The sequence below is a fragment of the Bidens hawaiensis genome, unplaced genomic scaffold, assembly GCF_021521415.1.
Source record: "Bidens hawaiensis isolate Kalapana, Puna unplaced genomic scaffold, B.hawaiensis_p1.1 tig00004774_1, whole genome shotgun sequence".
Taxonomy (NCBI): Eukaryota; Viridiplantae; Streptophyta; class Magnoliopsida; order Asterales; family Asteraceae; genus Bidens; species Bidens hawaiensis.
This window is the reverse complement of record NW_027491298.1, coordinates 151,452-223,540: the sequence shown is the minus strand read 5'-3', so window position 1 is coordinate 223,540 and position 72,089 is coordinate 151,452. Positions and strand designations below refer to the sequence as shown.

General features: G+C 34.7%; 1 pseudogene across 1 annotated transcript; it reads left to right on the top strand.

The window, feature by feature from the left end:
• The first annotated feature begins 45,116 nt into the window (after positions 1-45,116).
• Positions 45,117-51,975, top strand: LOC143628077 (polycomb group protein EMBRYONIC FLOWER 2-like; annotated as a pseudogene). Its single transcript, XR_013152698.1, has 22 exons — positions 45,117-45,153; positions 46,103-46,217; positions 46,454-46,601; positions 46,958-47,013; positions 47,239-47,356; positions 47,468-47,618; positions 47,706-47,765; positions 48,463-48,602; positions 48,873-48,933; positions 49,013-49,125; positions 49,546-49,610; positions 49,715-49,767; positions 49,861-49,914; positions 50,004-50,063; positions 50,155-50,201; positions 50,277-50,395; positions 50,475-50,649; positions 51,146-51,194; positions 51,303-51,386; positions 51,459-51,538; positions 51,620-51,709; positions 51,786-51,975. The product of XR_013152698.1 is annotated as a polycomb group protein EMBRYONIC FLOWER 2-like (transcript).
• Positions 51,976-72,089: the final 20,114 nt, after the last annotated feature.

Genomic DNA, 72,089 nt, shown 5'->3' with positions numbered 1-72,089 from the left:
TAAATACATATAACACAACAATATACATATTACATACTAAATAACATAAATTTATAATTCATTGGTTTGCTGATTATTACAATTTTACAAATACACACGAACAAAACTTCATACAATGTTAACATTTATTTTTATAAAAGTAACATAAATATGGAATTCATTACTTCCTAAATACTTCATTGTATCCAACATTTGTAGTTTTAATGATAGCATTACCGTTCTTATAAAAGATTAATAGTTTGAGTATGTCTCTATTTTTTTGAACATCTCGTATTTTTCAAACCCGTATTTGTTTACGTTTGACCCGACCTGGGAACATTTTCAGATCTTTATTATTAATCAAATTAAAATTTTGTAAGTATTCTTTAATATATTTTCAATTGGTATCCCTTAAATTTCCTTAAATTAGCATTTCTTGATTTAAACTTTAAAATAGACAAAAATTAGGCATTTATGAAAGTATATGGACCATTATTGCAAAAATAAAAAATAAGATCTTTCCTTTTTCACCCGGAGCCACGCGATGAGGGCCCTCCTTGGTGGCCACGCGGCGTGGTGAAGTGTCTGCACAGATTCATTAGTTGATTTCATTTCCTAATTCGTTTTTGGCCCGAAATCGCTTATTTTAGGACTAAATCGAGTGAATTAAGCCCCAAAAAAACTAATATAACCTAAGTACATTTCCATGTTCATTACCCCTTGCCCAAGAATGAATTTTACTGCTTGATATATCGATTTGATCATTAAAAACATATTCAGTTTCCTTAAACGAGTGAACTAGCCTTATTTGGTTCGTTTTTCTGTTTCCTATATAAACAAAGCATATTTTCCTCTGCCATACTTTACCTAAACCCTAATTTATCATCTTCAAGCCATCACCTATCATTGACCGTCATCATCTTGCTTGCTTTTTATTATTTGTTGAAGAAACGAGTCTTGAAGTTTGACTTTGATTAAGCACCGACCTTTAACTCAATCTCTTGATCGATCCTTTCACTTTCCGTGTAAGTTGTAAACTGTAAAATCATTCATATATATTCCGTATTCAATAACCTTCAATCAATTTCGGTGGTTGAAGGGTGTTGACTGGTCAATTCGTTTCAAACTCGTTAAAGGGCAAAACAGTCAACAAGTTTGACTTTACGTTTTCTCATACTTCTGGTTGGATTCAACGTTTGGTCCAGAATACTTTTATTCTCGTAACAAAATTTTAAGGCTACTAACCAAAACCCGACTTCCAACTTGTTGTTCGGATTCTGGTCGGTACCAGCTCGCTTAAATATTAAATTTAACATAACCGGAGTTCTAAACGTTTGTTTGGATCAATTCCATGGGCAACAAGTTCGTTTTTACTTATATTATCATATCTCAAAGTTTCAGGTTCTGATTGTTTATCTCGTTTGACGTATTAGTGGACGACTCGCTTAATCGTTACTTCGTTTATCATATTTATTTATTCACTTGCCTTAGAATTAAGGTGAGTTTTATCATTCCCATATTTTACTAAATTTTCTAAATATTTTGGGTACATATGCGTATTATTCGTATTTCTAAATATATCTATATCTCAAAAATAGCAAGCGTGTAATTGTGTGTGATTGATCAAATATACTTGTTACGTGCTTACTTGTTTATGTGCGCATTCGTATTTCGGAGAGGTCCAACGTATTCCCTTGTATTTACCTGCGCCCGATGCGCTTGGCAACGGTCTTATTATTTGCTCATGATTAATTTACCGGCGCCCGATTCGCTTGGCAATTGACAACTTATTTGCTCGTGGTTTGATTTTTTATCTATTATATTAATATTATATTCTTGCAAAAACTGATGATAATCTCACTCAACATGTGTTGATGACAAACTCTATTTTCTACGCATATATAGGTTGCCATTGAATTGAAGTTTGAAGTATGGACATTTAGAAAGACTTTATGGCTTTAATGAAGACAATTATTATTTAAGACTTGTTTGGTTTACCTGTTTTAAATTATTTATTTGTATTTTGAATATTTGTGCACTGTATTTGGAAATAATTAACTTAATAGATATTATCACATTTTATTTATGATAGTATCTTCGAGCTAGGGACAATCATGCTCACGCCTCGACATTTCCGCCTTAGGTTGGGGTGTGACATCTTTTACTCTAGATAATATATAGCTGAGCATAAGAAAAAAACTAGCTCCTCAAAAACTAATCTACTTTAGACAGTGACTGTCCATGACTTACTTATCACGTAATAGCCTCAATGAAAATAAGGTATTGGTTATTCATACACCCATTGACTTATTCACACACCTTTTGACTGTATACGATCGTATAGACCTTATAATATCATATAAGATTCAGAACTTTGTCAGATTTTGTCAACTACTAAGGGACCTATGAGATTATGTTCCATACGATAGTATAGAACCCATACAATCATATGACATTTTTTTCCTTTTAAACTTTCAACTTCATTTGATGGCTTACAGGGTTTTCAATTATAGTACATTTTTTTAGTTCTTCCCACTTCATCTCGTTTCTAAGTTTTTTACACGACTAAATTTAGTCATGTAAAAGAATTACAATCTAAAATAAATAGTTAAAACTTAAGGAGTGTTTGGGATTCCTTATTTTACCTCCTTATAACTTTTCATTAAGTAAATAAGTTACAAAAGTGTAACTTATGAAACTTTTCCTCTCACAATATAAGCAATCCCAAACACTGTAACGCCCGTTAATTTCCGACAAAAGGTTTAATCTTGTAGTGTTATGTACACTTTTCGGGCTTGACCCGGCATTCTCCCGGGAACTCCTTGCAAACCTCGTAAACGTTCTCACTTAACTTTCCACCCAAGTTGCTACATACTTCAATTTGGAGGGACTTGGATGTAGCTATTTTATATCATAAAACAAAAGAAAACTCAAACCCTAAACCTATTTGCAGTCGTCGGACCTGGACCCCCCCTGCTCGTTTTTCTTCTGCCCAGCCAAGTTTCAGCCGTGGAAACTTCAATTCAAGGTCGGTTTTATGATTCCCCATGTATTTTACACCTTAATTGATCACATTAACGCGCTTATTGGTCGTTAAGATTGAGTTTTGATGATAACAGCTTGCTGACAGATTCGTATACGTTTAATGTAGGGTCTGTAATGTGATGTTAATCCACTGTTTTTGATCGATTCTTGATTCCATGATGTTCTACTTTGAGTCTAGTTTCCAGAAAGGTATAATACGTAATTTTTGGACGAGATTTGAATACTTTTTATGATTTTATAAAATCGAGTGTCAAACCTGATGCGGGACGACGGATTCTGCTCCGTCTTCCCGACATCATAACCTTTTTTCGACAAGTCTAAATTGGTTGGTTCCACTTCTGGAAGTTAATATTTTGAGTTAGGAACCAAACCCAATTGGAATCGTTTAATTTATCTGGGTAATGAATTTTATAAAAATAAAACCATTTTGTTGCATAGCTGAAATAGCTGCACATACCTTTCTGTGTTAGAAGAATTTTTATGATTTTTGTGTCCACTAGAAAAATATAATAAAAATATTTTTATAAACTTAAGATATTTATGCAACACTGGTAAAAATTTAATAATTTAATTCCATGTTTTTCCTATGTAATAAAATAATCTTTGCATGCAAAAATCTGCATGTTATATTCGTATTGATCGATAAGTTCGTTTTAGGCTTAACCGGTGGCTGCCCTTTCTCGCATCTTTCGGGGCTGTTATAATTGAAGTTCGTACTCTGTCATATTCTTAGGTATGTCACTTACAATATACTAAAATTTCATGGCCAATGGAGGTTTTTAGGTCGGTCAATCGATTTTAGTTCGAAAACTAGGGTTTATCGGGTGTAGGATTGGCAATTATTGAGTTTGATGCATTAAACGATCGGATGACCAACCGAATCAGTTTGTACAGCTCTAGGGGGGTTTAAGGGCTGTGGGAAAATTATATTTTTGATGCACGGGGCTGTTGGGGTTAGTGCTTCGTCAATCGAGTCGGTGGTGCGTGAATTTTCGTTTAAACGTTAAAGTAAGAGTTGTAAAAAGGAACCGTCAACCCTATCAACTCGGGTGACATAATCTTAATGAATGAAAAGATTTAAAATGGAATTTGGTCCATTCGGGGCTGATTCGTTTAACAAATGGTTTTAAGGTTTATTTCGCGCGCATTCGACCCGATTTGATTATCGTTGGGCCTTAGGCCAAGTTGTTGGGCCTTGGGCCAAGTGTTGGGCCTTGGGCCAAAGTGTTGGGCCTTGGGCCAAAGTATTGGGCCTTGGGCCAAGTGGTTGGGCCTTGGGCCAAAGTCTTGGGCCTTGGGCCAAGTGGTTGGGCCTTGGGCCAAAGTGTTGGGCCTTGGGCCAAGTTGTTGGGCTTGAACGGCCCATTAGGCTAGAGTGTTCTTACAGTCTAGTTTAGTAACGCGTTGTGCATAATTTACAGGCCCTTGCTTGTGATTGTGCACTTTGGGATTTCCTAGCTCATTGCAGGTGTTCGGTTGATTCAGGTGAGTTCATGATGCCCTTTTTACTCTTTTACATTTTGGGCTAGCATACACACCGAAATACAATTTTAAACGATTTTACTCGTTACAGTGAATTGAATAGTTTTACATGGTTTCACTCGTGATGGTGCATTTTGAAAGCTATATTTGAATTATTTTATATGCTTTAGGATATTTTAGACTCGTTCATGGTCTTGTGTCCTTAAGGTTACATACATTATTAATGGTCTAGACTCGAGGATGTTAGTAGACTTGGCAGTAATTGAATATGAGTAGACCTATTTGTGTTTGCATGCACTGATGTTACGTGTTGGGTTGTACGTGTGCTCGACCTTGATGTTATTACTTGGATGAGATGTTACGTGTTGGGTTGTACGTGTGCTCGACCCTGATGTTATTACTTGGATGAGATGTTACGTGTTTGGGTTGTACGTGTGCTCGACCCCGATGTTATTATTTGGACGGATTTATAGGGATATAAATATATGGATGTATATAGATGTCTAAGTACGAATACTTAGTGTTGATGATGGCCTAACTGTTCGTGTCCCGTATTATATTTTAAACTCTTGGAATGTTTTATAATCCAGTTTTTATATTTAAACTCTTGGAATGTTTTATAATCCAGTTTTTATATTTAAACTCTTGGAATGTTTTATAATCTCGTTGTTATATTTAAACTCTTGGAATGTTTTATAATCCCGTTTTTATATTTAAACTTTTGGAATGTTTTATAATCCCGTTTTGATATTTAAACTCTTGAAAAGTTTTTAAACGAATTTATATAGGCTTGCTAGGAATGGTAGGCCTTGGGATGTTAAATATATATATATATATATATATACATTATTGCTTGGCCTATATTTGGCGATGTTGTAGTCGTTTCGACTACTGATGTTGTGTACGCCTACTTTGTGTTTGCATGCACTGATGTTACGTGTTTGGGTTGTACGTTTGCTCGACCCTGATGTTGAGCCGTGATCGGGTCAAATATATTACTTTGGGAAGACCCGGGGTGAGGAGGCCCGTATCACGTGCTTGGATGTATAAGCCGGGATCGGGTCAAATATATTACTTGGGGAAGACCCGGGGTGAGGAGGCCCGTATCTCGTGCTTGGATGTATAAACTGTGACCGAGTCAAATATATTACTCGGGTTTGACTCGTGGTGGGGAGGCTCGTGTCACATGCTTAGGTCTTACCGCGTCCGGGTCAAATATATTATTCGAGTCTTGACTCGGGGTGGGGAGGCCCGTGTACGTGTGTTCGACGATGATTGTATTACTTGATGAATTATATATAATTTATTTTATGTATACCTTCTCTATTGTGTATAACTATAGCTTTGAAATAAAGTATGAATTATTGTTTATGAAAACTTGAACTCACTCAGCTCAAGCTGACTTTGTGTGTATGTTAGATTGACTTTCAGGTTGAGGATTAGAGATTTCCGCTTGGACGTGCTAGAGACTACTCGGACGGTTGAAGGCACATCTAGTCGAAGAATTTATAACGCAAACTGTTTCTTTTAAATTATTACCATAAGTATTTAAGCTTTGGATTTTGGTCACCTTCCCGGGTTTTGGGAATTTTGATGTTATCTATTCCGCTATTTACTACTCTGAAACGATTTTAATGAGATGAAGATTTCAAATAAAACGAATATTTTATTTACAATTGATTTTGGACACCTGTACCCGTGTTTTGGGATTTTTAATACTTAAATTTTTCCGCTGTTATTTACTCTGAACTTGTTTTAATACAAAGAATCGTTTGGGTTTTAAATTTTTGTGAATTTGTGGATGTGATTACCAACTGTAGGATTCCCGGGATTCGGGGTCTTACAAGTACCTTATTACTTTTCAAAAAGTTTATAAGTTGGTGAAAATAAGCAATCCCAAACACCCCCTTAGTCGTGTAAAAAAAGTAGAAACGAGACTGAAGTTGAAAGCTATATATTTTATACTATCTTGGTTAGAATATATTAAAACCATGTATTGTAATTTATGACAACTTATGTATGTTTTAAATTAAATATACGGGGTATGTTTGGCAAGGAGCTTTTAAGGGCTTCGAGCTTCAAGCTTTTGAGAAAAAGCCCCTACCCAACAAAAAGCCTTGTTTGGTTCAATGGGCTTGAAGCTTTTATATTAGGAGAAAAAACTATTTTTCTAAACTCTACTACTACTAGCGTTTGAGAAAAAGATACAAGCTTTTACATTTGAATTTACAAGTTTGGTACTTGAACTTTCATCAACTTTTGTAAATTTATATGATAGTTACATAGTTTACCCTTATTCAAAACTAACTACCCCCATGACTCTTTAAAAATCCATAACTTTTTCACACGTTAGTATTTTTTTTAAACAAATTACATCATAAAAAAGAGCATTTTATTCTCTTTAATTTGAGTATGATATTGCAATACTTTTTTACCAGTTATGATTTGCAACAAGTCGAGTCAGACGAGCTCGGGTCATGTGTAAGACCAAATTAGGGTTGGAGTGAGTCGATAAAAAAGGGTTAATTAAGCTCGGTTCGTGTTGGTACGGTTTTGAGTTGAAAGGGGCCAGGTCAGAACATGTTTCAGATTAAAACGGTGTCGAGTCGGAATGGGTTTTAGATCAAAAGGGGTTGATTTAAAAAATTATATATTTGAAATTACTGTATATTTTAGCTTTGTTTCTTGATTTTCGCCATTGATTACACGCTTACTGCCTTTGCACGAAGTACACGTCTGCATTCGGGTTATGCATGCACTAATATCAAGTGAATCACGTACCGACACTGATTATGCGGTTGATGTCAGGTTGCGCGTGCGCTCCGCCGCACCGCGCTTGCACCCAATTAGTTTTATTAAAAGCTCCAGCTACTCTGCCAAATACCTAAATATATCTAAAAAGCTCCAGCTACTCTGCCAAACACCTAAATATATCTAAAAAGCTACAACTAACAGCTACCAGCTTCCAGCTAACAGCCACCAGCAAGTTTTGCCAAACAGACCCATGATGTAATGTTTATCTTTAATTACGTTTAAATATATTAGTGTTTTTTTTGTATCGTATTGTAAGTTATTAAAAAATGTTACATAGAAAATGAAATTTAAAAGTTGATAAACCATCAAATAAAGTTGAAAGTTAAAAAAATTAATAAATAAAAGTCATATGATCGTATGGGTTATATACTATCGTATGGATTCTATACTATAGTATGGAACAGAATCTCACATGTTCCTGAATAGCTGACAAAATCTGACAAAATTCTTAATCTTATACAGCAGTATAAGGTCTATACGATCATATAGCCCTTAAACGATCGTATAACGAGTGTATGAATTCTGATGAATGGTGTATCAATATCATATCCCTGAAAATAACCTTCATTGAAATTTGAAATGGACATTTTTGTCCGAATGTGTCAACCCAATTCTTTTTTCATTTAACAACAAATTTTTTCAACCAATGTTTAAAAAACCGGCACGTGCCGGCGGGTTAAACTGGTTATATTGGATTTTGGTAAGTCAACAGTATATAAAGTCCGATATTTGCTTCTCCACACCGCTTCATCCTAGATAGCACACTCCTTTAGAATTGGACATGCTAGCATACACAACATTGAGTTGTTTATAACATCCTTCATGAAGGCCATGGTAATGTTAGTTACTCGGCAGTTGGTGTGCTATCAAATCAGATTAGTGAACTAAGGGAATAATTGATTCTATTTTATGGAATTTCTCTTCTGTGATCCCTAAATTGTTTACTGTAATTGCATGATACTCATAAACCATAAGTGTTGAATTCCGATGAAGAATCACATGTTAGTTCTGAAGAAAGATCAGAATTCTCCGAAGACGTAACTCCAACTATGAATTCGAACACTTATTCATGACACAATCAGAATCAAAGTTGTTTTTCTCCGTTGGTCCTGGTTGTGTCATGAATAAGTGTTCGAATTCATAGTTTGGAGTTACGTCTCCTGAGAATTCTGATCTTTCTTCAGAACTAACATGTGATTCTTCATCGGAATAATTGATACTTGGCTACAATTACTAACTGATCATGATTAGTTGAGTTGATTTCATCAATATATGTAATGATAATTTAGGGATTTTGTAAGATTGTCTGCTTTGCCTAAGGTGTTTAAAAAGTATAATGCCAGTTTATTATTGTCGTAGTTTGTACAACTAAATTTAATAATTTATTGCTTTAACATTTTGCTATAAAAAGTATTCTAAACATCTTTTTAAGCAGATACCTTTGAAAAATGAACATCTAAATTGATAATGAAAGGCTATATAAGTCAGCATCATGCAAATTTGAGCCAGTGTTGATTGCTTATGTGAAATTTTCTGTGGGAAAGATTAAACAGGAATTATGGTTGAGTATTCTTTTTGTTCTTTTTGATTTTTTCTTACTCTTAACTTAATTTGTTGTTTGGTTGTGACTTGAAAGTTCAGTCACAAAAGGTGAGATTTATTGTTCATTTATCGCGGCGAGCGACAGACTTACAACCCAAGTCATATTTTTTTTTTCTTTGCTATTCAGTATATATCAATACGTTTGCTTAATTTTTAATAACTTGATCACCATTTTAGTTTATCATATTGTTGTAGTTTGTAAATCTGCAACTACTTAATTTAGTGTATTTTCCCTATGCCAAGAAATCTTTTTGATCTTTTTCAATAGGGAGTCTTATGTACACATTCTATAATGATATTGACAATCGTTTTTTTATATAGGTGTCTGAATGAAGTTGGTGAGAGCATCTATAGTTTTGTGGGATCTGAACATAGTTGTAAGTTGTATAACACATTTTCGCAAATGGAAATTGAGTACTTGAAGGCGCCTTATTACGTGTCTTCTCATCACCATTATGCTACAAATGGCATTAGCGGAGTGGTAAAATGCTATTTTCTCAAATGTTGCGCATATATTTTTTTCTTACTTACATGATTAAGCTTTTGTAGGGCATACATAACACAAGTTGTAGGTGGCAACCCTCCATATTTAAAGGCAAATATTGTGGAAACTTACATTTGATTTTGTTTGTTAGCAAGCGTCTTATCAGTGAGGGAACCCGTGCTGATCGTTAAATTCAAATAGCATTCATGGAGTTGCTGAATTAGCTTGATGAATTTGATCAACTTGGAAAGGTTTGATATCAATTCACTCTCAAAAGCTTGCTCCATATTTCTGTAAATGGGGCTTTTTAAGCTGAAATGGTCTAGAGCTTTTGAAAAGGGTTAGATGCAAACGGGTTTAATGGGCAATTCAGATTTTCGTTACCTAATTTGATTTGGTTATGGTGTTGAAAGATGACCATTTTGTGAACAAGTCAAGATTAACAATTTTATACAGGAGTCAGATTTCTATATTTGTGTATGGGCCAAAGTTATTATCTTTAGAAAACGTGACAATGTTACCATTTTTAGGAACCGGATTAAGATTACCATTTTTAGTAAACGAATCAAATTGAGCTACCGTAATAATGGGCCGAACTTGTCACTTTAATTAAACGGGTCATGAATGCCATTTTTAGTGAATGGGTCAAAACTCAAAATTATAACTTTATTAAACAGGTTAAAATTATAATTTTGATGAACATTTTGTAAGTTTTAATTTTATTATTTCAAAAAACCCGGACTGGAACGGATCGGTGATAAGAATATTTTTTAAGTTAGACAAAAAACGATCCAATTACAATAGAGAGGCAGGTAAGTGGGCAATAAGCTGCGCCGCTACCCCTTTTGAATAGCAAAAACCGATCCTATTGAAGATTTTCATGTGTAAGACCCCGAATCCCGGGAATCTTACAGTTGGTCATCATATCCAAAAATTCTCAAAAATTTAAAACCAAACAAGTTCATCTTATTAAAATCAATTCAGAGTAATAAACAGCGGAATAGTAAATATAAAAATCCCCAAAAACCGGGAAGAGTACCCAAAACCAAAATTTAAATGTTTAAAGTAATAAATGAAAAAGAAAACAATTTGCGTTATTAATCCCCGACTAGATATGCCTTCTGTCCGGGTAGTCTCGAGCACGCCCAAGCGGTAGTTCCCTACTTCTCAACCTGAAAATCAATCTAACATACACACAACGTCAGCTAGGGCTGAGTGAGTTCAAGATTTCATAAACAATATTAAGAATTTATTAAGGTTATAGATCTAAAATAGTAGAGGGAATAATGAGCAAATAAATAAATAAAGATCACCAAATAATACATTCATGGTCAAACACATGTACATGGGCCTCTCCCCTACGAGTCAAGACTCGAGTAATATATTTGACCCGGACGCGGTAAGACATAAGCACGTGACACGAGCCTCTCCACCACGAGTCAAACCCGAGTAATATATTTGACTTGGTCACGGCTTACACGTCCAAACACGTGATACGGGATTTTAGGGACCCGGTATGATGATTATGCCACAAAAGCCACCCCCCTTACGGGCTTTCAAGGGCCCGCCTCAGGATTTTAGAACCTGAGTAGTATAGTTTGACCCAGCCAAAATTATCATGCACACAAAATTCAATATAATGGTGATCATGCCACACGAGCCTCCCCCTCACGGGCTTTCCAGGGCCCGTCACAGGATTTTACGACCTGAGTAGTATAGTTTGGCCCGGTCAAAATCACCATGCACGCAAATACCCTAATACAATGATGATTATGCCACACGAGCCTCCCCCCTCACGAGCTTTCAAGGGCCCGCCAAAGGATTTTAGAACCTGAGTAGTATAGTTTGGCCCGGCCAAAACCATTATTGCACAGTATACCCACACACAGTAGGCACACGCAACTAATTCTTAGTCACTAAGAACAAATTTAATATTTACAATCATAAGCCATAGGATAACATATGAATATACATATATCTCTTTATAAGTCCGTCCGAAATACGAACTAATATAAGCAGGTCTACATGTATTGAATTAATACCAGGAGTAATGACATCCTCAAGCCTAAACCATATGTAATATATATAACCTTAAGGAATTTAAGACAAGTCTAAAATATCCTAAGGCCTAGATTATAATTAATATATAATTTTCAGAAATATATAATTATATCCTCTGGCATAGGCTATCAATAATGTATAGTTCTTCAGGAATATATAAAACAATAAACGAGTCTAATAATGCCCTTAAGCATGGACAATCAATAATGTAAACCTTAGCCAATCGGCCAACCAAACAACATCACCACATGTAAACTATAAATAATGAGTAGTCTAGGAACTATTACAAGGCCCAATAATAACCTCAAGCCTAGACTATAGGTAATATATATATAAGTTTCGGGATTATAAGATTATAAACGGGTTTAAAAATATCCTACGGCATAGGATATAATCTAAACATAATTCTAGAAATATAAAAATACCATTGAAACTGCACAATATCGTCCAGAACATTTGAACGGATAAAATCGCACGGAGGTGTGTATGCTAGCCCAAAACGTAAAAAGAGTTAAAAAGGGGCATCATGAACTCACCTGACATGAGGCACCCAAATAGCAACGGCCTAGAGAACCCCTAAGTACTCCCACAATTTAAACGCCTGTCGGATTACACACAATGATTACAAATGGAACCGCACCGACTCGCTTACCCTACGAGGCGTTCTAACAAGATTTGATAAACCTAAAGCCCCAACCATACTAATATCATTTACCTCAGCCCCCGAGGCCATGTATTTACTAAAACCACCCTTAGTTTATTCCGAGGACAAAGGATCTCCAAACTATACCCGAAAGTTGTTAATTGTATCGAATACGCGCGTTAACGAGTTGCTAATGCACTTAGCAACCAACTCAGCCCCGTGTTGACCAAATTAAGTATAATTACAGCCAACAAGTCCACATGACACTACAAGATTTGAATGGGTCGGCAATTCATTTGTACAACGCACAAACTACCAATTAAACGCGAATTTGCGTTGTACCGACCCGTTTGAGCAACCGACAACCAATTGAGCCCCATTAACATAAAAATTTAGTTTTTCACAGCCCGTAAAACATGCCGAGGCTACTCAATCCGAATTGGTTGTTAATCCCCTCAAACAACGCGCTAAACGCAACAATCAACTAACTAGACAACCAAAATCCTAGTTTTCAATCTAACGACAATTGACAAATCAAACGAGCTCCAATGCTCACGATACTAAAGTATAACACATATGAAATACCTAGGAAAATGACGGAGAAAAACCTCACTTTAGACAGCCCCGACAAGAACACACTTGGACAGCCACCGGTTAAGCCTAAAACGAACGTATCGATCAATAACGAGTATAACATGCAGATTTTAGCATGTGAAGATGTATTTTATTACATTGGAAATTCATAGGAATAAATTATGAAATTTTTACTAGAGTTGTATAAATGCCTTGGGTATCTAAAAATAATTTTATTATATTTTTCCTATTCACACAAAAATCATAAAAATTTCTCCAACACAGAAAGGTATGCGCAGCTACTTCAGTGTGCAGCAAAAGTGTTTAATTTGTTTAAAAATCATTACCAAACCAAATTAAACTATTCCAATTGGGTTGTAATCTTAACTCAAAATACGAACTTTCAAAAGTGGAATAAACCAATTTGTACTTGTCAAAAAAGAGTTATAATGTCGGGAAGACAGACCAAAATCCGTCACCCCGCATCAGCTTTGATACACGATCTTATAAAATCATAAAAATCATTCAAATCCCATCCAAAAATTACGTATTATACCTTTCTGAAAACTAGACTCAAATTAGAACATCATGGAAACAAGAATCGATTAAAAACAATAAATTTTCATTGAGTTACAGACCGAATAATAAACGAGTATGAATCTGTCAGAAACTGTTTTAATCAAAACTCAAACCCTAACATGTTTATGACATCTCTAGGGTTCAATAAAGGCTTTAATGGTGAAAAACACATTCAATCAAACAATACTAACCTGGAATTAGACGAATATGGGTTGATTATGGCCGGAACCTTGAAAAAAATTGATGGTGGTGGTGCTTGGAGGTGCCGATCGTAAGACATGGAGGCTGCACATTCTTTTTTTTTTTCTTTTAGGTTATTATTACAACATATTACAGTCTGGCCCCTCAATTATGCAATTTCGTTTACTTGTTTCCAAAGTTGATTAAATGAACTATTAGAATGGCCACAAGAGGCCCCTCAACCTTAAATATTAAAACCCGACTAGCATACAAACTCTACAACGTGCATGCCGTTAAACGGAAATTAGTGGATGCTACGTGTTAATCTAGTCCTTTAAGTTATAAGAGGTGATGCCTTGAGCAAAAGGATGGATGAACGGTCATTTAAAACACATTACAAGGCTTCCAAATTAGAAAGATGAAACCCCGGCTCTCAAACAAACATTTATAAACGATCGAGCCGATTAACGAAATTTACGGGCGTTACATCATGTTGCGTGTAAACTGATATAAAAGGCATGTAAACTGATATAAGAGGCATAGTTATTGAAGAAATGATGATGATCCAAGTTATTCTACCCGCATTTTGGCTAAACTTAAGTAACTTCTCTCATTTAATGTTGGTTGCTTTGATGACATTTACTTTTGTTGTTTTGTGAATTTGTGGCTTGTATGGTTATGACTTAATGTGGTGACAATACGTATTATCTATGTTTTGGCAGATTAATATTTATGAATTATTAATGTTTTTGCTTATTTAGAGTATCTACAAGTTGTTATTATGGGACATCAATCTGTGCTTGCAAGTCTTAAGAATCTTATTACAAAAGAGCAACAAAGATAAAGGAATGCGGAAATAAATGAAAAAAGACCAATTGACCATTATCATTGACGGTGGTAATTAGGGAGTGAGTCAGGTTGATAAACGGTTCAAATATTTAATTCTTTAATATGTAAATGTAAATAAAACATTGTTAAATTTAATTTTTTTTTATTTATTTAATTATTTATTATAAATTATTCTTAATTTAAAAATGTTTGGTACCCGTCCCGTGTAATACACAGGTTTATAACCTAGTTTATATATATACATAAAGTATTTTACCATATACGATATACATATATAATATAATTTATTAAAACTATTTTCAATCTTCTAGTCTAATAGCTAAAGTCAATATACTAAAGTTTTTATATTAAATTACCAGCTTTAGAAATCGTGTGATGTACCGGATACTTAAAAAATACAATTAAGCTAGAAAAATTAAATGATTAAATTTAAAAAAAAACTATATTTTATCAAATTAAATGACTTAAAATTCTACTTATATATGTTCTAATGGAATATTAATACGAATACGTAGTGTATTCTAATGCAATTTCTTCATAATCATGAAAAATATGCACTTAGTAATTCTACAAGTTGTAATTATATTTTTTTTAATGGAATAGTGAATATATTCTAACAAAAGATGATAAGATGTTTCGTTATAAATGAGATAAAAAAGAACAGCATATATAAAATTAGCATTATTAAGCATGCTTTTGTATTACAATTTCGAAAGAGATAGATAAAAACTCCATGGATCCATAGAGGTTGAATGAATATGTGAGAATAAAGTTGTTATTCATTTATAATTTCTTCTTGTCTTTATTATCTTATACCTACAAATATCGTTCATTGAATTTTATCACATTCACCTCCTACATTCAAAAGTGTATATAAATTGATTTAATAAAAAAAGGTATATCTAATTTCAGTAAAGATATAAATATTTTGATTATATTGCCATAAATACACTCATATTTTTCATCCATATAATTTAGATAATTAATTGTTTGATTAAAAGATAGATTGATATGTTTTAATTTCACTAATATAAATATGTTTTCATTAAAAATAGAAGAATAGTTTGAGCATGAAATTTATGCTAAGAATGATTCTCCAAGTGACATGTGTTGTGAGTAACAATTTCAAGGATCCTGACAGATAGAATCCTCAGAAGAATCCACGTGGTGTATCGGGATCACAGATAGACATCGGCCATTTTTTGAAGCTGAATGGTCCATAGCTACACCGAACCATTAAGAGGTTTTATTTGAACAAACCAAACACACCCATGTCTGACTGATTCAAATATCCGCATCTGAATGGTTGTAACACCCCGGCTTAAGCGGAAACGTCCGTGTGTGACGTACAAATTGTTCAAAACACATATAACACTATTAAGTGACAATATTATCATTAATTCATTCAAACTTCAAGTATACAAGTTCAAAACAAAGAATACATTCAATAAACAAAAAAGTAAAATCAACTTATCCATTTATTTAATATATCCTAAGTCTAGTGTCTTCATCATGGCATCATTATCTAATAATGGTACCTGTAGTATATGTATAAAATAATGTCAACTATATGAATGGTTGGTGAGTTCACATAGGTTGATATAAATATGTAAAAACCGTACAATTCATGAACAAGTGTAAATCGAGCTAGTAAAGTCCTTTCCAGTTTATAACAACCAACGTACTCGGATAATCGTGCAAGTAAGGTCCTTTCCAGTTGTAATAAACCAACATACTCGGATAATGAGGCCCTTTTCCACTCATAACAAAACGGCCCTGAGTGCAAAGGGGGAGGGGCGTATAATCATACTTATTGAGGCTGCCACGTGCAAGTAAGTTTGAGCAAGTAATCGAGTAAACACACAAGTCCGTGTAATGAATTGTACTTTGTAAATAAAATCGTAAATACTTTGAGTTCGTTGGACACATATGCTATCCCCAAAAGTTATAAAAGAGTAAAAGGGGGTGTGAGAAACTCACATTTGAAATAGAAGCGAAAAATAAAGATTAAAGCCGAAACACGTTAAAGAAACTGAAACGAACGATCCACACGAACTATAAAAATAAATACGAAAAATTTAAAGACTAACTAATGGGATTAATAAAGTTAATTATTGGTTGGGGACTTGGGAATATGTATTATTTTATTATAATTTTTACTATTTTAAGGCATAGATTATTTTAATATTATTTTTAAGTTTAACGAAATTTTAACGATTTGTATTATTTTAATATTTTAACTTAATGCTAATATGAAAGTTACGATAATTACATGGCACGGACTTTAAATGGGAATTATATCTCGAACAAATATAACTATGTTAACGAAGTAAAGTTAAAGAATTAAAAACTAACGAATTATAAAGCTAACGGATTATAAACTTACTTTAACGGTTTAATGAATTATAAAGCTAAAGTATTAAAGTAACGGAAATATAAACTAATTTTAACAGTTTAACGAATTATTAAGCTAAAGAATTAAAGTAACGGAAATATAAACTAGCTTTAACGGTTTGACGAATGTGGAAATTAGGTTTTAGTTTAAAATGATAAATTATAATTTATAAAAATTTTATTTAGTTTAAAAATTATTTTATTTGATTTATTATAATTTTGAATTATTAAGAAAGATGTTTAAAAAAATAATATACAAAAGGTGCACTGACCCGGGTTCGAACCCGGGTCTGATGTACCAAAGTCTGATTGCTTAACCAGTTGAACTAAGCTTGATTAATGATCTAATACATAAACAGAATATATAAAAGTAATCATTCATCTTCATCTTTAACAATAAAGCCTAGCTTTTAAATTCATTGATTTGGTTCCATGTTTGGTCTAATAAGATTAAAGGTTTCAATTGTTGGCCAAAAATGAATAAAAACCATATAAAGATTACCCGGAAAAGTTTCTGCTTGAAGGTGAATGAGACTTCGCCAGAGAACGACTTTGAAGATCAATTGGAGATTACAAAGTGTTTGTTAGTGAATTTAGAGGTTGTGAACGAGTTTAGTTAGATGTGTAAGTCCTATCTATAATGCCAATTAGAGCGTACAAGCTTTAATGTTATTTATTGTATTTTAATGAAATCCAACGGATTTTTCGGCCATTTCTCGGTTAAATTCGCACATTATAGGTAGTTAAGACACATTATTAATGATGATTAAAGCTTTTCCGTTATAGTCTACGAGTTTTATGAGATTTGATTTGTTAAATTGCGAGTTTTAAGGGGTTTTGAGATTCATGGAGAAGCCGGCGGGGTTCGCTAGAAAAACGAAGGGGAAGGGGATGTGGTGGGTTTTTATTATTTTAATATATTTTAAATTATATTTACACTTCTGGTCCCTCGTCTTTCAAGTTTTTTTTTAATCAGAAATTAAAATTATAATTACATATTAGACCTTGTATTTTGAAATGTTTTATAAATATAATTAAAGTTAATAAAGCTTGGATATTTTTCAAATTATACCCGCATAATTTGCAAATTGTTTAATTAAAGACTTAAATAATCGTAAATCATCGAGAATATTATATATGGATAAACGATGAATAAGAATACATTAAAACGACAAAAACGGGTCGGTTTAACGAACACAAATACATTTAAAATCGACGAATGTCACAATGGTCCCATTAAGTGCCAAACAAATAGTGTAATACCCCGGCTTAAGCGGAAACGCCTGAGTGTGATGTACAAATTGTTCAAACACGGTGACACTATTATGTGACAATATTATTATTAATTTATTTAAAATCTCAAGTACATAAGTTTATGCAATGAAATACAATAAAATAAAGGAAAAACAACTATAATAACTTGTTAATTATTATTGATAACTTAGAACTAACATCTTCGTCACTTCAACCTCTAATAATCGTACCTATAGCATATGCATAAAATAATGTCAACTATATGAATAGTTGGTGAGTTCACATAGTTTTATATAAGTACATAAAAACCATACAATTCCATAAAACTTGTGAAAAACGCAAATAAGGGTTCTTTACACTTGAATCAATGTCCTGAGTGTAAAGAATAAACGAAGGACCTTTCCAGTTGGGGATTACCAACGTACTCGGATAATGAGTCCCTTTTCCACTCGAAAAAATTTATCCTGAGTGCAAAGAGGGGCGTATGATCATACACTTATTGAGGCTACCAAGTGCAAGTAAGTTCTAGCAAGTAATCAAGTAACACACAAGTCCATGTAATAAATTGTAGTTTGTAAACGAAGTCATAAATACTTTGAATTTTGTAGGATATATATACTACCCCCAAAAGTAATAAAAGAGTAAAAAGGGGGCGTGAGAAACTCACCTTTGACATGAAGCGTAAATAAAAGAAAAGCCGAAAGCGCGTCAACGAAGTCAAAACAGATGAATCTCACAAACTATAGATAAAATAATACGAAAATTTAACGAATAACTAACGGGATTATTAATGTTAATTATTTTATTTGTTGGGAATATGTATTATTTTATTATAATTTTTACTAGTTTAAGGCATTTGATTATTTTAATAATATTTAATGTTTTAACGGAAATTTTAACGGTTTAATATTATTTAATTAACAGCTTAACGTAAATATGAGAAATATGACATTTGCAAGGCACAGGTTAAAGTTTACAAATTAAAGCTAATTTAGCAGTTTAACGAATAACCTAATTCGTTAAAGTTTAACGAACGAATTATAGTTAACGGACTACGATTATGAAAGTTTGGTTTTTAAGTGGAAATATGATGAAATATAATTTATACTTATTTTATAAAATTTTATTTGGTTTAAATAGTTATATTTGATTTTTAAATAACTTATTTGATTAATAAATATAAGAAATTGGTTTTAAAAAAATAAACATAAAAGGGGTGCACCTTACCCACTGGACCAACTAACATCTTTAGTTTATGAATAGAAACAAATATATAAATATAATATGCCATGTTCATCTTCTCGACAAGAACCCTAGCAATTGAATTCTCTTAATTGGGTCCATGTATGGTTGAATTATGTTAGGGATTTTGTTATACGAGTAAAAACAAATAAAAACCCTAAATCAATTACCTAGAAATATTATGTTTTGACGAAGAATGGGTACTTGGCCGGAAAAACGATTCTTGGAGGGAATAATAATATATATAGAGAGTTTTAGTGTAATAAGAGGTTCTGAGCGGGTTTAGACGATGAAGTATGATCTATTTATAATCTCAATTGTGCCGTTGGAGCTTAATTAGCCGTTATTGCGTGTTAATGATATATCCGGCTGTTGAACGAATTAAATCGGCATTATATGTTGTTGTTACATGTTGTTATTGATGATTAATATTAACCGTTAGTGGCGATAGGCGTTATTATCATTAATTTGGCTTACAAACGCATTTTTGGCTGTATTAAAGGTTGCCGGGCGGCTACCGGAGCAGCCACCAGAAAAACGAGGGGAAAGGGAAGCTGGGGGGAGGGGGCTGGGTATAATAATAATAATGTTGTATTATAATTTAAAATCAGATTTACAAGTTTGTTCCCTCCAATTTAAAGATTCTTTAAAACTGAATTAAAGTATATAATTACCTTTTACACCCTATACTTTGGAATGTATATAAACGCATAAGTAAACTTTTATATCCTTTCGTTTTATACCCAAACGTTAACGAATTATTTATACATAAAAATATTTAAATCCCGATGTTTCATTTACTAAACGAGAATAATAGAAAAATGAACGAACGATGAACTTCAATCATCAGGAAAATAATATATTAATGATAAATAATAAAAAATACATCAAAACGACCCAACAGATGGGTTGGGTTAACAAATACAATTTCTAATCCAAATACGAATCAAAATTGACAAATGTCACAGTATTTCCTACTTTTGAGAATTTTTCGTCCCTAAATTAAGTAGAAGAATCTGTATAAAAAAGATGAGGATACTTAGTTCGCATTCGGTCTTCCCGCTGCCAAGTTAATTCACAGCCACATTTGGATTCCCAACGAACCTTTACTAAGGGTATATGGCTACGTGGTTTCCTTGTCTTTGCGATCCGTGATTTTCACTGGTTTCTCAACAAAGTGCATTGTTTCATTGATACGCGCACTTCATCAAGTGGTACGTGGATATTTCCCTTGGCTAGACATTTCTTTAGATTTGATACGTGAAACGTTGAACGAATATTCGAAATTTCTTGCGGAAGCTCAAGAGTATAAGCCACGCTACCGACACGTTTGAGAATCTTGAAAGGTCCAAGAAATCGAGGAGACGGTTTACCTTTCTTACCGAAATGAATCGCACCCTTAGATTGGGGTTTAGCAAGCAAAAGTTCAAAATCTAAGGACACGAAACTCATAACGGCACCGGTATCAAATAAAATGGATGGAAAGTGGTCGTTTATGAGAAACGTACCATTCACCATATCACCGCTTTGCTGTGCTTGGTGGGCATTAATCATGAAAGCACGCCCACGAGCATCTTCGGAAGCTTAAGCGACTTGACCATGTTGTGGTGCAGGGGTTTGAATAGCTGGATTCGGTTGAGCTTAAGCTTGATTAGCCAACAATTACGGAACTTGTGGCGAATAAGCTTGGTAGGATTGATACGCTTGAAGCTGAAACTGTGGGACAGGGGCCAGCTGAAGCGAATTCACGTTCATGAGTAGTGGACACGTGTTGTAGAAGTGGCCAGTGTAACATTCGTTACTTTTCAAACCTAAAAACCTGACCCGTTTCGAATTTTCGGATTTTTGTTTTCAAGTATATATATATATGTGTGTGTGTGTGTGTGTGTGTGAGTGTGTGTGTGTCTATATTTTATATTCACGAGATTCGTTTGACGTTCGTCAATTTTTTTCGACTTGGTTTATCGTTCGAAGTATTTATGTTCATCAACGTTTGATGTTCAATGTTCATTCAATTGATAGTACGCTTATTCGTTTACAAAACCTCGAGCTTTATTGTTAATCAACTTTCGGGTCAAATGCGTAATTATCCAAAACTCATAATATTAAATCAGAACTATAGCATTCACAAAGTTCAGGGTTAAAAACTGAAAATATATTATTTAAATCTGGTTTGAATAAAATTTGAAAGTTTAAGGGCCATTCTTGTTATTATAATTTAAGTTGAGTTTAAAAGAATTCTTAAACTTGACGTGTGTAAAATGTAAGTAAAATTCAAAATATATTATAACAAAATATCAAAATCCCAATCGTCGGTTGCCGGCGACATTCCGGTTGCCGGAATCCGGCGCCGGCGGAACCATTTCAGCCGTTAAATCGATTATTGACCAAATCGTTTTTATATTTCCTTAAACCGTCAAGTTAATAACACAATCAATAAATTAATTGTATTATAACGACCCTAATCGCCGGTTAATCCCGTGACTCTAGCCGGGAAAAATTCACGGATATTAACTTCCAATAGTGAACATTTCATTGCAATTCCACTATAAATAGGACCATACTCGACCTCCACAACTCGCTCATACCACTTAACCCCTCTCTAGTACGCTCTAATCCACCTAATTAAGCTCAAGTTCCTGTTCCTCCTGTGAGTTCCAATTCTGGCGAAATAATTTCATTTGCAGGAAATAAATATATGAAAAATAGCGATTTTGTTATGATGAACTAAACCCCCATGCTTAAATCCCCGTACATGGAACAAATTCTCCAATTGGAAACCTAGGGTTCCAATTGAAGAAGACGATCTTGAAGCAGTTATTATAACTAATATTTATCACATTCTAAACAAATTATGTCTTTGGTTCACATGGTTGTGTCTGGCTGTTGTATACACGAGACCCGGGTTCGAGTCCCGAGTTAACCATTTTTAAATATAAAGTAATATAGATTGTTTTCTTCTGTTAGTTTATATAATTAATAAAAACCATATTTTAAATGAGTATGGCTCCTAGTCCAACTGGTTAACCCTAGTGTCTAATAACACTCAAACACGGGTTCGAAACCCGGGGTCAACTATTTAATTTTCAGATAATCTTTTTAATATATCTTTTATCTATTAAATCATTTAAATTATTTTAAAAGCACTATAAAATCATAGAAATTAGTTTAAATTAGATAACAACTTTATAAAATATATTTCACCTTTCTCAAACCGAACTCCATTTTTCTTAAAACAAGAATTCAAGATTATTATTTAACTTCGATCGTAACTTTAAATCATATAAAATTTATTTCGTTAAAACGTTAAGTATTTTCAACTTGTAATTTATTAATTCAAGAATCCCGAACATGTTAAATTTGCGTCTTCATCAATAACTAATAATATTATATTATTCATCACGTTTCCGTTAAAACTTAAATGTTAATATAATAATCAAAACCTATAAAATTAGTAAAATAATTCCTAACTTCTAATATAAGCTTATACAATATTTAATCCCATTAGATTATCGATTAAAGTCTCGTATTCGTTTATCCTAACTAGTGTGGATCTTCAAGTCGGCTTTTGTGACGCTTTCGGTTCGTTCTCCGTGTACAATCTTTACACACTTTCGGTTATTATCATCATATCAACTCATAAGGTGAGTTTCTCACCACCCCTTTTTAAACGTTTTCATATTTTGGGGTAGCATATGTATCCTACAAAACATCAAGTATTTATTATTTCGATTACAAACTACAATTCACTATATGGACTTGTATGTTACTTGATTACTTGCTCGAAAACTTGCACGTGGTAGCCTCAATAAGTATGATCATACGGCCCCTTTACACTCAGGTCCATTTGTATCGAGTGGAAAAGGGCCTCATTATCCGAGTACGTTGGTTGTTACTAACTGGAAAGGACCTTACTTACTTGATTACCTGAGTACGTTGGTTGATACGAAATGGAAAGGACTTTACTTGCTAGTTTATCACTTGTCCATGAATTGTATGATTTTTACGTATTATATCAAACTGTGGGAAACTCACCAACTATGTTCACAGCTGACTTTATTTTATACATATGTTACGTGTGTAAAGATGCGAGGATGAAAGTTAGAAGACACATAGCATGCCTATATGATATTAAAATTACAACTTATCATTTGTTTATTTATTTGTTACAACTTATATTGTTTGATAAACTTGTGTTACATGAAGATTTAAATGAAATCATGTTATTATGGTCACCTAATAGTGTCATGTGTGTTTGAGCAATTTGTACGTCACACTCAAGCGTTTTCGCTTTAGCCGAGGTGTTACAAATTGGTATTAGAGTCGTGGCTATAAGATAGGACATTAGACGTAGTGTTCTAGGTAGCTATAGCTTATTTGTTAAATGTCTAGGTTGCATGATAGAATTACGTGAGCTCTACTTGATTGTTTAAACACACTTACTATTACTGTATTTTATACTATACTGCGGATTTCATTAACGACTCATGAACACAAGTACACACACAAGTTCGTGGCTTAGGCCTAAAACAAGTTTTCTCAAACGCAATTTCAAGTAATTTTCAAATTCATTTTTCCGATATTTCTCCTCATAAAGATGGTTCTACGTGGCGGGTATGTAGTAACCGGAAGGGAGACACGCTTGTTTTCCGAACTCTTGACACTAAGATTATTGAAACCTAAGGATAAGCAATGCGCATGTATCCAATCAGACGTCCGACCTGGTTGCTTACCTGGAGAGTTCGGGAAGGGCATGAAACTTATTAGGCCAAAACGTACCACACCAAACGCCATACGAATCACAACTTTATGTTTTCAACCGTGATCATGCCCTCTTTGTGATAAGGATATGATTGCACTCCTTAGGATGTCACACAAGTCATGGTGGTTCATGAGACATGTGACTCCGACCCTCAATGTTTTACAATGTGTTTTAACTAAAAGTCTGACAAGCTGTGGTGATACACGAATAACCGGCTTTTGGTTCGATTTGATTACGTATTTTGATTTATACGTTTTAACTGAAAGTCTGTCAGGTCGTGGTGATACACGAATACCCAACTTTCGGTTCGATTTGATTACACATTTTTTATTATTTTTTTGAAACATACAAATTATGATGATTCATACAACGTGTGATTCCGAATACTCAATCATTTATATTGTGGTTTTGACAAGTTATTGGGATATGTGAATACTCGAGTTTCAGTTCGTTTTCTGTGTTTATATTCATTGAAATTTCTAAAAGTCATTACATAAATTGTTGAATTTCAACTCGTTTTCTTAATTTATAAATTCAATTATTATTATAATTTGAAAAAATCGAAAGTTCATGGTGATACATGAATAGTCGAGTTTCAATTCGTTTTCTTTATTTGTATATATTCATTATTTCTTATACTTTGAATTGAAAATACGAAAAGTCATGGTGATACATGAATAGTCGATTTTTTTTTCAATTCTCATTTTCTCGTGTGTTTTAAATTGAGAATTCGAAAAGTTATGGTGATACATGAATAGTCGATTTTTCAATACTCGTTTTCTCGTGTGTTTTAAATTGAGATTTTGAAAAGTCATGGTGATGCATGAATTGACGATTTTCAATTCGTTTTCTTTATATAATTCGTTTATTATAGTTTTAATTGAAAATTCAAAAAGTTATGGTGGTATATAAACACTCGATTTTCAATTCGATTTCATCACTCATATTAGGTTTGTATTAATTCTGTGTTTTTATTTCAAAATTTGATATATTTATACTCGAAAATTTACGAGATCAGTACTGACTCATGAGCACTTAGATTTCGATTTCCAATTTTGTTTCATTCAATTGTACTTATTTATTTACATATTTATAGATGAATCCAGCTTTAGGAATATCTCATGTAACGTTTCTTTTGATTTTGCTATAAATTTCATATTTACGTCCAATGTCACGCGAATTGTTCACACTTCATGCCTTCTCGTTCTCCTCGATGCTGCTCTCGAAACTCAACCCACAAAATGACAACCCAAATCATCAAGCACTTGACCATCGCAATCCTGACCATGACAAACCAAGATATCCTTACCAACCACAAACAATACATTCAAACCTCCCCAAAGCTATACCAAAGTAAATCCCAACCTAACCCTTGGATACTCAAACCCAACCCAACCAAGATATTTACACAAGAACCCACTCTTTGTATAGCACGGACGATTTTCTCCACTCCGTTACCGCGAAGTCGAAATACTCCAAGCTGTGATAATTTCGGCCAACTCATTAACTTTTGCCTCATAGCTATACAAGCTCAGCACTACGTATTTATTCTCACGACCTATTATCCAACCTTCTGCTCTGCCTTATACTCATGCTTCAAGCCTTCTACTGTGGTAATAACCCGAGCACACCCGTTGTAAGGCTTAACTTGTTTCCGCCACACAAAAACCTTACCCCGCATTCCTTGACCTCTCGAGGGTTTAGTTGATTTTCGACTTCAATACTTCGCCTTTTCAAACCTATTATTAAATCTTGCACTCTTTTCCACATTTAGTCCTTTTACAAACATTCTTTTTTGTGAAATTTCTAATCTTTATTATTTAAAAAAAGGGTCATTAATAAGTATATATTATGTTATACATTAAAGAAGTTTTTGCATCAAAAGAACTTTACGAAAATTCAATGGTTCATTCTTATCACTATTATTATTATTATTATTATTATTATTATTATTATTATTATTATTATTATTATTATTACCGCTACTATTGTTACTATCAATACCTTATTATTACTATTATTATTATTATTATTCTAATAAAACTATTAAAATAAAATAAAATATTTCGCTTTAAGCAATTCTTAAGCCGTGAGGCTATTATATTACCATCAACGAGTTATTTTATCTAGTGACCTCTATTTTCCTAAAATGTCACCCAACCGGGAAATCCTTTACATCGAAAATTTTCCACAAGTTTTCTAACGAGCTAAGTATATATGCAAAAATTATTATCTTGAATTTCCTTTGAGTTTTTTTTTAAACATCACGACATTACAAACGATTTTCACAAACAATATCATCAATCATTCCTTTCCCTCCTTTGTCAACGCCAACAAGTTCGATTAGTAAACCATACCACCACATCATAATAACCTTTGTACTGCAAAACCCATTTTCAAGAAGACGAGCATCGCAAGTTACCTTTTTGTTTTTCTTTCTTTCATATGTTATATTTTTTTGTTTTGGCATTTTCATGAAGTTCTATGTATCAAGTTCTTCTCAAAAAGTTGTCTACGAAGTTAATATCGAGCGTGATTAGTTGTTAATTAATGAATTATTCCCATTCATAGATACATTCTGAAGCGGTTTACTTTGTTATTTCAATCTCGTGGTCTATAACCGATTTCCATAAACATAATCGGTTAGTGGAAGTTGGAGACTATGAGCATGTTTATACACATGTTGAGTTTAGTTTGGTTACACGAATGGTTTGGTCATATTGTTATATTTCCTCTCAACGTTTTGTTCAGATTATTTTGTTATTCATAATCCCAATATTTTACCAATTCGATATCAATATTTTAATTCGATCTTGAAATTTCGATTATTTTATTCTCAATGTTTTACCAATTCGAGATCAATATTTTAATTCGATCTTGAAATTTCGATTATTTTGTTCTCAATGTTTTACCAATTCGAGATCAATATTTTAATTTGATCTTGAAATTTTGATTATTTTGTTCTCAATGTCTTACCAATTTGAATCAATGTTTTACTCTGATCTCGAAGTTGCAATTATATTGCGTTGATATTCTCTTTATTGAAAATTTACATTTGTTTAAAGAGTCATCATTGACTCCAAGAAATTACTTGATTCTTTTATTAAAAGTTCGTTATTATTCTTGGAACCCAATGCTTATCGACTTACGTGTTTACATTTTATATCTCAATGCTACGTTTACTTAACATGTTATTCTCAACTTTATTATTTCATGTTCACGATTTCAATTGATGTCATCCGTTGTTCTAATTATTTCATACTACTCAAGAGTTTCGTGCATTTTGTTTGGTAAACATCAGTTGTATCTTCAAAAACTTCAACGATTTCATTTATTTGGACCTAATATTTTCGCTTATCCTTTACCTCGAGGATTTGTTTATGCATTTTGTTAATTGTGATTAGTTCATCATTCTTGATTTCCAAATTTTTTTATATAAAAATTTATTGTATTTATGTTTATATCTCAAAACCCACACAATGGGACGGATCATGTGGACCATCCGACGATAAAAGTAATTATAGGTCGACATGTAATTATCAAAGTCCTCGCATGGAAGACATAATAAGTACGTTGTATGCAATAACTTGAAACCTAGAGTGATTTAGAAAGACGGGATAATTGAAATATGATAAGGGCATTGTGGATACGCCGCTGGTACATTCAATATATAAGTGTCCTTACCATATTCCCATTTGTGGCGTCTTTCGGGTCATTCAAATATCGACGTTATTGTTTTTATTTAAATATGCATATAGAAATCGTTAAAACTTTTAAACAACTCCTCATATGAGTTGTTTTCTTTTAAAATTTTATTTTTATTTTTATTTTAATTTCGGGATTAAATTTTTAAAAGTTGTGAATCCTGTAACATTCGTTACTTGTCAAACCCGAAAACCCGACCCGTTTCGAATTTTCGGATTTTTGTTTTCAAGTATTTATATATATATATATACATATATATATATATATATATATGTGTGTGTGTATGTATATTTTATATTCACGAGATTCGTTTGACGTTCGTCAATGTTTTTCGACTCGGTTTATCGTTCGAAGTATTTATGTTCATCAACGTTTGATGTTCAATGTTCGTTCAATTGTTAGTACGCTTATTCGTTTACAAAACCTCGAGCTTTATCGTTAATCAACTTTCGGGCCAAATGCGTAATTATCCAAAACTCATAATATTAAATCAAAACTATAGCATTCTCAAATTTTAGGGTTAAAAACTGAAAATATATTTTTTAAATCTGGTTTGAATAAAATTCGAAAGTTTAAGAGCCGTTCTTGTTATTATAATTTAAGTTGAGTTTAAAAGAATTCTTAAACTTGACATGTGTAAAATGTAAGTAAAATTCAAAATATATTATAACAAAATATCAAAATCTCAATTGTGGGATGCCAGCGACATTCCGGTTGCCGGAATCCGGCACCGTCGGAACCATTTCAGCCGTGAAATCGATTATTGACCAAAATCGTTTTTATACTTCCCATATACCGGCAAGTTAATAGCATAATCAATAAATTAATTGTATTATAACGACCCTAATCACCGGTTAATCCCGTGACTCTTGCCGGGCAAAATTCACGGATATTAACTTCCAATATTGACCATTTCATTGCAATTCCACTATAAATAGGACCATACTCGACCTCCACAACTCGCTCATACCACTTAACCCCTCTCTAGTACGCTCTAATCCACCTAATTAAGCTCAAGTTCCTGTTCCTCCGGGGAGTTCCAATTCTGGCGAAATAATTTCATTTGCAGGTAATAAATATATGAAAAATAGCGATTTTGTTACGATGAACTAAACCCCCATAGTTAAATCCCCGTACATGGAACGAATTCTCCAATTGGAAACCTAGGGTTCCAATTGAAGAAGACGATCTTGAAGCAGTTATTATAACTAATATTTATCACATTCTAAACAAATTATGTCTTTGGTTCACATGGTTGTGTCTGGCTGTTGTATACACGAGACCCGGGTTAACCATTTTTTAATATAAACTAATATAGATTGTTTTCTTCTGTTAGTTTATATAATTAATAAACACCGTATTTTAAATGAGTATGTCTCCAAGTCCAACTGGTTAACCCTAGTGTATAATAACACTCAAACCAAGGTTCGAAACCCTGGCTCAACTATTTAATTTTTATATAATCTTTTTAATATATCTTTTACCTATTAAATCATTTAAATCATTTTAAATCATAAAAATCAGTTTAAATTAAATAAAAATTTTATAAAATGTATTTCACCTTTTTCAAACCGAACTCCCGTTGTCTTAAAACGTTAATTAAAGATTATTATTTAACTTCGATAGTAACTTTAAATCATATAAACTTTATTTCGTTAAAATGTTAAGTACTTTCAACTTGTAATTATTAATTCAAGAATCCCGAACATGTTAACTTTGCGTCTTCATCAATAACTAATAATATTATATTATTAATCGCGTTTCCGTTAAAACATAAATGTTAATATAATAATCAAAACTTATAAAATTAGTAAAATAATTCCTAACTTCCAATATAAGCTTATACAATATTTAATCCCGTTAGATTATCGATTAAAGTCTCGTATTTGTTTATCCTTACTAGTGTGGATCTTCAAGTCGGGTTTTGTGACGCTTTTGGTTCGTTCGCCGTTTACAATCTTTAAAACACTTTCGGTTATTATCATCATATCAACTCATAAGGTGAGTTTCACACCACCCCTTTTTAAATGTTTTCATATTTTGGGTTAGCATATGTATCCTACAAAACTTCAAGTATTTATTATTTCAATTACAAACTACAATTCACTATATAGACTTGTGTGTTACTTGATTACTTGCTCGAATTTACTTGCATGTGGTAGCCTTAATAAATATGATCATACACCCCCCCCCCTTTGCACTCAGGTTCATTTGTAGGGCCTCATTATCCGAGTACGTTGGTTGTTATTAACTGGAAAGGACTTTGCTTGCTCGTTTATCACTTATCCCTAAATTGTATGATTTTTACGTATTATATCAAACTGTGGGAATCTCACCAGCTATGTTCATAGCTGACTTTATTTTATAAATATGTTACAGGTGTAAAGATGCGAGGATGAAAGTTAGAAGACACATAGCATGCCTATAGGATATTCAAAGAACAACTTATCATTTGTTTATTTATTCGTTACAACTTGTATTGTTTGATAAACTTGTGTTACATGAAGATTTAAATACAATAATGTTATTATGGTTACCTAATAGTGTCACATGTGTTTGAGCAATCTGTATGTCACACTCAAGCGTTTCCACTTTTGCCGGAGTGTTATAGCCAGGGTCACCACAATTGTAACAAGCACGTACTTGGTTGATGGTTTGAGCAAACTGCATGGGACGAGGGCTTGGTTGAGCAGCCCGAGAAGGAGCAGCTATGGTGGTTTCACGACAAGTGGGACTAAGATGTCCGAAACGGTTGCAACTGTAACATTTCGGATTTTTCCAAACCCGTATTCGTTTACGAACGAAAAATTTTTGATCTTTATTATTAATAAAAATCTAATAACTATGAATATTTAAGGTTGTAATAATTCACTTTAAACCCTTGTACTTTAAATCATGTTTAAATCATTAAAAAGTTCACTTCATAACCAAGAACCAAACTATAGAGACCAAAACTGTCATTATGTGAAACCTGCCACCACCACCCACTGGAGCGCCGCACGTTGGACACCACCTAGGTGGCCGCACAGCGGGTGGAGCCCCTATACAGCAGACTTAAACCGATTTCGTTCGTTAGCTCGTTTATGGCATGAAATCGCTTATTTTCGGTATATTATAGAGAATTAAGGACCAAGACATCTTAATATAACTGAAATACATATTATAATTCGTTTCTTAGTCACCAAGATCAAATCTTTTGATTATATTCAGTGATTTATTCATAAAAGTATGATTTACTTGCTTAAATGGGCCAAAAAGCCTATAATTAGTTCGATTTAGCCTTTCCTATATAAATGGCCATTAAACTTCTGCCACAAAACATTAAATAAACCCTAAAGAACATACTCCAGCCGTTCTACCTCCTGCCCAACTCGTATTGCCTCGGTTTTTGCTTGTTTGGTTGAAGAAATAAGCTTGTACGGTTGACTTTGCAAGTCTAAGGACCTTTGACTCGATACATCTCTTTGTTTGTTCACTTTCCGGTTAAGTTGTAAACTGAGTTTTTGTTCATAAACATTCCTTATTCGATAACCTTCAATCAATTTCTGAGATTGAAGGGTATTGACTGGTCAATTGCTTTAAAACCTGATAAAGGGTAAAATAGTCAACAACTTTGACTTATCGTTTTCTCACACTTCTGGTCGGATCCAACATTTGGTCCACAAGACTTTTATTCTCATAACGTGATTTTAAGGCTACTGACCAATACCCGACTTTCGACTCACTGTTCGGATTCTGGTCAGTACCAGCTCGCTTAAACGTTTAATTCAACATAACTAGAGTTCTACTCATCCGTTTGGATTGTCTTCAGCGGCATTAAGTTATTTTTTATTTATAGTTTCATATCACAAAGTTTCAGGTTCTGATCATTAATCTCGTTTGATGCGTACCGGACGATTCGTTAACTCGTTTATCGTATTTATTAATCACTTGCCTTCCATCTAAGGTGAGTTTTATCATTCCCCTACACAAAGTTTTGGGGACATATGCGTATGTTATACTATATATATCAAAAATAGCAAACGTGTAATTGTGTGTGATTAATCAAATATACTTGTTATGTGCTTACCTGTCTTTGTATGCAATCGTTTGACATATCCTCTTGGAGAGGGTTCTCATTTATGACCACCGCCTGATTCGCTTGGCAACGGTCTAATTATTGTTACTTGCTCATGTTTGATTACCAACGCCCAATTCGCTTGGCAATGATTTAATCGACAACTTATTTACTCATGGTTTGATTTCATTACCGCATTTATTATGTTTTGCTTATTTTTCTTATTTATTATATTAACATTATTTTTGGTGTCAAAAACTGGTGATAAACTAAATCAACATGTTTGTTGACAAAACTCCATTTTCTACGCATATGCAGGTTGCTTGTATTGAAGACTGAAGTTGGACACGTAGACCGGACCTTAGGATATAAAAAGAAAATATTATTTGAGCTTACATTCATGTACTTATATTGTTTGCTATATTTGGATATTGTGTATATTCTTTCAATAAAATAATTAATTAGATATTGTCACATTTTATATATGATAGTATCTTCGAGTTGTGAGCAATCGGATCACGCCCCGGCATTTCCGCCTTAGGTTGGGTTGTGACAGATTGGTATCAAAGCCGAAGGTTATAAGATAGGTCGTTAGAAATTGTCCTAGACATATGCATAGGACCCTATATGTGCTTATCTGAACTGACTTATGTGCTATTTAATTGTTTACAGCTTGATTAGATTAATTATTTTATTGTATTTATCTTATTTATGTATTGCACATACACACGAATTCCGAGGTTACGCATCACTTTCAAAATATATTTTTAAATCCTCTTATTTTTAGTAGATTGTCTTTTATTGTGGGAAATTCCTTATGAATTCCCGTGTTTTGTTTTTGCTCTTTCACCTTGAAGCATGGGGGTATGACAAATTTCGTACAACCATAACTTTAAGTGGTACTAGTAATCGGCTAAACGGTTGCGTGGTAAACATAACCGGCTAAACGTTTATACTTCCAAATTGTGTTTTTAAATTATTTTAAATGCTTAGTTGGGTGAAAAATCCATGGGCACTCCAACTTTCTAGTTATTAAAACTATTTTCAATTTGATTTTTGGTTGGAACGTATCGTCCGGGGTGGTTCCCGAGATACGCCAACTACTCATATTTAATTCGTTGATTCGATATTTAGTTGGGTCGGTTAAATGCCATGTAAAGCTCTTGGTCCGATCAACTCCATTGATTTCATAATTCGTTAATTAGTTGGGTCAGTTAAACGCCATGTACACGCTCATGGGCTAACCAACTCAATTGTTTGTTACTCGTTATTTTAATTGGGCCAATAAATTGCCATGGAACGCTCATGGGAGGCCCAATTCACAAGATTTATGTTGCTTTATTTAGTTGGGCCATTCAAATTGCCATGGAAAGCTCATGGGATGCCAACTCATTGAACATGTTTCGTTGTTTTATTTGGGATCTCGAGCTACCATGGGAAGCCCATGGAAAGCCCAACCCAATAACATTTTACTTTTGAAATTTGTATAAACATTATTTATTAAATTAAATATCTCCAGAAAATTATTCACTTTATTTTAAATCCTGACTCGTCCTCGAGTCATCACTTGTACAATTTTATTTAGGTACATTTCTCTATTATCTCACATCAACTTATTCACACAACTTACCCATCATCTCGTATTCATCTTTGGCCATCATAGAATGTCTTCCCTAGGAAATCATCATCATAATCAATGTCGTTCATCTGCTTCTCACGATCGCCTTTCGACTACTAGAATTGCCAAGGAGTTTGCTATTGTATGCTGTTAACCAACAAACCGCCAACCTTGACAAAACTAAAATACCTCAAACAAGAAATCTTATACTAATTATATCTGTTATAATAAATTATCTACTCTCATTTATTCTCTTAAACTATAAAACTACCAAGTGCACTTAAATCAGTACCCTCAATTTTAAACTATAAATATTTTATTATCTCATGTTAGTTTTCACAACTTACTTTCCATTTTATAAGTCTTTATTATTAAAAAAAATTAATTATTGTACCTTTTATTATTATTAAAACTGGATTTTTAATTATTAAAATTTAATTTTCATTATTAAATTAAAATTTCTATTAATTAAACTTTTACCATTAAAAATTGACCTTTTGGTTTAATCTCCATTAAAACCCATCACTCACTTTATTTATTGAGTAAGATCGTTATTTAGTTGAAACTAAAAGTGGGTTCGTAAATATTTCAACTCTCTACTTTGATTTTTGATACATGTTTAAAATTTTGAACGTTTTAAATGATAAATTCGTAGTTATTAGAATAGTCATGGTGGTTCATGCATTTTTAGACTTGCATTTATCTCATTTTTATTAAATGTTTCACATCTTATTTTAGTTATCGCAATTAATTTAAAAATTTGTTATTTACTTAAATTTCCATTATCGATAATTCAATTTACATATTTCCTAATAATTATAACGATTTTGTGAAAAATGAAAAAAAATCTACGAATTCCCAAATTTAATCTAATTTAATATCTTCAATTACCTACCTTATAATTTATCTAACTTTAAAGATTTAATTGGAATAGGACTATCTCGGTGATTCGGGAATATCTGCTTCCCAATTTAATCTATTAACGATTTATTTGAATACGTATATTTTTTCATTTTCATTAATAATTAAATTATTAACTACTAATTCTTATAATATTTTAGAATATCTTAATCGAATTAATCTCATCCCAAATTCACAATTTGAAAACATATATGTTGCATTAACTTCCCTTTAATCTCATAAGTTCTTCAACTAACTAAACTCGACTCACCAAAATCTTCATTTAAATTTATACTCTCGATCTTAAGAATTTCATCACAAATGAATACCATCTTTAAATAGTCCACATGTTATTAATTACATTAATATTTGTTATAAATTAAATTTTTGCGCATTTCATCTCTTGAATAAAGTTTCCCTTATCAAAGTTAATCTATTAGGATCTTGTATCGCCATCTCATTTCCTTGTTCTCGATTATCTGAATAACATCTGTTTCACGAAATTTGTTTTCTTTAAAATTTTCAAAAATTTTACTTTTAAAAGCAAAGAAGTTTTAGAAATTTCACGATTTTATTAATCCAACTAGGACATTTATTAATTATCATTTGAAATTATATTTAAAATTATCAAAATATTTGTTTTTCTCTTAAAAACTTTAGTTTTCAATGTTTTATAACCCACATGATGGAACGGATTATGCGGACTATCCGACGATAAGAGTAATTATGGATGCATACATAATTATCCAAGTCCTCGCATAGAAATCATAATACGTACAATTGTGTGTCATAATCTAGAACATAAGGTAGTTTGGGTAACGGTACGAATGATGAGATGATAAGGACATGGTGGATACGCCACTGGTACATCCTATATATAAGTGCCTTTATCGGATTGTCATTTGAAGCGTTGCTTCGGTTATTAAAAGTTCTATGTTATGATATTTTCATTAAAAGTTTATTATTTTCAAAACGATGATGTTTTAGTTTTCCTTACTCGGGACGAAATTCCCTAAAGTAGGGGAGACTGTAACATTTCGGATTTTTCCAAACCCGTATTCGTTTACGAATGAAATATTTTAGCTCTTTATTATTATTAAAAATCAAATAAATATGAATATTTAATGTTCTAATAATTCACTTTAAGCCCTTGTACTTTAAATCATGTTTAAATCATTAAAAAGTTCACTTAATAACCAAGAACCAAACTATAGGGACCAAAACTGTCATTATGTGAAACCTGCCACCACCACCCACCGGAGCGCCGCGCGTTGGACACCACCTAGGTGGCCGCGCAGCAGGTGGAGCCCCTGTACAGCAAACTTAAACTGATTTCGTTCGTTAGCTCGTTTATGGCATGAAATCGCTTATTTTCGGCATATTATAGAGAATTAAGGACCAAGACATCTTAATATAACTGAAATACATATTTTAATTCGTTTCTTAGTCACCAAGATCAAATCTTTTGATATATTCAGTGATTTATTCATAAAAGTATGATTAACTTGCTTAAACGGGCCAAAAAGCCTATAATTAGTTCGGTTTAGCCTTTCCTATATAAATGGCCATTAAACTTCTACCACAAAACATTACATAAACCCTAAAAAACATACTCCAGCCGTTCTACCTCCTGCTCAACTCGTATTCTCTCGGTTTTTGCTTGTTTGGTTGAAGACATAAGCTTGTACAGTTGACTTTGCAAGTCTAAGGACCTTTGACTCGATATATCTATTTGTTCGTTCACTTTCCAGGTAAGTTATAAACTGAGTTTTCGTTCATAAACATTCCCTTGTCGATAACCTTCAATAAATTTCTGAGATTGAAGGGTATTGACTGGTGAACTGCTTTAAAACCCGATAAAGGGTAAAACAGTAAACAACTTTGACTTATCGTTTTCTCACCCTTCTGGTCGGATCCAACATTCGGTCCAGAAGACTTTTATTCTCATAACGTGATTTTAAGGCTACAGACTAAAACCCGACTTCCGACTCACTGTTCAGATTCTGGTCAGTACCAGCTTGCTTAAACGTTTAGTTCAACATAACTAGAGTTCTACTCATCCGTTTGGATTGATTCCAGCGGCATTAGGTTCTTTTTTATTTATAGTTTCATATCACAAAGTTTCAAGTTCTGATCATTAATCTCGTTTGACACGTACCGGACGATTCGCTTATTCGTTAACTCGTTTATCGTATTTATTAATCACTTGTCTTCCATCTAAGGTGAGTTTATCATTCCCCTATTTTACTCAATTTTCACAAAGTTTTGGGGACATATGCGTATGTTATACTATATATATCAAAAATAGCAAACGTGTAATTGTGTGTGATTAATCAAATATACTTATTATGTGCTTACTTGTCTTTGTATGCAATCATTTGACATATCCTCTTGGAGAGGGTTCTCATTTATGACCACCGCCTAATTCGCTTGGCAACGGTCTAATTATTGTTACTTGCTCATGTTTGATTACCAACGCCCAATTCGCTTGGCAATGGTTTAATCGACAACTTATTTACTCATGGTTTGATTTCATTACCGCATTTATTATGTTTTGCTTATTTTTCTTATTTATTATATTAACATTGTTTTTGGTGTCAAAAACTGGTGATAAACTAACTCGACATGTTTGTTGACAAAACTCTATTTTCTACGCATATGCAGGTTGCTTGTATTGAAGACTGAAGTTTGACACGTAGACAGGACCTTAGGATATAAACAAGAAAATATTATTTGAGCTTACATTCATGTACTTATATTGTTTGCTATATTTGGATATTGTGTATATTGTTTCAATAAAATAATTAATTAGATATTGTCACATTTTATATATGATAGTATCTTCGAGTTGTGAGCAATCGGATCACGCCCCGGTATTTCCGCCATAGGTTGGGGTGTGACAGCAACGGTTGCATTGGCGAAAAGCGGAACTAGCGCGATGATGACGTTGACAAGTGTTGCAAAGCGGATAGGGTCCATTGTAGGGTTTCCTGAGAGGTGGTGCAAGGTTAGCCTGGAGTTGAGATGGAGCTTGTTGGGTTAGCGCATAGTTTTTGCGCTTCCTGTCTCAGTGGTTGTTGGAAGAGTAAGCGGGTTTGGATGATCCGGGTTTAGCTTTTTTTGGTTCGGGAGATGGTTTTTCAGTAGGTTTCTTGGATCCCTTCAATGTCAAAGTCCCATCTTTAACATGGTTGTCGGTCAGAGTTGCAGCAAGGTTGATCGCGTCGCCAAGTTCTTTGGGAGAACTACTGAAGACACTGTCTTGAATTCGTCTCGGTAGCCCCCTAATGTACTTTTCGATGGCACGCGCTTCTGGGGTAACAAGATGAGGTGCCAGTACATTAAGTTCATTGAAACGGGAGGTGTAAGCTATATGCTCACCACCTTCCCACTTGAGATTCCAGGACCCAGTCTCCAAGTTCATGAGCTCGTTTGTAGGACAGAACTATCAGGTCATAAGGTCCTCAGCTCATTCTACGGAAAAGCCATGGCAGTTTCGGCACCTTGAGTTGACTTTTCTTTAACCCACCAATTAAGTGCCCCTTTTTCAAAGACACTTGAGGCGAATCGAGTTCGCTTATCATCAGGGCATTCAATGTAGAGGAATACGCTCTCTATTTTCTCATACCACTGAAGTAGAACAGTGGCACATTGAGTCCCGTTAAATACTGAGGGTTTGGCACTAGTGAAGTTCTTGAAGGTAACAACAGGAGCTTTAGGCTCGGGAGGAGCGGGGTTGATGTTAGCCATGAGGTTTTGATGCATTTGGGTTATCATGTCAGGAAGGAGTGCAGCTAGTTGCTTAATGATCTGAGCAGTCATCTTACAGCTAGAGGTTCTAGATGAACGACGCTTAGGGTATCGGGAAGACATTTTGCGAACAAGGGTAACGAAAATCGTGAGACTCAGAATAATGTATGATGTATAAAGAAAATAAATCTGTGTTAAAGTTTGTTAAATTTGAAAACCATAGCAATAATAATAAGCATTGTGTGAAACTTAGAGTTTTCATGAACCACCATGGACTCTCATGTTCCAACACAAAAATCAAAATGCGTAATTAAATTGAACCAAAAGCTGGGCATTCGTGTACCACCACGAATTGACAGACTTTCTGTTAAAACACATTATAATACATTGAGGGTCGGAGTCACACGTCACATGAACCACCATGACTTGTATGACATCCTAAGGTGGTAGCCGTATTCCGTTCACAAAGAGGACATGGTCATGTTTGAAAGCTTAAAGTTGCATTTCGTATGGAGTTTGGTGTGGTACACTTTGTCTTGATAGGTTTCATGCCCTTTCCAAACTCTCCAGGTAAGCAATCAGGTCCCGCGTCTGATTGGGATTTATGCGCATTGTTATCCATAGGTTTCAATAACCTTGGTGTTAAGAGTTCGGAAAACAAGCAGGTCCCCCTTACCGTTACTACATACCCGCCACGCAGAACCGTCTTTAAGAAGAAGAAATCTCGGAAAATCAAAATAAAATATATTGAAAATAATTTGAAAATTCTTACTTTAGGACTATGCCTTGGACTTGTGTGTGTGCTTGTGTACATGAGGCATAAATGGAATCAACAATAAAATAATAATAAGTGCATTCGAACAATCAAGTAAAGGCCCACATAATTTCTAATCATGAAACCTAAACAAATAAGCTATAACTAACTAGAATACTACATCTAATGTCCTATCTTATAGTCATAGCTCTGATACTAATGTGTAATACCCCAGCTTAAACAAAAACGCCCGAGTGTGGCGTACAGATTATTCAAACACATGTGACACTATTATGTGGTAATATTATCATTAATTTAGTTAAAATCTCAAGTAAACAAGTTTAAGAAATGAAATGCATTCAAATAAAGGAAAAACAACTATAATACCTTGTTGATTATTATTATTGATAACTTAGAACTAACGTTTTCGTCACTTCAACCTCTAATAATCGTACCTGTAGCATATGCATAAAATAATATCAACTATATGAATAGTTGGTGAGTTCACATAGTTTTGTAGAAGCATATAAAAACCATACAATTCCATGAAACTTGTGAAAAAATGCAAATTAATAAGGGTTCTTTACACTCGAATCAAGGTTCTGAGTGTAAAGAATAAACGAAGGTCCTTTCCAGTTGGTGACAACCAACGTAATCAGATAATGAGTCTTTTTTCCACTCGAAACAATTGGTCCTGAGTGCAAAGGGGGGCCTATGATCATACTTATTGAGGCTACCAAGTGCAAGTAAGTTCTAGCAAGTAATCAAGTAACATGCAAGTACATGTAATCAATTGTAGTTTATAAACGAAGTAATAAATACTTTGAATTTTCTAGGATACATATACTACCCCTAAAAGTAATAAAAGGGTAAAAGGGGGTATGAGAAACTCACCTTTGATATGAAGCGTAAATAAAAGAAAAGCCGAAAACGCGTCAACGAAGTCAAAATGGTTGAACCTCACGAACTATAGATTAAATAATATGAAAATTTAACAATTAACTAATGGGATTATATAGTTAATTATTGTTTTTGTTGGGAATATATATTATTTTATTCTAATTTTTACTAGTTTAAGGCATTTGATTATTTTAATAATATTTTATGTTTTAACAGAATTTTTTAACGGTTTAATATTATTTGATTAATAACTTAACGTAAATGATAATTGCAAGGCATGGGTTAAAGTTTACAAATTAAAGCTAACTTAGCGGTTTAACGAATAAGCTAATTAATTAAAGTTTAATGAACGAATTATAATTAACGGATTACTATTATGAAAGTTGGTTTTTAAGTGGAAAAATGATGAAATATAATTTATACTTATTTCATAAAACTTTTATTTGGTTTAAAATAGTTATATTTGATTTTTAAATAACTTATTTGATTTATAAATATAAGAAATTGGTTTTAAAAAAATAAACATAAAAGATTTGATTTATAAATATAAGAAATTGGTTTTAAAAAAATAAACATAAAAGGGGTGTCTTGACCCGGGTTCTAACCTGGGTCTAGCATGTAATATTACATTGATTTACCCACCGGATTAACTAACATCTTTAGTTTATGACTAGATACAAATATATAAATATAACATGTCATGTTCATCTTCTAGACAGGAACCCTAGCAATTGAATTCTCTTAATTAGGTCCATGAATGGTTGAATTATGTTAGGGGTTTTGTTATACGGGTAAAAATAAATAAAACCCTAAATCAATTACCTGGAAATATTAAGTTTTCACGAAGAACGTGGACTTGGTCGGAAAAACGATTCTTGGACGGAATAATAATATTTAGAGAGATTTTTAGTGTAACCAGAGGTTATGAGCGGGTTTTGCCGATGAAGTATGATCCATTTATAATCTCAATTGTGCCGTTGGAGCTTAATTAGCCGTTATTGCGTGTTAATGATATATCCGGCCATTGAACGAATTAAATCGGCATTATATGTTGTTGTTACAGGTTGTTATTGATGATTAATATTAACAGTTAGTGGTGATAGGCGTTGTTATCATTAATTTGGCTTATAAACGCGTTTTTGGCTGTTATTAAAGGTCGTCGGAAATTGTAACATGTTGCCGGAGCTGGTAAAACGAGGGGGACGGCCGGAAGGGAAGCATGTGGGTGGGGGCTGGTATAATTATAATACCATATTATAATTTAAAATCAGATTTACAATTTTGGTCCCTCCAATTTAAAGATTCTTTAAAACTGAATTAAAGTATATTATTACCTTTTACACCCTGTACTTTTGGAATGTATATAAATGCATAAGTAAACTTTTATATCCTTTCATGTTATACCCGAACGTTAACAAATTATTTATACATAAAAATATTAAAATCCTGAGGTTTTATTAACTGAACGAGAATAATAGAAAAATGAATGAACGATGAACTTCAATCATAGGGAAAATAATATATTAATGATAAATAATAAAAAAGTACATCGAAACGACCCAACGGGTCGGGTTAATTTCAAATCCAAATACGAATAACAACCCCTTAGTCATGTTAATAAGTTAAATTCGTTTAAAGAAAAAATCCAGAACGAGACTAAAAAGTGTAAAAACGAGTTTAAGCGAGTGGCTCGTTTCCGGTCGAAGAGTTCTTTCTGGCATGGCAAAAATATTATATTTTAGTTTGTGAGATGAAAAGAAATAGTTTTTAGATGTTGATAAAAGAAAATAACTAAACCAAAACCGAATAATGCATAAGCGAGTGAAATTCATTTTTGATGAACTAGCACTAATGCTAAATTAATTATAACATAGCATCATGTTCTAAATGACCTGAACACACAGAAAAATAACACAAACATACCCGAGGATTGAACACGAGAATAAAAGAAGAAAACTTGTACTTAATCGGTTTGACTTTTGAAAGTCAAACTTGAATAATATTCCAAATTAGCAAGAAGAAAAGGAAACTTTTGTAAATTGTTGTGTGGCAAAGAATGAGAAGAAGAGAAGCTCTAACTATAGGTAAACATGGCTAGAAGAGTTTGCAAAAAATTTGAAATTGGTCAATAATATTAATGGGTTCTTTAAGGTCCTGTTCGTTTCAAGGATTTGGAAGGAATTCTAAGGAATGAGATTGTAAATCCCATGAATTGGTCAATAATATTAATGGGTTCTTTAAGGTCCTGTTTGTTTCAAGGATTTGGAAGGAATTCTAAGGAATGAGATTGTAAATCCCATGAATTGATATGTTCGTTTCATTAAATGAAAGAATGGGAATGGAAACTAAATCCCATCAAATCCCACATTTCATGGATTTTAAAATCCCACCTGTTTTGTAAGGATTGTTATGGAAAGTAAAAACCCCTCCAAAAAAATTCGAAAAAATTAATAAAAAAATCATAACTCAAAATATAAATCAAAAACGAAAAATGTGAAAAAACTAAAACATTTCCGCCGTTTCCCTCGTTCTTCAAAAAAAAATAATAAACCCCCCCCAGAATGAAGAAGATTCCAATTCTAGTTCCAATACATATTAACCAACCAAACACATGATAGGGATTCTCAAACATTCCATTCCATTCCATTCCATTCCAATTCCAATTCCAAATCCAATTCCAATTCCAAATCCTTTAAAAAAAGTCCGTGAAACGAACACGCCCTAAGTCTTTGATTTGGCCATTGGCTCAATCAATTGAATTGAAAACAATGGTTGAATGCATAATTAGTCAACATTAAATGGTTAATTATAATGTTTAACCAAAAAGTTGAAGATTATGATAATATAAAGTAGGGGTGAGCAAATTAACCGCCATAACCGTTAACCGAACCATAATTGACATAACCGAACTGATTTTAACCGCCATAACCAGTGGGTCAGTTTAATGAATTTTTGAAAACCGCCAAATGCCGGTCGGTTTTGGTTAAACTTAATTCAAACTCGTGATAACCGAACCGCCCCATTTATTTAAATCATAACTAAGGTAGTTTGTAACCTATCTCAAACACTTATTATGTCGATAATATTGGTGGATACCTGTGGTGATGAGAATAAGATACTTTCCATATTGCATGCTATTGAATCGGCCATATTATATTGGTTCCATAATTTACATTTCAAATTGCCGTCTTCTATATATCTAACATCAATTAGATATATTCCATAGTTGTTATTGAAAAAATATATATCCTAAAATTCACTTTAGAGACCCATTCACAATCATATGGAATAAGACGACACATTCGGTTTAGCGACCCCCAATGATTTCATGGTTAAAGATTGCGACCATCTCACGATTGAATACGGTTAAACGGCCCATCACAGACTTACTATAACCTTTAAAACCAATTAACCGAAACCGACATAACGGATCGGTTATGGTTATATATTAACCGACATGTTGGTTATGGTTATGGGTTTAAATCACCCCAAAACGAGCCATGCACACCCCTAATATGAAGTGAGAAACAAGTCTAGGTGATGGAATAAAGTTTAAGCGAGTCAAGAGGCTTGAAATTAGGTGAGGATGATCATAACAAATAAATCATAAACATAAATCATCAATACCATGGATATCAATACTTTCATTAATAAATGAGGATTGAATTATATCAAAATTTTAAAACGGGTTAGGTTTCGGGTTTGAAAATTGACGAATGTCACATTGTTCCCATCATCATGTAAGATAAACGTAGGATACATTGTTTCTCTTGAGAATCTTTTCTATGATAAGATATATGAATAAGGTATACATGAACAGCTTATATAAGATCAATATTTCATACTATAACTAAAAATTTATTTTGACGGAATAAATCCATCCATTACATCTTCATTAATTAATATATTGAGATACATTAGTAACAAGTAAATCTTTTATGTTTTATAAAAAGTCTCGATTTTTTAGGATAAACACCAAATCTAGGGTTTGATACGACCAATGCAATTGCATCACTATCTGTTTACTATGCTTACTTGGTTATTGAGTATTTTTTCTAAGAATTGAACTTTTTTACTCGTCCATTTCAACCCTATAAAAAGTATCCATTAAAAGACTTATTTTACTTCTTAAAAGCATCACTATATTATGTGAATTGTGTATATAGTTGTCTAGATAACATATAAGTTTATATAGATTAAGTTTGTTATTTTTATTCTTATTCGAGTTAAAAAATAAAAATTGGTAATGTTAGGTATCACCGATCCTAATATCAAAGTAAAAAAAAATTGACTTGGATGATTGTGTGCTAAGAGCTAAATTGACTAAAGGCGGGTCGTAAGTATTACAAGGAACCTAATTGACCCGACGATTGATTATATATTTTTCTGAAATTAATTCTGGGTACTATTTCATGTAACATAGGCTTAGTGGATTTAGATCAGTTTACAACTCATGTGGAAATATTGCCTACGGTTTTTTTCCCATATATTTCAAAGACTTTTGTTTATGGTATTTGTAATCGCATATTATTTTTGTTCTATTTGCTATTAGATTTTCTCGATCAATCAATTGTTTAACCATGTTTTAGACTTCCATTACTCAAACATTTAACACGAATTTAACTAAAAAGCAAGTATAATTGATCACGCAATATCAATAATAACTTGTATGCTGTCTTGATAGGTATCACGAATTTCCTTTCTCACTCACATACTTTTATAACTTTTTTCCTAATTTTGATATGAATCATCGAGCTTCTTTCTTCTCAAACAACTTCTTTTTATTCATGACAAAGATTATCAATCATAGTCATAGTATCAAATAATATTTTGATCCATATGAAACAAGTTTTATTATTAACTTTTCATTATATCAAACAAATTGAGAGTAAACTTTTATAAATAATCGATGAAACGCCAAACAAGATACCCTCCACAAGCCGGAGAGGCGCCACCAACCCACCAACTACCACCAGATTACATGATTTCAAAGTTATACCAATTTGACCAATCTATCGATTGCCATTTAGATCTATCACGTACCAAAGGAATCCGAGCGCCTTGATTTTCTAATTATCTCTTCTATCTTGACCTCTTTTCTTCTGAAAACCTTTTCATTTCTTGCTTGTCAGATGTTCCAACAAGTTATGATCACAAGCCTATAAAAAACCTCCTTTTCTTTATCCCCTGGCCTTGCTGAATTGTAAGCTTCCAAGATATCTCTCACCAAGGACCCGAAGCTCAGCTGACTGAACCGCTTAACAATAAGCCAACTTACAACTTTTTAAAACGAAAAAAAAAAAAAAAGAAGATAAGTTTATATAAACAATAATAATATAATTAATATTTATAGGTGACATATTCTGATATTCGTACTATTAATAGTATTTAAAAATGTGGTTGGTGACATAACAAGTCATATAACCAAGAAGTCAAAGACGCCGTTGGTTTTTAAACAAACATCTATCTATCTATCTATCCTATTCCTTTTTCCCCAAATCAAAATTAGGGTTCATAACGCTCAAGGTAATAATAATAATAATACTCATGCAATTACGCTATGATTCTTTAATTACAGATCAATTCTTTGCTTATCGTTCTCGATCAACGATTCCTATGCTCGATTATTGCAGTTGAAAAAAATTCAGTGATTGTGGTTTAGATGTATCTGATGAATTGATTTTCAAGTGTTTATTGTGTTCCGATTCGTTATATGCACTCGATTGAAGTAATGAAGGTCATAATTTGATATGTTTAAGCTTATCGTATTCTATATAAAATTGTGTTAGCTTCTGTGAATGTAATTATTATTAATGCTGCATCCGTCTGCATAGAGTGTTTATGTTTGATGTTTAAACATTTGTTAGATGTAAATTTGTTGATGCATGGTGTTTAAATATTTGGTAATTCGTTAGATCTAAAATTTTTTATGTTTAGTAATTTGTTAGAACTAAAATTTTATTTATGTTTTTTCTGTTTGATCTATTTTTTTTTTATGTTTGCTGTTTAAACTTTAAATATTTGGTAATTTGTTGGAAATAAATTTTTTGATGTTTAAACATTTGGTAGTTTGTTAGATAATTTTTTGATGTTTGAAGATTAAACGTTTGGTAGTTTTTTATATTTAAATTTGTCGTATGAAGCACTGTGTTTCTCTTTTTAAACAACTATTACTTTAATCAATCTAGATTGCACACTTTTTTTGAAAGGGAATTTTGGGGCAAGAAAGCCATGGTGTGATATAAGAAGAGAAACTAATGATAGAATGTGTAAATATCGCTTATACAACAATGTAGACATTTGTATAGTAGGTTCCACACTTAAAAAAGAGTGATTTACATTTTGCATAATAATCGCATTAAAACGAGGAATCAAGGAGAATATCGCAAAACGTGGTGATTGTGTTATGATCGTATTCTCCTTCATGGGAAGTGTTCATTATAAACAGGACTGATTCATTAGGTTATAAATCCAGGTTTGCAGGGGCCTAAGCCGACTTTCCCCAAGTAGGTGCAGATAACTATGAAGTTGCAACCTGGCATTGTCTAAACAAGCATGCCCGGCATATTCATAGCTGCTCGTGAATCCAAGTACTTATCTTGCATTACAAGCTACTTCATGTCTTCTGTTTGTGTAATTAGGGCTTTTTTAGATTGTCTATGAGATTCTTTTTGCCGGTCTATTTGTTTTCTTTCTTTTTAGGTAATCATTGAATAGATGTACTCGTCATGTTATAATACCATGTACATATATACGTCGGTTCGTTTGTGTATCTCATGCTTTGTTGTCAAAACTCATGGAAAAAGAAACGTGTTTGCAATTGCAGTTACTCTGTAAGCTCAGACCAGATGTGTCGCAATGAAGGTCGTGCTGATTTGACTCAGGAGGAACAAGCTGCAGCTGAAGAAAGCTTGTCAGTTTATTGTAAACCTGTTGAATTATACAACATTCTTCAACGACGCGCTGTTAGAAATGTAATCTTTTTTGATCTGTTCTTTCTTTTGGTTACATAATCGTTTATGTTTTACTCTATGATTGATACATATTGCCCGGAAGTATATATTTGTGGGAGATTTAAATCTATCCCCTCTAAACTTGCAAATTTACATATATTTCTCTAAAACACTAGTTTTCAATGCATAAGGTACAATGCACTTTGAGCATGATTTGGGGAAATATGTAATTTTGCAAGTTTAGAGGGATATATGAAACTGCCCTATATTTATTGGATCTGATACAAATCATACATTTCTCCGCTACATGCATTATATTACATGACCAAGTGTTGATGCATAAATCTGCATGTGTTGTTTTTTTTGTTTTTTTGCAGTCCTTATTTCTTCAGAGAAGTCTGCATTACAAATTACAAGCTAAGCTTAAAAAAAGGCAAGAATCGCCATATCAAACTCGTATTTATACTGATGACTAGATTTTACTTTTGTTATTGAATATACTGTCTAGATTTGCTCTCATCTTTTTGGGCGCAACGCTTTTTATACAAATTAGGGCTTTCTTTTCGTAATTATATTATAATCGGGTCTCACATTAATACTCCTGGTTCATCAAGTGGCCTATACAGTTTTGAAAGATTTTCGTTTTTTTGTATTGTAGGATACAAATATCAGTATCTACATCTTGTGCTACGACTTCTACCGATGGATCTCAAGTTCAGACCCTTTTTCCTCTTTACGTGTTATTGGCAAGACCAGTGTCAACTACAAGTGTGGAGGTAATTACAAATTTACCCTTTTATTATTTACTTTTCATGCTTTATTTTTTTGCTATTTCTTGTTTACTTTTTGATGCGAAATGGCTCATTTTCTTTGTTTATATTTTTCAGACACAGACTACAGCTGTTTATCGCTTTAAGCGTGCACGTAAGCTGACGGTTTTTGGTGGGGCCGAGACAGCAAAATTTATTCTCTCTGAGATGAATAAGTTATCAAAAGAGATCAAATCTGGATCTCTTGAGATATTGTTGGTTAGCTGTGGTATGGCATTGGTTCTAGTTTTTTTTATATTCAGAGAATTGTTATTTTAAGTTTGTAGCGGTTTTGAGTTTTTATCTTCTGTTGCAGCTGACTCCTCAAATTCTCAGAATATTGATTTAACAGAGGATCACATGTTTTCCAACTCATGTAAGATATGCTCTAGATGCGGAATCTTCTTACTACTTTATTATCAACGTATATGTGATAAGCGAATTTTAAGTTCATAACTTCATATATTTATGTATATGTGCAAAGAGATGTTCCTTGCAGAAGACTGAATTATTGCGAGAGCAATGCTAAATCGTTTAATTTTTTCTATCGATAGCTCATATTTCAAAAACTTTTTACATACAATTTTATTTTATTACTTTTATTTATTAATTTATTTATTTTTCACTTTTAAACGATGACCTACATGCGTGCAGAGAATATACCTACCTACACATGATACACATAACCTACACATGTATGGGTTCTACAAGTAAACAAATTTTGTTTGTGTATTTTGTTAGAATGTTAAAAGAGATGGATAAATATTGCACCTAAACTATATTTTTTTGTATTTTAAATTTCAAAAACGAATGATTTTTTTCTTCTTTCTGTACTCGCAATGAAGTGTCTTCTGCTTAGAACCCTCCTCTATGTGTGTGTATTCTTCTGTAATGGACCTCTCCCTAGATGTATATGCATATATTTAATTATCTATATATATATATATATATATATATGTGTGTGTGTGTGTGTGTGTGTATGTATATGCACATACATTTATATGGATGCATGTATCTTAATCTCTATTTTCTGTATACTGTGAATGTATTCTGATTTACATTTCGTGTGCCAGTGAATTGTTCGGGTTACTGTTTGTTTGGGAAGATTCCAATGGATTCACTTCATTCTTCATGGGAGAATGCTCCACCATTAAGTTTAGGAGGGAGATCTGAAATGAAGTCGTTTGTTCATATGAAGGCCTGCTCTATGAAGGTATGCTTGCTCTGACATATTAAGTAAAATTGGTAAACTGTGATTGAATTGAAAATCTTATTTGTAAATCCCATGTTCCATAAGATATCACATCAAAAAGTTACTGAATATGTGTTGTTTTACAGCTAAAGTTTAGTTAACTGATTAAGAATATTTTGTTTTTTGAAGCTTAAAACATTCTTTTTTCCGTCTTTGTACTTGGTATCTTTTTTCGTTCTCTATCTTCTATAAACTTATTTCTCACTCACACCATGGGGTTTATCATTGCAGTTGAGTTCTGTAGATGAGGAAAAGCATGTCATTTCAGTTACCCTATAACTCGGAAGCTGTGGTATATATGCTCTTAACCATTTACTTCGCGACAAGCACATTTTTTTTTTAATCTTAATTTGTTTTTATGGTTTTTGAAGAGCATATTGCAGCAGGTACCAGTTGATATTTTCACCGAAGAATATGGGGCAAAGAATATATTGCCGTATGATGTGTACTCGTATAATGATCCTCCTCGACCTGGTGTTATGAGGTAGTTTATATTTTTATGGCACTTGTGTCTTTTAAGTTGTACCTTATGGTTTAATAATTGTTGATTCGTTTTTTGTTTTGTCGGGTAATTACTGGTGAGTATCGGGTATACTTGTTGGGATTTTTTTATGTTTATAACAACTAAAATAAACATGTTTGTTACATTTCAGAATCACCATAAACATGTTTAAAATACTTTGTAGCATACAAGATATATATTATATCATGAAATACATATTCCTAAAAGAAGTTAATTTTCCACATGGTAAAGCTACTAGAATTCAGTTGCTAATCCATTTATTACTTTCATAGAGGTTCTAATGATAAAAGTTCCTCTTGTGAATACTGTTACTAGATGATATTTATCTCACATATAACATAGTGCTAGTGTAATTACATGATGGATTGGTTTTACTATCAGGCTGAGGGTGGGAAATGTTGTTTTCAACTACAAGTATTACAACAACACGTTGCATCGGACCGAAGGTATCGTTTGAATATACTAGTACAACAATTGCATGTTTCCTTTATGAAAGTATAAATGCCATTTCTGATGCTTTTACTTGTGTAATATCCATTTAAATCTCCAGTCACCGAGGATTTTTCATGCCCATTCTGCTTGGTGAAATGTGCAAGCATCAAGGTAGATTTTAAAATTGACTTCGTTCTGTACTATTTACTCAAAGTTACTTACAATATTTGCATAACATGTGATTGTTTGTTGAATGTGTTTCAGGGCCTCAAATATCACTTGCCTTCATCGCATGATCTGTTTCATTTTGAGTTTTTTGTTAGTAATCAATCCATCAAAGTTCTTGTTACTAATTTTTACTTATAATAATTACAGTCACAAAACATAATACTATTAATATTATGCAGATTGGTGAAGAATATCAGGGTGTGATTGTATCTGTGAAAACTGACCTAAGCACCTCTGAGGTTAGTTGATAAGTCTTTGACAGGATATTAATATGATTTGAAATGCATACAAAATGTTTTTTTATAGTTGACTAAAATGATGTTTTTTCAGACAATTCCTGAAACTGTTGATCCTAAACAGCAAATGTTTTCATATTGGTAAGCTTTAATTATATTAATCTTTTACGCTTCATATATAACTGTTTCCATATTTATGGAATCTGCTTTTTACAGCCATAAATCCAGAAAACGAAGGAAACCGAAAAGTCAAACTCAAAATGCAAATAATGTGCATCCGCTTGTACTGGATTCAACTATGTCTACAGCTAGTGAGCTTATAGACAATACAGATGGTATTACCTCTTTTATATAAGTGTGGGTCCCAGTTACTTGTTCTAATAATAATAATATTTTGTGGATTGATAATTATAGGTATACCTGAGAACATGGAGATTGATGCGTGTAGTCCTGATGCAAGTGCCACCTGCCCTTCATTTGCTGAACCCGAGCCTGCACAGTCAGTGCCTGAAAGTAACCTTGCACCAGCACCTATGCTTCAATTTGCCAAGACAAGAAAGTTATCGGTCGAACGTTCCGACCCAAGAAAGTATGTGGTTTTCTTTCTTCCTTCACCCGTTTATGCCAGTCATCTTAAGTTTGGTCACTTTTAGTACGGATGTAAACGAGCTAAACAGCTCATTAACTACTTGAGATCGGCTCGCTAAAAGCTCAAATCGAGCTGAGCTTGAACGAGATCTAGTTTAAAAGTAAATTTGTTTAATAAGTGAGCTTAGAATTAAGTTTGTTTAATAAACGAGCCTACTATTTATATAATTTTTACTTAATATATTAAAGTGTGTGTGTGTGTGTGTGTATAATTATTAAAATGTATACAATATAAAAGTATGATAAAGCATACCCAAAACATATTCATAACTAAACGAGTTGAACTTGCCACCTCTATTTTATACATAAACTTTAACTATAATGAATCAATATTACCGTTAAATTTGAAACGATAGTGTATCATGAACAAATGGTATGTTAAAAATGCTTATCCATTTATCGATTCTTTTTTTCTTTTGTGATTCTATTTATTGCAGCCAAGCCCTGCTGCAGAAGCGTCAATTTTTTCACTCACATAGAGCACAGGTGACCATTAATCCTGTGTTTTTCTTTTCTGTTAGTAAAAGTAATTTTTCCATTCACCAACAACAATTTAGTTATCTTTACTTTCTATTTGTGTTTTATAAAAAAAAGCCCATGGCTTTGGAGCAAGTCTTTGCTGACCGGGACAGTGAAGACGAAGTGGATGATGATGTGGCTGATCTTGAGGACCGAAGGGTATGCTTTCTGCTCTGATTTTGTCTTATAATCACTTACGGAATTGCTGACAGAAATTTTCATATTTATCAGATGCTAGATGACTTTGTTGACGTGTCATCAGACGAAAAGCAAATGATGCATCTATGGAACTCTTTTGTGAGGAAACAACGGTAATTCAATCTCCCAAAAATATATAAAAATAAAAAAACACAAACACGATCGACAAAAGTTGTTTTTTATGATAATGCCAGGGTATTGGCTGATGGTCATATCCCGTGGGCATGTGAAGCTTTCTCAAAATTACATGGTCCAGACCTGGCCGAGGCCCCGCCAGTGCTATGGTAACCTTTAATTTCTGCCTCAACGTTTTTATGGGTGTTTGTTTGCCGGTTTTTTTAACGTTTAGCGTTATGACAGGTGCTGGAAAATGTTTATGGTTAAATTATGGAACCATGGTCTTTTGGACTCGAGAACTTTAAATAACTGTGGTGTGATCTTGGAACAATACAAAAATCAAAGTCAAAATCAAGGCCAATGTCAAAGTCAAAATCGTGGTCAAAACCAAAGCCAAAGCCAGGACGTTGATCCAATGAAAGTAGATAGGTGACTGATTGTGGGGTTAAAACATTCTTTTTCGTATAATATATTATGCAATGTTGCGGGTCGTACAATTTTTGAAAACGTAAGATCTGATGTTCATCCTCATGTGGAGGTGTGGTTTATTTCATCTTCTAAGTTCAAACTTTGTGGGTTTCGTTATATATTATTAATCTAACTATTTTGTATGAGATTTAGGATGATATCTTAATGTCAAACACCAAGTTAGTTTTACGTTAATGTCTGCAATGCAGGTAATGAGTGGACTTTTAACCAACCAACCTAAAAAACAAGTGTAGCATGCCATGTAGTGGATGGAGCCTCTGTCGTGGTGTCTTGCGTCATGTGGTGCTACGTCGTCATAGGGGTTTTCGGGGAAAAAAAAGGTGTGGAATGAGCCCCTTTAAATCATTACCTTGTTATATTTTTAATATTTTTATTGAAAATAATCTAAATAACTAAAATTTTACATTAAAATTAAATAACGACTAAAATTTAAGCGTCTTCGCCTTCCCTTCAAAGTTAACGTTTAGACATCTGAAAGCGATGGATAAAAGTCATTTTGGTTCTTGTATCTTAGCGGATCATTGAAGTAATCTTTCATCAAACGATCGTTTATACCTAAGCAGTCTCGTTCAATATAATCTCTTATTAAGACCGAGCGAGGATGAGAATGAAGAGATTGCATATACTTTGACGCAAGCGTAATTGCACTCATACCGCCTGCTCTGCCTCGTCATCGGCCGCGTGCTCGTTATTCTCAAAATATCGGTTGGTTATGTCGGAGGAAGATGGAGAATTCATTTTCTGCTGATATAGAGAGTTGTAGGGTTTGTAAAGAGAATTTACGAGGTGTGAAGATTGTTGTAGGGTTTTTGGTTTATATATATGAAAACTAATTTTTTTTCAAAAAAAAGAAAGCCGTTGTCAAACGGCTACTTTGACCAAACACACATGGCGCTTTGTGTGAAGTGTCCCTCACCCCAAAGCACCCATAGCGTCGGGGGGGGGGGGGGGGGGGGGGTGGCGCGATGGAGGCTTTTTAGGAGGATATAGCACCCACTACGTTTGGTCTAATTACCCCCCTTCACATCATTTAGCCTCTTGGTCGTTAGTCAGTTTTCAAGAGGGGGCATTGTTAGCATCGACGAAGTGTTGTGGTCTCTTAGGCATTAGTTGGAGAGGTGGCCAGTGGGTGACGCCCCTCCCTCATCCACAACACTTGGTACATTAGGTAAAACAATATTTAAAAATTATTTATCAGCTTTAGGTACAGTAAGAATATCGTGAAAAAGTTAAAATTCATGATTGAAAATAATTTTTATAATTTTTTTTAATGTAAGTTAACTTAACAATCTTTAATTAATCGTTCATGTTTGATAAGAGTTAGTTATGTGAATGGTCTTATGTTTGTGTAACCGGAATCAAGGTAAATGTCACCATGAGCCACCTTTCGTTGAACTTGAGGGTGACATTGAAAATTTGGCCTAACCTGAGGTTTGATATGTTGTTTGGACGAGGAGGCAGGGAAGATTGGATCAGCGTATCAAAGTTTTTTTACTGGGCAAGTTTGTTTGTTGATGAAGGCGTTTCCTTAGTAATTGTTTGTTTTGTTTTGTTTGCTAATCAATTTCATTGTTTACTAGTGATCAATCTTTAATTAATCGTTCATGTTTGATAAGAGTTAGTTATGTGAATAGTCTTATGTTTATGTAGCCGGAATCAAGGTAAATGTCATCATGAGCCCACCTTTCGTTGAACTTGAGGGTGACATTGAAAATTTGGCCTAACCTGATGTTTGATATGTTGCTTGGACGAGGAGGTAGGGAAGATTGGATCGGCGTATCAAAGTTTTTTTACTGAGCAAGTGTGTTTGTTGATGAAGGTTTTTCCTTAATCATTGTTTGTTTTGTTTTGCTTTGTTTGCTAATCAATTTCATGGTTTACTAGTGATCAAGTTTGTATGTAATCAATTTCATGGTTTACTAGTGATCAATTTCATGGTTATGGATGGTTTTTTAAGAGAAATAGGTAATGCGTTTGGAATATGGTCATTATCTGTATTTTTTTGAATTTTGAGGGAGTTGTAAAATTGCAAAGCACATAGACGTAAATGACCAATAAATAAGGGCATAAATATCATTTAAGTTCTTTTCTAAACAAACAAATCTGACATTAATAGACAGAAGGACGCAAACTGATTTCACATGTAAATCACAGGAACACAACATGCTCATTTTTTAAATCAGGATCACAAGTGTGTCCCGTCCATAAACCACATGGGCACAAACTCTAGCTTGCTCCAGAAATTAAATAAGTAACTTTTAAAAAACAAGGACCAAGTCTTAGAAATATATTACAGCGAGCATCCAAGTTTTATATCATCACATCAAGTCTTAGAAACTTTAACTTTCAAAAAAAGAAAAAAAATTTACGTAGAATGCTAATACAGCTTATCGATTTAATGATTCTTTGTTCTCATAATCTCCTTCCTCCACCAACTTAAAATCCAGACATGCATGTCAAGATTTTAAGTGAACATGCTAACACAAGTAATTTTTTATGATTATTTAAATTAAATGACCTAAAATCGAATAGAAATTAAAATATGGCAAAATATGACCCGCAATCACTTTTAAGTTTTTAGTTAAGTTGTACCAAGTAAAATGGAAGTTAAAGAACACTTATCACGTCATAACGTACCGGTTTGGTTGCCAACCCTAATATTGTACACGGATGGAGGGCACCAAAAGTGGTCCAAGGATCAACATTAGCTACAAACACCCATTGCGGAGGCTCCAATAATGAATTGTAATTGTTTCCTCCGAAGTACGAATAGTTGAGAAAATATGCCGATGTATTAAATGCGTTGAACAAAGAATAATTCCTAACGAAAATTAACTTAGATTGATTTTTAATTTGTTTTTGCCCTTTCAATTTCATTAGATCTGAACATCATCATCTTAAGTTCTTACAAAATCATGAACATCTGTTATGGGGTTAATTTTTTTTGGTTTAGGTCATTTAACTACGCTTCCACTCGTTGTTTGAGGATTAATCAAGGATCTATGTTCGTTGTTAGATGCATTATGATTTAAGATATGGAATCGTGACGCAGAGATTGAGTTCAAACTTTTGCATCAAACAACTTCCATATTTGATTTAGTGGGCATTGAACATAGAAGTTATCTTTGCAATTTACCGTAACTCATGTGATGTAATACGATGGAATGTGGTATTGCGTTATTAGACCTATATATCCTATATGCATCAACTATGTCGTGTTAATTTGATGTATGAAACATGTGCATTATTAAAATTAGTGTATGTTAATTATTCTGGATTCAGTCACAAGCGGAACTTGATGGACGAATATTGACAAGTGGGTTAGATCATAGTTGGTTATGTTTCTTAATTACAATGTTTTCTAAATTGATTGTAATTAAAATTGGCAATGTCTTGGTTAGAAAGTTATTGTTAGTATATATATAAACCAAGTTATGGTTTGACATTGAATCACAACCGAGTTATGGTTTATCAGGAGAGACACGAGTTATGTGTAATAGATGTTTTTTAGTTATATAATTCTTTTATAATATATTGAAAGTTATTCAATATTCTTTTCGTGTATTTTTCATTTTGGTGAGTTATATGATTATATCAATTCGTCCTTGAGAGTAAATTATAGATTTCTCTATGTATATAATCTATTTGTATATTTTGTCCTTTATTCGTATATTCTTACTCTTCTAGAATATTATGTGTTTTAACAATTGTATAATCAAGCAACATATAAAACCGAAAATTAAAATATAAAAAAAATGATTTGTTTTATTTTATATGAATGTAGTTGCCAGAAAAATGACAAAAAAAGCCATGTTCAAATAAAAGTGATTATTCTGAGTTAGCAGAATATTAGAAGACTTAAAGTTGCATAAAGTGAATATAGTAATTATTATGTATAATCATGGTTGCAAAAGTCGCTAGACGGACCCTATGCGGTCAACTTAGGAGTTGGGTGTACTCGAAGTATTCGGAGAGTACTCGGAATTGGTAAGAAAACTGATTTTTGAATATTATATATATGTCTAATATTATAAGTATACTAATATTTATAACAAAATAAGTGAATATCAATATAAGTAAGATAAATATATTTTCAAATACTAAATTATTCTAAAATTTGGTAATCATTAACTAAAAAAAGTGATATGTTTTTTTAATATTATAAAAATATGAATTATATTTTATTCTTAAAGTCAAAATCGGCCCAAGTTAACCGATTAGATGTGATTTTGGCTGAGGTTGACCATATTTAATCAATTCTTAGTAACTAGGCAGAGTTGGAGAAACTCTCTTTGGTGCCATACCTTGTAGCGAGTACTCGGAGAGTACTCGGCATTGGAAAACTACTTTTACAACATTGTGTATAATAATTGAAAGTATTAGATAAGGAAGGACTAAATTTTGAATACTAATTGATGTGCTAAAAGTAGTTATATAAAAACACGCTAATCTAGACACCAAGTAATAAATTCTAGACTCTTAAACTTAACTAAACTACTAACCGGCAAGTGAACCGGTCGACTCTAGTACAGCTAAGTAAGTCCGGATATCGAACCCACGAGACTCTTTAAATTACGTTTACTAGCTAATTAGACTCGACTACAAAACACGACTTATTATTTATATTTGTTTAAGGGGGTTTTTATTTAAAATACTAAATTAATACTACAATTAAAACTAATTAAGAAAACAAGTAAATTAAACGAAAACAAAGTTTGTTATGAAAATAAGATGATGATGATGAGAAAACTACCTAGGCTAGACTCCCCTAAATTTCGGTAATGAATTGACTCGGGAAAATATTTAGTTATAGACTGGGATCGTAAAATAGACACTTAAAAGAAAAACCAAATAGGACCCCTGACTCTTCTCAAGAGAAAACCTATGGATTTCTAACAAGCTTTAACGCACACCAGTATTAAAAATCAAGTTCGATTACGGTCACCCAATTGTTTACAATTTAGTTCCTTTATACGAAATCCTACCTTACAACGCGGAAATCAAAGGCAGTTTAATATATCGAGTTGATTCAATAGACAATAATTAAAAAATCAAACCTAGACGGACTCCTTACGAAGAACTAATTCTAGCAAGATCAAATAATAAAGATCTATCGATAACCTAGCACCTTACAGCTATTTAGGTTAGCAGCACACTTAGGTTTATTTGATTAAATAGTATTATTCCTATGAGCATATTCGAAATCAATCACAAAATAATAAAAAACACAAAGTAATTGACCTAATAGCAGCCTATCATAATAACAAACAATAATCAAGGCAACTATGGAATAATAACAATTAATCAAACAATCCTAAATATCCATACGCATCAATTTAATATAAGTAAACCTTTTACTAAACCATAACGCAAATAAATCCTAAATCCAAACAAACGTCAACAAAGGTTCATCATAAGCCTAGGCAATCTATTTTTGAAGCATTTTGGCCTGAGTTATGGAAGAAAATATTGAAAACTAAATATCGATCTTCTTATATTAAAACCCTTTATACTATAAAAAAAGTCATATAAATAAATGATATATAGTTCATATACTAAATCGTTTTACATATGGATTATAATTATAACTAGTGTTTACACCCGCCGCAACCGCGGCGGGTGCTGTAAAGTTGGGGAAAAAACTCGAAAGCACAGAGATCGGGACTTGTAGCTCTGTTTAAAAGATCCAATGTGTACCAATATTACTTATCTTAAATAAGCTAGTAATAATTTTCTCACCTAAAACTTGTATACAAATACCATAGCAAAACAAAAAACTCTATACCTTAGTTCTAGCAACATAAGCTACAACAATTAATGTGGCGCAGCCGTTAAGTTAATTCGTTCATTGTTAGAAGCTTGTAATACGGATTTTCTAATTCAGTAAAAATACCAACTCATTTGTAATTAACTTATTATCAAATACATACACGCTATGCATAACCGTTATACTTGAAGCTTGTAAAACCACATAACCTAATAATTCAGTAGCAAATACAACGTCCCCTTTGTTTAAAAATCCAGCAAACTTGCCAACCTATTGTAATCCGAGTTTGAGGCCATCATTTTGGGCACCCTGTAAAACCTGCTAAACATATAAATCATTAGCCAAACTTAAGTCAAAACATAGAGACAAAAACAGTGCAGAAAAACATACAAAACCACATCTTTCAACATGGCCTTGATTAACTTGCCATGGAGTTGTCAGCTAAATTTCAAATTTTTATTGACTTGTTTTGAGTATAAAAAAAAAAAAACAAAAAAACAAAACAAAACCAAACCTTACCAGCATCTCCAATTGTCTTTGATACATAAAAAGTCATTTTAGATCATCATGTTCCACACCATATAAAACCATAACCTGCAAAAAGAAACAAACACCATCATTATAAATTAAGAGATCCAAAATGATTAGATCTTTTTCATAAACTCCATAAAAAACTTTCAGCAAACCTTCCTCATTTATTATTGGAAATACATAATTTATAGAAGCATGTCTAGGGTTTTTGCAATTAGGGTTTCCAGTTTTCCACGCCCACCTCCGCCACTTTGGGTCTGATGGAACAGCAATAAAACATAAGAGAACACCGCCGCTACCAACCACCATCACCTAGAGCTTCCAACTAACATGCAGGTAAAAAAAGCAAAGACAAAACAGAAAAAAACATTCATGTCGTTGTTTCCAAAGCCAAAGAAGAAGCACAGAAGAAGGCGGGTCAGGGGCTTTCAATCTAGAGTAATCAATTCTTTGCTCCACACAAGAGAACTCTGTTACATGAAGAAACATCAAGAAAGAAAGAAAGAAACTTCTTCTTAATTGGCATTACTTATTTTGCTTTACCTATATCTACTTTCCTTCTCATGGTAAGCTTGTTTTCCGGTGGAATAATAATAATAATAATAATAATATGTTACTTTTTCAGAGTTACTTATATATTATATATTTTTCAAATCGCTCGCTCGTTTGATTCCAATTCAGTTTGTAAACAAGTCGATGCTCCTACTGCCACCGCTAATACGATTGCTGCCGCTAATATTGTGTGACCTTTTTTATAGTTTTTTCTAGATTTTTTTTTTCATAATAGGAAAAATCTAGGTGAGTAAATGGTTTGTAGGGAAAATCTAGGTGAGTGTTTATTAGTGGTCTGTCATTTGAAATGGTGGATCTCAAAAGTTGTTTAAAATGGCAGATCTTAAAAGTTGTTATGGTGTTGTTAGATATATCCCTTGGTGACATAGAGGTTTTGCGTGAGATCCGTTCTTTGAAAATTTGAAATGCATATCTTGAATAGTACACTTGTCAGCAAATGCATTTGTGATATGGTGTACATCTTTTGTCGGGTATCTGTTATTTCAAATGACGACGGAATCACCAGGTGCTGACAATACTGCAATTTTCGAGATCCGTTATGGATCACCTACCAAAAAAAATCTCTCTTATAAGCTATTTAGTTTACCCACTAGTTTTCTCTTGTTTAAAAAAAATCGTTTTTCCAGCATTTAGTACATACATATACTACAAGCACCTTGCATATTTCCAGAATATTGGATGATTTAGATAAAGTGATAAACATCGACATAAACATAAAGGAAAGTAAATAACATAGTCAATTATCTTGTCTAATTAAGTCGTAAACATAAAAATACTTAAAACATAAAACAAGCTAACTACATATTACTGATCCTAACACTTTTAAACGTGCAAAACAAGTCGTTAACATTAAGTTGAAATAAAACCTAATATTGATATCGTAATTTAGCATTATTACTGATTTAATAATGTTTCTGCTTTATGCTTTAGTTATCTACTTTCCTTTTAAGTGAAATAATAAAATATAATTTTGTGATGATGAATTAGTTGGAGCAGTATATATATGCGTGTTTCTCAATGCAACAATGCCCTTAATACCATCGCGTATGGGCGTTTTTCAAACATTTTGCGCGCGTGGTGTGTAATGGAATATGACATAACCCCAAAAAATAAAGCCGTGTACTATGTTCATATAAAACATAAAAATGAATACCAAATCCAGTTTTAATAACATATAGTACCGGTTCTCGTTATTGCTAGCTTATGATAGAAAAATACTCGTTTTTTACTACAACTTCGTCTTCAACAAAGTTTATAAGAGAACTATTTATGATTGGTTATTTAGTATTGATAGCAACCAATTCAAACTAGGTCTTTTTTGGCTCATATTGGTCGTTTCAGGGCAATAAAGATTCGCTTGCTTTTTTATTCCTCTTATCTTATCAAGTGTGTTATTTGGTTCGTTCCTTCAATCTCCTTAATCCTTATATAGTTATATCTTATCTAGGTGTTTGCTCAGTTATCATTTATGTGTAAACGAACCCTAAGTCGAATCTTCTTGATTTTGTGCAAGTTAATGTTAATTTGTAGATGCCGATTGAGTATTGGTTATTTAGTATAAATAGAAAAAGATCATGTACTTGATTTTATGCGACCTTCAACTTGATTTTATCCTCCTATTTGATTGCATACATAATTTTTTTGTTTTTTTTTTGTGTGTTTTTCGTTTCATGAATTATCAGATAATTTGAGGTAAACTTTGAATTCAAATCAGTTAATTCATAAGAACCAACTTTTAGGGGGGAAATTTTCCCGCCATGGGGTATACTCTAACCGTTCTTAACTTTAAATAAACACCATACACTCATTTTTCTCTTTGTTACTCCATCTCACCCAAAAAAAAATGGTTTAATCCATAATTAATAGCAAATCAATTAGTAATTCCTATTCAAAGAGTGCATAACCGCATGGATAAGCTCACACTAACCCGTCAATTTAGGATCCAATTCGATATTTAGAGGTATCGGGAAGTTAATACATAATTAATACATATTGTTCTTTTTAGCCCGTGAAAAGTATAATCCATGGGCATTTAGAGTATACTCTATGGCCTTAGACCAGGTGTAGTGCGACGAGGGCGAGAACAACCCACCCCCTATGTCACACCCGGCCCTGAGTGGCGGAAACAGCCGGGCGCGCGCGAGTGGGAATTGATACTTAAGCACGGGCCATTGCAAACATTCAAAGTAAGATTTTCATTGCGCATGAAAGGTTTAATACAAATACATTACATTGTTTAAAAATTACATAAAAACATCCAAGTATAAAAATTGTTGAAGATTTCCACGCCATATCCCCATGCGCGGCGGGAACAACCACGCGCATCGAAGGGATAGAACTAAAATCTTCCAAAAAGCTAGTTTAGATGTTTAGCGTGAGGTGCTCTAAGTGTGACTCCATGCGCTACCTAGTTATCTCCTGAAAGACACGTAAAAACATTTGAATCAGTATAAACTGAGTGAGTTCACAAGTTTTAGTAACTTGATAAATCGTATTGCATCATAATCTTGATACAAATCATTCTGAAACATAATTCTGATAGCATTATTAAAACACATGCTTGGTAAAACATAGTTATATCAACATATTCTGATAAAATCGTTCCGCGGGTTACGCGCGAACATTTCTGGGAACTGTGCTCGTCTATGCAAAGTGGCGCTGCCACTACGAGCTAAAATAAGTAATACCGTCCCGCGGGTTACGCGCGAACGTTTCAGGAACATGTGCTCGTCCATGCAAAGTGGCGCTGCCACTACGAGCTAAAATAATAATTCCGTCCCGCGGGTTACGCGCGGACGTTGTGCCGGAAAACAAGGCGCTCGTCCATGCAAAGAGGCGCGACCCCTACGAGCGGGTTCAATCCCATAGTACTGCCCCATGACCATACTAGGCACTCGTCCATGCAAAGAGGTGCGACCCCTACGAGTGGGTGGATCAAACCAGCAGTCCCTACCCTTAGAGTTCCAATGGTAAAGTGATCACTTACTCGAGTTCTAGCGCACATACATCGAAAACCTTAGATAACCGTTTGCATTACTCATCATGAAACGTAACTTAAACACATAATCGCTTGCATAGCTTGTAAGTATACCATGATAAAACATTATTTAAGTACGTGTCCCTCGCCCCGAAAACAGTTTAAAAATAGTGAAAACAGTGAAAATAGGGGCTGTGAGACTCACCTGTGGTTCTTGTTAAGGGATTAATCGAGATTCGGGTTTTCTTGGTGTTGGCCTCGGAATCGAAGGTCTAGAATACGATTAAATAACAAGAAGTATATATATTAAGATCAAGAAATAGGAGAATATGAGGTTTGGAAGGTAGATCTCAAGTTTATAACCTCGGCTTACCTAGTAACTGGAACGGAATCGAAAATAACGGATGCTCGGGAGATGATTAGTGCAAGTTTGCAGTTCTTTGAAGTGTGTTTTGGGTGATAATTTAGGTTACAAATTTATAGGCAAACTCAAGGGAACACAATCCCTTGCTTTAGGGGATTGAAATCTTTTCATATCTAGGTGTAATGATGATAAAGTATGGAAATTATTATTGTTTATTGTTTACTTAAAAGTGGAGGAGTGAACAAAAGATCTTGATTTGATTTGGACAGGACATGCAGGTCTGGGGTTGGTGAGAATAGGGTGGCTGACAGTTGACTTTTCATGTTACAGTGTGCTTTTTCAGGTACTTTTATCAGTGTACAGTAAAAAGTGGAAAATCTCTGAAACACGCTACTGTTTCCTTTTGGGCGGGAGTAATCTCCTTATGTCTGGAGAATAGACTAAGTGTTCTGTGCGCATCACTTTGTGCGCATAGCTTTCTGCGTGTAGGACATTTCTTTGCTGCGGGTAGGTGCGTAACCTTCTCGCAGTTGGGGATATTGAGTTTCATTTGTAGATTCTCCAGGTGGTCTTGGTATTTCAACATAGTGATCAGTCATGTTGAAGTCAATTCCATCTTGGAGCTTCAGACAAACTAGCTCTCAATGTTCCCGCCATGCGGGGAGGTTAGTTCCCTTCCGCACGCGCATAAACGATGTAGGATGCACCCGCCTTAGCATCATGCGGGATGGTCAACCCATAGACAACATAACATAAAGCCAAAACATTCACGCATGGCGCATATAACATATGCTCACGCTGACTAACATGGCGCGCTCGCGCAGGGCGCACATAACAAATGCACGCGCTGACTGACATGGCGCGCTCGCGCAGGGCGCACATAACAAATGCACGCGCTGACTGACATGGCGCGCACCATATTTACAATCACCTAATTATTAGGTTGATTACTTAGTTTAAGGGATTGGGAATTTACCGGGTGTCACATTCTCCCCTCGTTAAACGAATTTCGTCCCGAAATTTAGGAGACGTTGCTGGCAGAAGCCATGCTCTGAAAGAGGTGTGGGTATTTCTTGCGTATTTGGTCTTCTCTTTCCCAAGTGAATTCAGGCCCACGCCTCGAGTTCCATTGAACCTTTACTAACTTGATTTTGCTCCTGCGTAACTTTTGTTCTTTCCAATCGGTTACTGCTATAGGTTCTTCTACGAAGTGCAGCTGTTTGTCGATGTGAATCTCTTCCAACGGCAAAATCAACGTTTCGTCAGATAAGCACTTTTTGAGGTTGGACACATGAAACGTATCATGAACTCCACTGAGTTCGGCGGGTAAACGGAGTTTATAAGCAACCGGACCGATCCTTTCCAGGATCTCGAATGGTCCAATGAAGCGCGGATTCAACTTTCCTCGCTTGCCGAAACGGGGGACTCCTTTCCATGGAGAGACTTTCAAAAGTACTTTATCCCCTACTTGAAACTCCAATGGTTTCCTTCGCACATCTGCGTAGCTCTTCTGTCTGTCGCGCGCTGTCTTAAGGCGATCCCTTATCTGAAAAATCTTGTCTGTTGTTTCTTGGATCAATTCTGGACCAGTCATTTGCTTGTCACCTACTTCAGCCCAGCACAGTGGGGATCTACACTTGCGCCCATACAAAGCTTCGAACGGCGCAGCCTTAATGCTTGTGTGATAACTGTTGTTGTAAGAAAATTCAACCAATGGGAGATGAGTATCCCAGCTACCTTCGAAATCGATTGCGCACGCGCGTAGCATATCTTCCAATGTCTGGATTGTTCGCTCGCTTTGCCCATCCGTTTGAGGATGATATGCCGTACTCATGTCAAGACGAGTACCTAAAGCCCCGTGTAACGATCTCCAAAACCTTGACGTGAACCGACTATCTCTATCAGAAATGATGGACACTGGGACTCCATGTTTTGAAACTACTTCTCGAATATACAGTCGGGCTAACTTTTCCATCTTATCGGTTTCCTTGATCGGCAGGAAGTGCGCTGACTTAGTTAGCCGATCCACAATAACCCATATTGTGTCATAACCCCCAGGTGTCCTTGGCAGTTTGGTGATGAAGTCCATAGAGATTTGTTCCCACTTCCACATGGGAATTTCTGGCTGTTGAAGCAACCCTGATGGTTTCTGGTATTCAGCCTTTACCTTCGAACACGTCAGGCACTTACTGACATACGTCGCGATGGCGCCTTTAAGATTGGGCCACCAATACAGCGTTTTAACATCTTGGTACATCTTGTCTGCGCCAGGATGTACGGAATACCGCGTCTTGTGAGCTTCGTTCAATACCTGCTCGCGCAATCCTCCCTTGAGAGGGACCCATATGCGGTTAGCGAAATATAGATTGCCGTTCTCTTTAAGTTCCAAATTCTTAACCATACCCCCAAGGCATTCGTTTTTAACAAACTCTGGTTTCAAGGCTTCTTGCTGAGCGTCTCGGATGCGGGTAGAGAGATCTGCGTGAATGGTTAACCTTAGAGCCTTGACTCGTAGCGTTTTTATTCGCTCCTTCCTACTTAGCGCGTCTGCTACCACATTCGCCTTTCCAGGGTGGTACTTAATCTCGCAATCATAATCGTTCAACAACTCCACCCATCTTCGTTGCCTCATGTTTAAATCCTTTTGATCAAATATATGCTGAAGGCTCTTGTGATCCGTAAAGATTATGCACTTTGTACCATAGAGGTAATGGCGCCAAATCTTTAGCGCGAAGACAACCGCTCCAAGTTCTAAATCATGCGTTGTGTAGTTCTTTTCATTGGTCTTGAGTTGGCGTGAGGCATACGCTATGACTTTGTCTCGCTGCATAAGGACACATCCAAGTCCCTGATGTGAAGCGTCGCAGTAAACAACAATGTCATCCATCCCCTCGGGCAAAGACAAAATTGGCGCACTACATAACTTCTGTTTCAACATTTGAAATGCTGTTTCCTGATTTTCGCCCCAAACAAACTTCTTGTCTTTCTGAGTTAGCGCGGTCAGAGGTAGAGCTATTTTGGAGAAGTTCTCAATGAAGCGTCGATAGTAGCCAGCTAGTCCTAGGAATTGCCTCACCTCAGTTGGGGTTTTTGGCGCTTCCCAGTTTTCGATGGCCTTGACTTTGGAAGGATCAACGTGAATTCCTTTCTCGTTTACAACGTGACCGAGAAAGTGAACTTCTCTAAGCCAAAACTCGCACTTGGAAAACTTCGCATACAACTTTTCTTTCCTCAACAATTCCAAAATCAATCTCAGGTGTTGCTCATGCTCGGCCTTGGTCCGTGAGTAAATCAGAATATCATCTATAAACACAATCACAAACTTGTCCAAGTATGGTTTGCACACGCGGTTCATCAGATCCATGAACACAGCCGGCGCATTAGTTAGCCCGAAAGGCATTACTAAGAACTCATAATGGCCGTATCTAGTTCGGAAGGCTGTTTTCGGCACATCTTCCTCATGGACCCTAAGTTGGTGGTATCCTGACCGCAGATCTATCTTCGAATAATAACTGGATCCCTGCAACTGGTCAAATAAGTCGTCAATCCTCGGTAAGGGGTACCGATTCTTGACTGTCAGCTTGTTCAGCTCCCTGTAGTCAATACACATTCTGAACGAACCATCCTTCTTCTTAACAAACAGTACTGGAGCTCCCCAGGGTGAAAAGCTTGGGCGTATGAAACCCTTATCCAATAGTTCCTGTAACTGATTGGATAGCTCTTGCATCTCAGATGGAGCTAGTCGATAAGGCGCTCGAGCTACTGGCGCAGCTCCTGGGACTAAATCAATACGAAACTCGACTTGTCGCGGCGGCGGTAATCCGGGCAAATCTTCAGGAAAAACTTCTGGAAATTCGCGCACTACTGGTAAGTCTTCAATTCTTCGCTCATCTCCTTTCTTTTCTACGACATGCGCCAGGAAGGCGTAGCACCCTTTCCTTAGGCACTTTCGCGCCTTTAGGCACGAAATCAGTTTCGTCGCAACTCCCCTTCTTTCCCCTTGAATTACCAAGGTTTCTCCGTTCAATAGTGGGATCCGAACCTGCTTCTCATGGCAAATAACTTCCGCGCGGTTCTCAACTAACCAATCCATACCTACCACAATGTCAAAACTTCCCAAGTCTATTGGCAACAAGTTAATATTGAACCCGTGACCTCCCAGGTCTTGTGGAGAGCAACTTCTCGCCCCAATGTTTTCGTTTGAAGCTTCCACCAAGACGAAGCTGCCTCTTGGAACATGCAGGTCGCGTAAAGGACCTTCTGGTTCTCACTACATCCGCTAATGGAGAGAACTGTCTCCATCTTGTCAATCCAGTTGTAGAGCCCAATGGCCCCTTCGGTTCCCTTGAATGGCCAAGGCTTACAGGCCATGAATGTCTTATAGGAGCATCCTTTGTCCAAGGCTCCTGATTCGGGTTCTGGGGTCTCATTCTGACGACCCTGACTTGATTCGGCCTTGCTGGCCTCATGCGTCGCAATCGCCTGCGCGATTATTTCCGCGAGTTCCTCGGGTGTCATGGTAATTCCTTTGGCTTTAGTTGGAGGCATTCTCGCTTTAAAAGAATGAAAATATCAGACTTAGCGCATGTACTCTGAGCACATAATGTTATCATTATTTACTAGACAGTGTGACCCGTGTTCCTAAGTGTGTGTATAGTTTCTTTTGAAAATATTTTCTTTGAAAAATATTTCATGCGATTCCCCAACGGTTATAGTCTAGGTTAAAACTTCTTTTCCTAGTTCGCTATAACCAGTGCTCTGATACCAATCTGTCACACCCGGCCCTGAGTGGCGGAAACAGCCGGGCGCGCGCGAGTGGGAATTGATACTTAAGCACGGGCCATTGCAAACATTCAAAGTAAGATTTTCATTGCGCATGAAAGGTTTAATACAAATACATTACATTGTTTAAAAATTACATAAAAACATCCAAGTATAAAAATTGTTGAAGATTTCCACGCCATATCCCCATGCGCGGCGGGAACAACCACGCGCATCGAAGGGATAGAACTAAAATCTTCCAAAAAGCTAGTTTAGATGTTCAGCGTGAGGTGCTCTAAGTGTGACTCCATGCGCTACCTAGTTATCTCCTGAAAGACACGTAAAAACATTTGAATCAGTATAAACTGAGTGAGTTCACAAGTTTTAGTAACTTGATAAATCGTATTGCATCATAATCTTGATACAAATCATTCTGAAACATAATTCTGATAGCATTATTAAAACACATGCTTGGTAAAACATAGTTATATCAACATATTCTGATAAAATCGTTCCGCGGGTTACGCGCGAACATTTCTGGGAACTGTGCTCGTCTATGCAAAGTGGCGCTGCCACTACGAGCTAAAATAAGTAATACCGTCCCGCGGGTTACGCGCGAACGTTTCAGGAACATGTGCTCGTCCATGCAAAGTGGCGCTGCCACTACGAGCTAAAATAATAATTCCGTCCCGCGGGTTACGCGCGGACGTTGTGCCGGAAAACAAGGCGCTCGTCCATGCAAAGAGGCGCGACCCCTACGAGCGGGTTCAATCCCATAGTACTGCCCCATGACCATACTAGGCACTCGTCCATGCAAAGAGGTGCGACCCCTACGAGTGGGTGGATCAAACCAGCAGTCCCTACCCTTAGAGTTCCAATGGTAAAGTGATCACTTACTCGAGTTCTAGCGCACATACATCGAAAACCTTAGATAACCGTTTGCATTACTCATCATGAAACGTAACTTAAACACATAATCGCTTGCATAGCTTGTAAGTATACCATGATAAAACATTATTTAAGTACGTGTCCCTCGCCCCGAAAACAGTTTAAAAATAGTGAAAACAGTGAAAATAGGGGCTGTGAGACTCACCTGTGGTTCTTGTTAAGGGATTAATCGAGATTCGGGTTTTCTTGGTGTTGGCCTCGGAATCGAAGGTCTAGAATACGATTAAATAACAAGAAGTATATATATTAAGATCAAGAAATAGGAGAATATGAGGTTTGGAAGGTAGATCTCAAGTTTATAACCTCGGCTTACCTAGTAACTGGAACGGAATCGAAAATAACGGATGCTCGGGAGATGATTAGTGCAAGTTTGCAGTTCTTTGAAGTGTGTTTTGGGTGATAATTTAGGTTACAAATTTATAGGCAAACTCAAGGGAACACAATCCCTTGCTTTAGGGGATTGAAATCTTTTCATATCTAGGTGTAATGATGATAAAGTATGGAAATTATTATTGTTTATTGTTTACTTAAAAGTGGAGGAGTGAACAAAAGATCTTGATTTGATTTGGACAGGACATGCAGGTCTGGGGTTGGTGAGAATAGGGTGGCTGACAGTTGACTTTTCATGTTACAGTGTGCTTTTTCAGGTACTTTTATCAGTGTACAGTAAAAAGTGGAAAATCTCTGAAACACGCTACTGTTTCCTTTTGGGCGGGAGTAATCTCCTTATGTCTGGAGAATAGACTAAGTGTTCTGTGCGCATCACTTTGTGCGCATAGCTTTCTGCGTGTAGGACATTTCTTTGCTGCGGGTAGGTGCGTAACCTTCTCGCAGTTGGGGATATTGAGTTTCATTTGTAGATTCTCCAGGTGGTCTTGGTATTTCAACATAGTGATCAGTCATGTTGAAGTCAATTCCATCTTGGAGCTTCAGACAAACTAGCTCTCAATGTTCCCGCCATGCGGGGAGGTTAGTTCCCTTCCGCACGCGCATAAACGATGTAGGATGCACCCGCCTTAGCATCATGCGGGATGGTCAACCCATAGACAACATAACATAAAGCCAAAACATTCACGCATGGCGCATATAACATATGCTCACGCTGACTAACATGGCGCGCTCGCGCAGGGCGCACATAACAAATGCACGCGCTGACTGACATGGCGCGCTCGCGCAGGGCGCACATAACAAATGCACGCGCTGACTGACATGGCGCGCACCATATTTACAATCACCTAATTATTAGGTTGATTACTTAGTTTAAGGGATTGGGAATTTACCGGGTGTCACACCCTACCCCCACCCCGGAGACGATAAGTGGGGCAACAATGGGGGAGGACGACATCTATTTGTCGCCGTTGATTTTGAAAAATATTATTATTTTAATCCTTATGACCGTTGAACGGTTAAAACTAAAAAATATAAAACAATATATATGCACACACACGCACACGCACACGCACATACATATACCCTCTTCTTCTCCAAAAAAAATAGATACTTCATCTGCAACATTTTCAATCGTTCATACAAAAATATCACATCTCTTCTCCAAAATACCAACTAAAATGAATCCTAGAAACATCCCGAACCATCCATTCCCCCATTTCGGGCAATGTCATGCTCCGCAAAACCAACCGAACCTAAACTATCAATTACTCAGTTTCGGCCAACACCCTACTCAGCAAAACGAACAAATTACCAACTTCCCGAACACCGGAAACCAACCGAACCTAAACTATCCATTTCCTTTTCCTGACCCGAACTTAAGCATGTACACCAACTTGCCCAACCCCCAAAACCCCATGGCAGTGTTCAGGTCTACCCAACCAGAGCCGGAGCAGGAGACGATGCTGGTGAGCCAATCAGCGCGAGCCTCCGGTTCAACCAGAAAGGCGGGTCGTAAACACAAAAAGAAGAGCCGGGGGAGCCAGCGGCGCCACACAAGTACTTAGCGTGAACGGAGCAGGTTGAGCAGGAACTTGCTCTCATACGAGCTTGGATCGCCATTTCGGAGGATCTCGAAGTTTGTAAGTTATTAATATTAAGTATTTATTTAACTTTATTTAGTATTTATTTAAAATTAATTGTGAAAATAATTTTAATTTTAGCAAACTTTCAAGCCTCTGGAATATTTTGGAATAAAATATTTGACGTTTGGCTCCAGATAACGGGCAAACCGGTTTAATACCGGGGTAAAGAAGCGGTTCAAGCCCATTGAAATGTCATAAACCAAGAATTCCAAAAATATGTTGGGATATACAACCGAGTGAAGCGAACCTGTAACACCGTGAAAATACCCCATCTAATTTTGGGCTAAAAATGTAAATTCTGAAAGTTAGAAGGATTAAAATGAAAATTTTGAATCTTGAGATACATCGTGCTACGCAATGGTCTGTGATTAATACCATCGCGCTACGCGACAGAGTATTACGCAAATCAAGAAAAGGGGGCGCCGCGCTACGCGACGGTCAACCCAAATGGTCCATCACGCTACGCGATGACCATGTTAAGAAAATCTAATCCACGTGTCAACACGTGGCATGATGTGATAAATTGCCGCGTCGCGCTACGCGATGGCCACTGGAAGGACCATCGCGCTACGCGATGGGTTGCAAAACTCGGCTATAAAAGGGTAGCTACGGGTTCAAGGCCAAACCATCCCATTTCACTCTCATTCTCACATAGTTAACCTAGGGAATCGTGCCAAGGTGTTCCGAGATTTCGAGGGCTTGTTTTCGTGAAGAAACGAGGTGCCAAGACGCTGCTAACGACCTGTTGTCCTGATAAGCGAAGCACTAACCGACGAGCTGCCGATTTTCTTAGTTCTTATTCCCGAGTAGCCGATTAAGGTAGGAATTATGCTATAGTTACTTTATTACATATTTACCTAGAACCTACTCAAGGGTATAGTCGTTAAACTTAACCAATTTTCCAACTAATGATTTATTGAATATAATAATGTTACTTCTACATGAAGCAATGTTATCAAAACTATATTTTGACGGGCATGTAGTAACTAGAAGGGGGATATCATTAGCAGACTCTTCTTGCCTAAGGTAAGTAATTCGTGCACATCCCAATCAACCGCGGGACCCGTTTACTTACCTGGAGAAGTTTGCCAACGCGATAGACTCTATTAGGCCAAAGCATGCCATACCAAACGTCATATGTAAATACAAAGTATATATTTTCATAAAACGACTATAACTTTACTAAGGTTAGGTCAGACCTAAGAGTCTGCTAATCAGACCTCGAGTCTGCTGAACTGAATCAGACTTCAAGTCTGCTGATCACACCTCGAGTCTGTCGAACTGAAACAGACTTAAAGTCTGCTGATTACTCAAGAAATACCATATAGGTACTTATGCATACCTATTACAAAACCCGCTAATCTGATATATTTACAAAACATGTACCAACCTGGGTAGTCGCACCTAGGCCCTGGACCGGGGTGTGACAGGTTGGTATCAGAGCCGTCGGTTTTAGCGAAGTAGGTATTAACATAATTAGTATCTAAGCTTTAACCATTTATCTGATAAGTAGGGATAAGCTATGATTGGTAGTCTACCTATCCCTAAGTATATATCTGTGCAGATGCCGTACACGAACTACTACGGGCAAAGGCACCGGGTAGAGAGGTGATCGAAACTTGCACCTGAGTCTGAGCCATCTGATAAGGCTAGTACTAATTTTGGTCCTAAGCAACCAACTGCATCGATATATCCGACTGATCCGGTGAATTCAAATCCGACTGATCTGAGCAAACTGAACAATTCAATGAATCTGAACAATCCAACTGATCCAACAATTCTGACGAATCCGATGAACCCAATGTAACCGATTGGTCAAATAGATCCATATTTGGCTTACGGAAGCCAACTGATGTATGCTCCTAGTAGCCCCGAAATGCCGATAGAAATATCAAGCGACACTTCGGAAAGTATTCCACTGACTAACAATCTAACCTACTACCCTTTTGGGGTATGGAGGTTCAAAGTAAAATTAAATAGGAAACTAATACATATTCATCCAGTTGGATGGACTGTCACTCTGACCAGAGTATGTGGCACTTTGGGTCGCCGCCACCAGGTTATCAAAACCCACACACTGTAGCTGGCCAAGTCATGGACCGAC